Source organism: Heptranchias perlo, chromosome 2 (genome assembly GCF_035084215.1).
Source record: "Heptranchias perlo isolate sHepPer1 chromosome 2, sHepPer1.hap1, whole genome shotgun sequence".
NCBI lineage: Eukaryota > Metazoa > Chordata > Chondrichthyes > Hexanchiformes > Hexanchidae > Heptranchias > Heptranchias perlo.
In genome coordinates, this window is record NC_090326.1 from 3526214 (window position 1) to 3596457 (window position 70244).

A 70244-nucleotide genomic window follows, 5' to 3' on the forward strand; every position below is an offset into this window, starting at 1 on the left:
GTGTCTGATTGTGGGGGGAGGGGACAGTGTCTGATTTTTGGGGGAGGGGACTGTGTCTGATTTTTGGGGGAGGGGACTGTGTCTGATTTTTGGGGGAGGGGACTGTGTCTGATTTTTGGAGGAGGGGACTGTGTCTGATTTTTGGGGGAGGGGACTGTGTCTGATTTTTGGGGGAGGGGACTGTGTCTGATTTTTGGGGGAGGGGACTGTGTCTGATTTTTGGGGGAGGGGACTGTGTCTGATTTTTGGGGGAGGGGACTGTGTCTGATTTTTGGGGGAGGGGACTGTGTCTGATTTTTGGGGGAGGGGACTGTGTCTGATTTTTGGGGGAGGGGACTGTGTCTGATTTTTGGGGGAGGGGACTGTGTCTGATTTTTGGAGGAGGGGACTGTGTCTGATTTTTGGGGGAGGGGACTGTGTCTGATTTTTGGGGGAGGGGACTGTGTCTGATTTTGGGGGGAGGGGACTGTGTCAGATTTTTGGAGGAGGGGACTGTGTCTGATTTTTGGGGGAGGGGACTGTGTCAGATTGTGGGGGGAGGGGACTGTGTCTGATTTTTGGGGGGAGGGGACTGTGTCTGATTTTTGGGGGGAGGGGACTGTGTCTGATTTTTGGAGGAGGGGACTGTGTCTGATTTTTGGAGGAGGGGACTGTGTCTGATTTTTGGGGGGAGGGGACTGTGTCTGATTTTTGGAGGAGGGGACTGTGTCAGATTTTTGGAGGAGGGGACTGTGTCTGATTTTTGGGGGAGGGGACTGTGTCAGATTGTGGGGGGAGGGGACTGTGTCTGATTTTTGGGGGGAGGGGACTGTGTCTGATTTTTGGGGGGAGGGGACTGTGTCTGATTTTTGGAGGAGGGGACTGTGTCTGATTTTTGGAGGAGGGGACTGTGTCTGATTTTTGGAGGAGGGGACTGTGTCTGATTTTTGGAGGAGGGGACTGTGTCTGATTTTTGGAGGAGGGGACTGTGTCTGATTTTTGGGGGAGGGGACTGTGTCTGATTTTTGGTGGGAGGGGACTGTGTCTGATTTTTGGGGGAGGGGACTGTGTCTGATTTTTGGAGGAGGGGACTGTGTCTGATTTTTGGGGGAGGGGACTGTGTCAGATTTTTGGGGGAGGGGACTGTGTCTGATTTTTGGAGGAGGGGACTGTGTCTGATTGTGGGGGGAGGGGACTGTGTCAGATTTTTGGGGGAGGGGACTGTGTCTGATTTTTGGGGGAGGGGACTGTGTCTGATTTTTGGGGGAGGGGACTGTGTCTGATTTTTGGAGGAGGGGACTGTGTCTGATTTTTGGAGGAGGGGACTGTGTCAGATTTTTGGGGGAGGGGACTGTGTCTGATTTTTGGGGGAGGGGACTGTGTCTGATTTTTGGAGGAGGGGACTGTGTCTGATTTTTGGGGGAGGGGACTGTGTCTGATTTTGGGGGGAGGGGACTGTGTCTGATTTTTGGAGGAGGGGACTGTGTCTGATTTTTGGGGGAGGGGACTGTGTCTGATTTTGGGGGGAGGGGACTGTGTCAGATTTTTGGAGGAGGGGACTGTGTCTGATTTTTGGGGGAGGGGACTGTGTCAGATTGTGGGGGGAGGGGACTGTGTCTGATTTTTGGGGGGAGGGGACTGTGTCTGATTTTTGGGGGGAGGGGACTGTGTCTGATTTTTGGAGGAGGGGACTGTGTCTGATTTTTGGAGGAGGGGACTGTGTCTGATTTTTGGGGGGAGGGGACTGTGTCTGATTTTTGGAGGAGGGGACTGTGTCAGATTTTTGGAGGAGGGGACTGTGTCTGATTTTTGGGGGAGGGGACTGTGTCAGATTGTGGGGGGAGGGGACTGTGTCTGATTTTTGGGGGGAGGGGACTGTGTCTGATTTTTGGGGGGAGGGGACTGTGTCTGATTTTTGGAGGAGGGGACTGTGTCTGATTTTTGGAGGAGGGGACTGTGTCTGATTTTTGGAGGAGGGGACTGTGTCTGATTTTTGGAGGAGGGGACTGTGTCTGATTTTTGGAGGAGGGGACTGTGTCTGATTTTTGGGGGAGGGGACTGTGTCTGATTTTTGGTGGGAGGGGACTGTGTCTGATTTTTGGGGGAGGGGACTGTGTCTGATTTTTGGAGGAGGGGACTGTGTCTGATTTTTGGGGGAGGGGACTGTGTCAGATTTTTGGGGGAGGGGACTGTGTCTGATTTTTGGAGGAGGGGACTGTGTCTGATTGTGGGGGGAGGGGACTGTGTCAGATTTTTGGGGGAGGGGACTGTGTCTGATTGTGGGGGGAGGGGACTGTGTCAGATTTTTGGGGGAGGGGACTGTGTCTGATTTTTGGGGGAGGGGACTGTGTCTGATTTTTGGGGGAGGGGACTGTGTCTGATTTTTGGAGGAGGGGACTGTGTCTGATTTTTGGAGGAGGGGACTGTGTCAGATTTTTGGGGGAGGGGACTGTGTCTGATTTTTGGGGGAGGGGACTGTGTCTGATTTTTGGAGGAGGGGACTGTGTCTGATTTTTGGGGGAGGGGACTGTGTCTGATTTTGGGGGGAGGGGACTGTGTCTGATTTTTGGAGGAGGGGACTGTGTCTGATTTTTGGGGGAGGGGACTGTGTCTGATTTTTGGGGGAGGGGACTGTGTCTGATTTTTGGGGGAGGGGACTGTGTCTGATTTTTGGAGGAGGGGACTGTGTCTGATTTTTGGGGGAGGGGACTGTGTCTGATTGTGGGGGAGGGGACTGTGTCTGATTTTTGGGGGAGGGGACTGTGTCTGATTTTTGGGGGAGGGGACTGTGTCTGATTTTTGGGGGGAGGGGACTGTGTCTGATTTTTGGGGGAGGGGACTGTGTCTGATTTTTGGGGGAGGGGACTGTGTCTGATTTTTGGGGGAGGGGACTGTGTCTGATTTTTGGGGGAGGGGACTGTGTCTGATTTTTGGGGGAGGGGACTGTGTCTGATTTTTGGGAGAGGGGACTGTGTCTGATTTTGGGGGGAGGGGACTGTGTCTGATTTTTGGGGGAGGGGACTGTGTCTGATTTTTGGAGGAGGGGACTGTGTCTGATTTTTGGGGGAGGGGACTGTGTCTGATTTTTGGAGGAGGGGACTGTGTCTGATTTTGGGGGGAGGGGACTGTGTCTGATTTTTGGAGGAGGGGACTGTGTCTGATTTTTGGGGGAGGGGACTGTGTCTGATTTTTGGAGGAGGGGACTGTGTCTGATTTTTGGAGGAAGGGACTGTGTCTGATTGTGGGGGAGGGGACTGTGTCTGATTTTTGGAGGAGGGGACTGTGTCTGATTTTTGGGGGAGGGGACTGTGTCTGATTTTGGGGGGAGGGGACTGTGTCTGATTTTTGGAGGAGGGGACTGTGTCTGATTTTTGGGGGAGGGGACTGTGTCTGATTTTTGGGGGAGGGGACTGCGTCTGATTTTTGGGGGAGGGGACTGTGTCTGATTTTTGGAGGAAGGGACTGTGTCTGATTGTGGGGGGAGGGGACTGTGTCTGATTTTTGGGGGAGGGGACTGTGTCTGATTTTTGGGGGAGGGGACTGTGTCTGATTTTTGGAGGAGGGGACTGTGTCTGATTGTGGGGGGAGGGGACTGTGTCTGATTTTTGGGGGAGGGGACTGTGTCTGATTTTTGGGGGAGGGGACTGTGTCTGATTTTTGGAGGAGGGGACTGTGTCTGATTGTGGGGGGAGGGGACTGTGTCTGATTTTTGGGGGAGGGGACTGTGTCTGATTTTTGGGGGAGGGGACTGTGTCTGATTTTTGGGGGAGGGGACTGTGTCTGATTGTGGGGGGAGGGGACTGTGTCTGATTTTTGGGGGAGGGGACTGTGTCTGATTGTGGGGGGAGGGGACTGTGTCTGATTTTTGGGGGAGGGGACTGTGTCTGATTGTGGGGGGAGGGGACTGTGTCTGATTTTTGGGGGAGGGGACTGTGTCTGATTTTTGGGGGAGGGGACTGTGTCTGATTGTGGGGGGAGGGGACTGTGTCTGATTTTTGGGGGAGGGGACTGTGTCTGATTTTTGGGGGAGGGGACTGTGTCTGATTTTTGGGGGAGGGGACTGTGTCTGATTTTTGGGGGAGGGGACTGTGTCTGATTTTTGGAGGAGGGGACTGTGTCTGATTTTTGGGGGAGGGGACTGTGTCTGATTTTTGGGGGAGGGGACTGTGTCTGATTTTTGGGGGAGGGGACTGTGTCTGATTTTTGGGGGAGGGGACTGTGTCTGATTTTTGGGGGAGGGGACTGTGTCTGATTTTTGGGGGAGGGGACTGTGTCTGATTTTTGGGGGAGGGGACTGTGTCTGATTTTTGGGGGAGGGGACTGTGTCTGATTTTTGGGGGAGGGGACTGTGTCTGATTTTTGGAGGAGGGGACTGTGTCTGATTTTTGGGGGAGGGGACTGTGTCTGATTTTTGGGGGAGGGGACTGTGTCTGATTTTGGGGGGAGGGGACTGTGTCAGATTTTTGGAGGAGGGGACTGTGTCTGATTTTTGGAGGAGGGGACTGTGTCTGATTTTTGGAGGAGGGGACTGTGTCTGATTTTTGGGGGAGGGGACTGTGTCTGATTTTTGGAGGAGGGGACTGTGTCTGATTTTTGGGGGAGGGGACTGTGTCTGATTTTTGGGGGAGGGGACTGTGTCAGATTGTGGGGGGAGGGGACTGTGTCTGATTTTTGGGGGGAGGGGACTGTGTCTGATTTTTGGAGGAGGGGACTGTGTCTGATTTTTGGAGGAGGAGACTGTGTCAGATTTTTGGGGGGAGGGGACTGTGTCTGATTTTTGGAGGAGGGGACTGTGTCTGATTTTTGGAGGAGGAGACTGTGTCAGATTTTTGGGGGAGGGGACTGTGTCTGATTTTTGGAGGAGGGGACTGTGTCTGATTGTGGGGGGAGGGGACTGTGTCAGATTTTTGGGGGAGGGGACTGTGTCTGATTTTTGGGGGAGGGGACTGTGTCTGATTTTTGGGGGAGGGGACTGTGTCTGATTTTTGGAGGAGGGGACTGTGTCTGATTTTTGGAGGAGGGGACTGTGTCAGATTTTTGGGGGAGGGGACTGTGTCTGATTTTTGGGGGAGGGGACTGTGTCTGATTTTTGGAGGAGGGGACTGTGTCTGATTTTTGGGGGAGGGGACTGTGTCTGATTTTGGGGGGAGGGGACTGTGTCTGATTTTTGGAGGAGGGGACTGTGTCTGATTTTTGGGGGAGGGGACTGTGTCTGATTTTTGGGGGAGGGGACTGTGTCTGATTTTTGGGGGAGGGGACTGTGTCTGATTTTTGGGGGAGGGGACTGTGTCTGATTTTTGGAGGAGGGGACTGTGTCTGATTTTTGGGGGAGGGGACTGTGTCTGATTTTTGGGGGAGGGGACTGTGTCTGATTTTTGGGGGAGGGGACTATGTCTGATTTTTGGAGGAGGGGACTGTGTCTGATTTTTGGAGGAGGGGACTGTGTCTGATTTTGGGGGGAGGGGACTGTGTCAGATTTTTGGAGGAGGGGACTGTGTCTGATTTTTGGGGGAGGGGACTGTGTCTGATTGTGGGGGAGGGGACTGTGTCTGATTTTTGGGGGAGGGGACTGTGTCTGATTTTGGGGGGAGGGGACTGTGTCAGATTTTTGGAGGAGGGGACTGTGTCTGATTTTTGGAGGAGGGGACTGTGTCTGATTTTTGGGGGAGGGGACTGTGTCAGATTGTGGGGGGAGGGGACTGTGTCTGATTTTTGGGGGAGGGGACTGTGTCTGATTTTTGGGGGAGGGGACTGTGTCAGATTTTTGGAGGAGGGGACTGTGTCAGATTTTTGGGGGAGGGGACTGTGTCTGATTTTTGGGGGAGGGGATTGTGTCTGATTTTTGGGGGAGGGGACTGTGTCTGATTTTGGAGGAGGGGACTGTGTCTGATTTTTGGAGGAGGGGACTGTGTCTGATTTTTGGAGGAGGGGGCTGTGTCTGATTTTTGGGGGAGGGGACTGTGTCTGATTTTGGAGGAGGGGACTGTGTCTGATTTTTGGGGGAGGGGACTGTGTCTGATTTTGGGGGGAGGGGACTGTGTCAGATTTTTGGAGGAGGGGACTGTGTCTGATTTTTGGGAGAGGGGACTGTGTCAGATTTTTGGGGGAGGGGACTGTGTCTGATTTTTGGAGGAGGGGGCTGTGTCTGATTTTTGGGGGAGGGGACTGTGTCTGATTTTGGAGGAGGGGACTGTGTCTGATTTTTGGGGGAGGGGACTGTGTCTGATTTTGGGGGGAGGGGACTGTGTCAGATTTTTGGAGGAGGGGACTGTGTCTGATTTTTGGGGGGAGGGGACTGTGTCTGATTTTTGGAGGAGGGGACTGTGTCTGATTTTTGGAGGAGGGGACTGTGTCTGATTTTTGGGGGAGGGGACTGTGTCTGATTTTTGGGGGAGGGGACTGTGTCTGATTTTTGGAAGAGGGGACTGTGTCTGATTTTTGGAGGAGGGGACTGTGTCTGATTTTTGGAGGAGGGGACTGTGTCTGATTTTTGGGGGAGGGGACTGTGTCTGATTTTTGGAGGAGGGGACTGTGTCTGATTTTTGGGGGAGGGGACTGTGTCTGATTTTTGGGGGAGGGGACTGTGCCTGATTTTTGGGGGAGGGGACTGTGTCTGATTTTTGGGGGAGGGGACTGTGTCTGATTTTTGGGGGAGGGGACTGTGTCTGATTTTTGGGGGAGGGGACTGTGTCTGATTTTTGGAAGAGGGGACTGTGTCTGATTTTTGGGGGAGGGGACTGTGTCTGATTTTTGGGGGAGGGGACTGTGTCTGCTTTTTGGAAGAGGGGACTGTGTCTGATTTTTGGAGGAGGGGACTGTGTCTGATTTTTGGAGGAGGGGACTGTGTCTGATTTTTGGGGAAGGGGACTGTGTCTGATTTTTGGAGGAGGGGACTGTGTCTGATTTTTGGGGGAGGGGACTGTGTCTGATTTTTGGGGGAGGGGACTGTGTCTGATTTTTGGAGGAGGGGACTGTGTCTGATTTTTGGGGGAGGGGACTGTGTCTGATTTTTGGGGGAGGGGACTGTGTCTGATTTTTGGGGGAGGGGACTGTGTCTGATTTTTGGAGGAGGGGACTGTGTCTGATTTTTGGGGGAGGGGACTGTGTCTGATTTTTGGAGGAGGGGACTGTGTCTGATTTTTGGAGGAGGGGACTGTGTCTGATTTTGGGGGGAGGGGACTGTGTCAGATTTTTGGAGGAGGGGACTGTGTCTGATTTTTGGGGGAGGGGACTGTGTCTGATTGTGGGGGAGGGGACTGTGTCTGATTTTGGGGGGAGGGGACTGTGTCTGATTTTGGGGGGAGGGGACTGTGTCAGATTTTTGGAGGAGGGGACTGTGTCTGATTTTTGGAGGAGGGGACTGTGTCTGATTTTTGGGGGAGGGGACTGTGTCTGATTTTTGGGGGAGGGGACTGTGTCTGATTTTTGGAGGAGGGGACTGTGTCTGATTTTTGGGGGGAGGGGACTGTGTCTGATTTTTGGGGGAGGGGACTGTGTCTGATTTTTGGGGGAGGGGACTGTGTCAGTTTTTTGGAGGAGGGGACTGTGTCAGATTTATGGGGGAGGGGACTGTGTCTGATTTTTGGGGCAGGGGATTGTGTCTGATTTTTGGGGGAGGGGACTGTGTCTGATTTTGGAGGAGGGGACTGTGTCTGATTTTTGGAGGAGGGGACTGTGTCTGATTTTTGGAGGAGGGGGCTGTGTCTGATTTTTGGGGGAGGGGACTGTGTCTGATTTTGGAGGAGGGGACTGTGTCTGATTTTTGGGGGAGGGGACTGTGTCTGATTTTTGGGGGAGGGGACTGTGTCTGATTTTTGGAGGAGGGGACTGTGTCTGATTTTTGGGGGAGGGGACTGTGTCTGATTTTTGGGGGAGGAGACTGTGTCAGATTGTGGGGGGAGGGGACTGTGTCTGATTTTTGGGGGAGGGGACTGTGTCTGATTTTTGGAGGAGGGGACTGTGTCTGATTTTTGGGGGAGGGGACTGTGTCTGAGTTTTGGAGGAGGGGACTGTGTCTGATTTTTGGGGGAGGGGACTGTGTCTGATTTTTGGGGGAGGGGACTGTGTCTGATTTTTGGAGGAGGGGACTGTGTCAGATTTTTGGAGGAGGGGACTGTGTCTGATTTTGGGGGAGGGGACTGTGTCTGATTTTTGGGGGAGGGGACTGTGTCAGATTTTTGGAGGAGGGGACTGTGTCTGATTTTTGGGGGGAGGGGACTGTGTCTGATTTTTGGGGGGAGGGGACTGTGTCTGATTTTTGGAGGAGGGGACTGTGTCTGATTTTTGGGGGAGGGGACTGTGTCAGATTTTTGGAGGAGGGGACTGTGTCTGATTTTTGGGGGGAGGGGACTGTGTCTGATTTTTGGAGGAGGGGACTGTGTCTGATTTTTGGGGGAGGGGACTGTGTCTGATTTTTGGAGGAGGGGACTGTGTCAGATTTTTGGGGGAGGGGACTGTGTCAGATTTTTGGGGGAGGGGACTGTGTCTGATTTTTGGGGGGAGGAGACTGTGTCAGATTTTTGGGGGAGGGGACTGTGTCTGATTTTTGGGGGAGGGGACTGTGTCTGATTTTTGGGGGAGGGGACTGTGTCTGATTTTTGGGGGAGGGGACTGTGTCTGATTTTTGGGGGAGGGGACTGTGTCTGATTTTTGGGGGAGGGGACTGTGTCTGATTTTTGGGGGAGGGGACTGTGTCCGATTTTTGGAGGAGGGGACTGTGTCTGATTTTTGGGGGAGGGGACTGTGTCTGATTTTTGGGGGAGGGGACTGTGTCTGATTTTTGGGGGAGGGGACTGTGTCTGATTTTTGGAGGAGGGGACTGTGTCTGATTTTTGGGGGAGGGGACTGTGTCTGATTTTTGGGGGAGGGGACTGTGTCTGATTTTTGGAGGAGGGGACTGTGTCAGATTGTGGGGGAGGGGACTGTGTCTGATTTTTGGGGGAGGGGACTGTGTCTGATTTTTGGGGGAGGGGACTGTGTCTGATTTTTGGGGGAGGGGACTGTGTCTGATTTTTGGAGGAGGGGACTGTGTCTGATTTTTGGGGGAGGGGACTGTGTCTGATTTTTGGGGGAGGGGACTGTGTCTGATTTTGGGGGGAGGGGACTGTGTCAGATTTTTGGAGGAGGGGACTGTGTCTGATTTTTGGGGGAGGGGACTGTGTCAGATTGTGGGGGGAGGGGACTGTGTCTGATTTTTGGGGGGAGGGGACTGTGTCTGATTTTTGGAGGAGGGGACTGTGTCTGATTTTTGGAGGAGGAGACTGTGTCAGATTTTTGGGGGGAGGGGACTGTGTCTGATTTTTGGAGGAGGGGACTGTGTCTGATTTTTGGAGGAGGAGACTGTGTCAGATTTTTGGGGGAGGGGACTGTGTCTGATTTTTGGAGGAGGGGACTGTGTCTGATTTTTGGAGGAGGGGACTGTGTCTGATTGTGGGGGGAGGGGACTGTGTCAGATTTTTGGGGGAGGGGACTGTGTCTGATTTTTGGGGGAGGGGACTGTGTCTGATTTTTGGGGGAGGGGACTGTGTCTGATTTTTGGAGGAGGGGACTGTGTCTGATTTTTGGAGGAGGGGACTGTGTCAGATTTTTGGGGGAGGGGACTGTGTCTGATTGTGGGGGGAGGGGACTGTGTCAGATTTTTGGGGGAGGGGACTGTGTCTGATTGTGGGGGGAGGGGACTGTGTCAGATTTTTGGGGGAGGGGACTGTGTCTGATTTTTGGGGGAGGGGACTGTGTCTGATTTTTGGGGGAGGGGACTGTGTCTGATTTTTGGAGGAGGGGACTGTGTCTGATTTTTGGAGGAGGGGACTGTGTCAGATTTTTGGGGGAGGGGACTGTGTCTGATTTTTGGGGGAGGGGACTGTGTCTGATTTTTGGAGGAGGGGACTGTGTCTGATTTTTGGGGGAGGGGACTGTGTCTGATTTTGGGGGGAGGGGACTGTGTCTGATTTTTGGAGGAGGGGACTGTGTCTGATTTTTGGGGGAGGGGACTGTGTCTGATTTTTGGGGGAGGGGACTGTGTCTGATTTTTGGGGGAGGGGACTGTGTCTGATTTTTGGGGGAGGGGACTGTGTCTGATTTTTGGAGGAGGGGACTGTGTCTGATTTTTGGGGGAGGGGACTGTGTCTGATTTTTGGGGGAGGGGACTGTGTCTGATTTTTGGGGGAGGGGACTATGTCTGATTTTTGGAGGAGGGGACTGTGTCTGATTTTTGGAGGAGGGGACTGTGTCTGATTTTGGGGGGAGGGGACTGTGTCAGATTTTTGGAGGAGGGGACTGTGTCTGATTTTTGGGGGAGGGGACTGTGTCTGATTGTGGGGGAGGGGACTGTGTCTGATTTTTGGGGGAGGGGACTGTGTCTGATTTTGGGGGGAGGGGACTGTGTCAGATTTTTGGAGGAGGGGACTGTGTCTGATTTTTGGAGGAGGGGACTGTGTCTGATTTTTGGGGGAGGGGACTGTGTCAGATTGTGGGGGGAGGGGACTGTGTCTGATTTTTGGGGGAGGGGACTGTGTCTGATTTTTGGGGGAGGGGACTGTGTCAGATTTTTGGAGGAGGGGACTGTGTCAGATTTTTGGGGGAGGGGACTGTGTCTGATTTTTGGGGGAGGGGATTGTGTCTGATTTTTGGGGGAGGGGACTGTGTCTGATTTTGGAGGAGGGGACTGTGTCTGATTTTTGGAGGAGGGGACTGTGTCTGATTTTTGGAGGAGGGGGCTGTGTCTGATTTTTGGGGGAGGGGACTGTGTCTGATTTTGGAGGAGGGGACTGTGTCTGATTTTTGGGGGAGGGGACTGTGTCTGATTTTGGGGGGAGGGGACTGTGTCAGATTTTTGGAGGAGGGGACTGTGTCTGATTTTTGGGAGAGGGGACTGTGTCAGATTTTTGGGGGAGGGGACTGTGTCTGATTTTTGGAGGAGGGGGCTGTGTCTGATTTTTGGGGGAGGGGACTGTGTCTGATTTTGGAGGAGGGGACTGTGTCTGATTTTTGGGGGAGGGGACTGTGTCTGATTTTGGGGGGAGGGGACTGTGTCAGATTTTTGGAGGAGGGGACTGTGTCTGATTTTTGGGGGGAGGGGACTGTGTCTGATTTTTGGAGGAGGGGACTGTGTCTGATTTTTGGAGGAGGGGACTGTGTCTGATTTTTGGGGGAGGGGACTGTGTCTGATTTTTGGGGGAGGGGACTGTGTCTGATTTTTGGAAGAGGGGACTGTGTCTGATTTTTGGAGGAGGGGACTGTGTCTGATTTTTGGAGGAGGGGACTGTGTCTGATTTTTGGGGGAGGGGACTGTGTCTGATTTTTGGAGGAGGGGACTGTGTCTGATTTTTGGGGGAGGGGACTGTGTCTGATTTTTGGGGGAGGGGACTGTGCCTGATTTTTGGGGGAGGGGACTGTGTCTGATTTTTGGGGGAGGGGACTGTGTCTGATTTTTGGGGGAGGGGACTGTGTCTGATTTTTGGGGGAGGGGACTGTGTCTGATTTTTGGGGGAGGGGACTGTGTCTGATTTTTGGGGGAGGGGACTGTGTCTGATTTTTGGAGGAGGGGACTGTGTCTGATTTTTGGGGGGAGGGGACTGTGTCTGATTTTTGGGGGAGGGGACTGTGCCTGATTTTTGGGGGAGGGGACTGTGTCTGATTTTTGGGGGAGGGGACTGTGTCTGATTTTTGGAGGAGGGGACTGTGTCTGATTTTTGGGGGAGGGGACTGTGTCTGATTTTTGGGGGAGGGGACTGTGTCTGATTTTTGGGGGAGGGGACTGTGTCTGCTTTTTGGAAGAGGGGACTGTGTCTGATTTTTGGAGGAGGGGACTGTGTCTGATTTTTGGAGGAGGGGACTGTGTCTGATTTTTGGGGAAGGGGACTGTGTCTGATTTTTGGAGGAGGGGACTGTGTCTGATTTTTGGGGGAGGGGACTGTGTCTGATTTTTGGGGGAGGGGACTGTGTCTGATTTTTGGAGGAGGGGACTGTGTCTGATTTTTGGGGGAGGGGACTGTGTCTGATTTTTGGGGGAGGGGACTGTGTCTGATTTTTGGGGGAGGGGACTGTGTCTGATTTTTGGAGGAGGGGACTGTGTCTGATTTTTGGGGGAGGGGACTGTGTCTGATTTTTGGAGGAGGGGACTGTGTCTGATTTTTGGAGGAGGGGACTGTGTCTGATTTTGGGGGGAGGGGACTGTGTCAGATTTTTGGAGGAGGGGACTGTGTCTGATTTTTGGGGGAGGGGACTGTGTCTGATTGTGGGGGAGGGGACTGTGTCTGATTTTGGGGGGAGGGGACTGTGTCTGATTTTGGGGGGAGGGGACTGTGTCAGATTTTTGGAGGAGGGGACTGTGTCTGATTTTTGGAGGAGGGGACTGTGTCTGATTTTTGGGGGAGGGGACTGTGTCTGATTTTTGGGGGAGGGGACTGTGTCTGATTTTTGGAGGAGGGGACTGTGTCTGATTTTTGGGGGGAGGGGACTGTGTCTGATTTTTGGGGGAGGGGACTGTGTCTGATTTTTGGGGGAGGGGACTGTGTCAGTTTTTTGGAGGAGGGGACTGTGTCAGATTTATGGGGGAGGGGACTGTGTCTGATTTTTGGGGCAGGGGATTGTGTCTGATTTTTGGGGGAGGGGACTGTGTCTGATTTTGGAGGAGGGGACTGTGTCTGATTTTTGGAGGAGGGGACTGTGTCTGATTTTTGGAGGAGGGGGCTGTGTCTGATTTTTGGGGGAGGGGACTGTGTCTGATTTTGGAGGAGGGGACTGTGTCTGATTTTTGGGGGAGGGGACTGTGTCTGATTTTTGGGGGAGGGGACTGTGTCTGATTTTTGGAGGAGGGGACTGTGTCTGATTTTTGGGGGAGGGGACTGTGTCTGATTTTTGGGGGAGGAGACTGTGTCAGATTGTGGGGGGAGGGGACTGTGTCTGATTTTTGGGGGAGGGGACTGTGTCTGATTTTTGGAGGAGGGGACTGTGTCTGATTTTTGGGGGAGGGGACTGTGTCTGAGTTTTGGAGGAGGGGACTGTGTCTGATTTTTGGGGGAGGGGACTGTGTCTGATTTTTGGGGGAGGGGACTGTGTCTGATTTTTGGAGGAGGGGACTGTGTCAGATTTTTGGAGGAGGGGACTGTGTCTGATTTTGGGGGAGGGGACTGTGTCTGATTTTTGGGGGAGGGGACTGTGTCAGATTTTTGGAGGAGGGGACTGTGTCTGATTTTTGGGGGGAGGGGACTGTGTCTGATTTTTGGGGGGAGGAGACTGTGTCAGATTTTTGGGGGAGGGGACTGTGTCTGATTTTTGGGGGGAGGAGACTGTGTCAGATTTTTGGGGGAGGGGACTGTGTCTGATTTTTGGGGGAGGGCACTGTGTCTGATTTTTGGGGGAGGGGACTGTGTCTGATTTTTGGGGGAGGGGACTGTGTCTGATTTTTGGGGGAGGGGACTGTGTCTGATTTTTGGGGGAGGGGACTGTGTCCGATTTTTGGAGGAGGGGACTGTGTCTGATTTTTGGGGGAGGGGACTGTGTCTGATTTTTGGGGGAGGGGACTGTGTCTGATTTTTGGGGGAGGGGACTGTGTCTGATTTTTGGAGGAGGGGACTGTGTCTGATTTTTGGGGGAGGGGACTGTGTCTGATTTTTGGGGGAGGGGACTGTGTCTGATTTTTGGAGGAGGGGACTGTGTCAGATTGTGGGGGAGGGGACTGTGTCTGATTTTTGGAGGAGGGGACTGTGTCTGATTTTTGGGGGAGGGGACTGTGTCTGATTTTTGGAGGAGGGGACTGTGTCTGATTTTTGGAGGAGGGGACTGTGTCTGATTTTTGGAGGAGGGGACTGTGTCTGATTTTTGGGGGAGGAGACTGTGTCAGATTTTTGGGGGAGGGGACTGTGTCTGATTTTTGAGGGAGGGGACTGTGTCTGATTTTTGGGGGAGGGGACTGTGTCTGATTTTTGGAGGAGGGGACTGTGTCTGATTTTTGGGGGAGGGGACTGTGTCTGATTTTTGGGGGAGGGGACTGTGTCTGATTTTTGGGGGAGGAGACTGTGTCTGATTTTTGGGGGAGGGGACTGTGTCAGATTTTTGGGGGAGGGGACTGTGTCTGATTTTTGGGGGAGGGGACTGTGTCTGATTTTTGGGGGAGGGGACTGTGTCTGATTTTTGGGGGGAGGGGACTGTGCCTGATTTTTGGGGGGAGGGGACTGTGTCTGATTTTTGGAGGAGGGGACTGTGTCTGATTTTTGGGGGGAGGGGACTGTGTCAGATTTTTGGGGGAGGGGACTGTGTCAGATTTTTGGAGGAGGGGACTGTGTCTGATTTTTGGGGGAGGGGACTGTGTCTGATTTTTGGAGGAGGGGACTGTGTCTGATTTTTGGGGGAGGGGACTGTGTCTGATTTTTGGGGGAGGGGACTGTGTCTGATTTTTGGAGGAGGGGACTGTGTCTCATTTTTGGGGGAGGGGACTGTGTCTGATTTTTGGGGGAGGGGACTGTGTCTGATTTTTGTGGGAGGGGACTGTGTCTGATTTTTGGGGGAGGGGACTGTGTCTGATTTTTGGGGGAGGGGACTGTGTCCGATTTTTGGAGGAGGGGACTGTGTCCGATTTTTGGAGGAGGGGACTGTGTCCGATTTTTGGGGGAGGGGACTGTGTCAGATTTTTGGGGGAGGGGACTGTGTCTGATTTTTGTGGGAGGGGACTGTGTCTGATTTTTGGGGGAGGGGACTGTGTCTGATTTTTGGGGGAGGGGACTGTGTCCGATTTTTGGGGGAGGGGACTGTGTCTGATTTTTGGGGGAGGGGACTGTGTCTGATTTTTGTGGGAGGGGACTGTGTCTGATTTTTGGGGGAGGGGACTGTGTCTGATTTTTGGGGGGAGGGGACTGTGTCTGATTTTTGGGGGAGGGGACTGTGTCTGATTTTTGGGGGAGGGGACTGTGTCTGATTTTTGGGGGAGGGGACTGTGTCTGATTTTTGGAGGAGGGGACTGTGTCTGATTTTTGGAGGAGGGGACTGTGTCAGATTGTGGGGGGAGGGGACTGTGTCTGATTTTTGGGGGAGGAGACTGTGTCTGATTTTTGGGGGAGGGGACTGTGTCAGATTTTTGGGGGAGGGGACTGTGTCTGATTTTTGGGGGAGGGGACTGTGTCTGATTTTTGGGGGAGGGGACTGTGTCTGATTTTTGGGGGGAGGGGACTGTGTCTGATTTTTGGGGGGAGGGGACTGTGTCTGATTTTTGGAGGAGGGGACTGTGTCTGATTTTTGGGGGGAGGGGACTGTGTCTGATTTTTGGAGGAGGGGACTGTGTCTGATTTTTGGGGGAGGGGACTGTGTCTGATTTTTGGGGGAGGGGACTGTGTCTGATTTTTGGGGGAGGGGACTGTGTCTGATTTTTGGGGGAGGGGACTGTGTCTGATTTTTGGAGGAGGGGACTGTGTCAGATTTTTGGGGGAGGGGACTGTGTCTGATTTTTGGAGGAGGGGACTGTGTCTGATTTTTGGAGGAGGGGACTGTGTCTGATTTTTGGGGGGAGGGGACTGTGTCTGATTTTTGGGGGAGGGGACTGTGTCTGATTTTTGGAGGAGGGGACTGTGTCTGATTTTTGGGGGGAGGGGACTGTGTCTGATTTTTGGGGGAGGGGACTGTGTCTGATTTTTGGAGGAGGGGACTGTGTCTGATTTTTGGGGGAGGGGACTGTGTCTGATTTTTGGGGGAGGGGACTGTGTCTGATTTTTGGGGGAGGGGACTGTGTCTGATTTTTGGGGGAGGGGACTGTGTCTGATTGTGGGGGGAGGGGACTGTGTCTGATTTTTGGGGGAGGGGACTGTGTCAGATTGTGGGGGGAGGGGACTGTGTCTGATTTTTGGAGGAGGGGACTGTGTCTGATTTTTGGGGGAGGGGACTGTGTCTGATTTTTGGGGGAGGGGACTGTGTCAGATTTTTGGAGGAGGGGACTGTGTCTGATTTTTGGGGGAGGGGACTGTGTCTGATTTTTGGAGGAGGGGACTGTGTCTGATTTTTGGGGGAGGGGACTGTGTCTGATTTTTGGAGGAGGGGACTGTGTCTGATTTTTGGGGGAGGGGACTGTGTCTGATTTTTGGGGGAGGGGACTGTGTCAGATTGTGGGGGGAGGGGACTGTGTCTGATTTTTGGGGGAGGGGACTGTGTCTGATTTTTGGGGGAGGGGACTGTGTCAGATTGTGGGGGGAGGGGACTGTGTCTGATTTTTGGGGGAGGGGACTGTGTCAGATTTTTGGAGGAGGGGACTGTGTCTGATTTTTGGGGGAGGGGACTGTGTCTGATTTTTGGAGGAGGGGACTGTGTCTGATTTTTGGGGGAGGGGACTGTGTCTGATTTTTGGAGGAGGGGACTGTGTCTGATTTTTGGGGGGAGGGGACTGTGTCAGATTGTGGGGGGAGGGGACTGTGTCTGATCCTATTCATTCAATTCGGTGGGATCTGATAATATGCGTTTCATTCGCTGGGATCTGATCCCATGCCTTTAATTCGATGTGATTTGATCCCATTCAATTAATTCTCTGGGATATGATCCCATGCCTTTAATTAACTGGAATCTGATCCCATTCATTTAATTTGCTGAGATCTGATTCCAACCATCTAATTGGCTGCGATCTCATCCCATGCTTTTAATTCGCTGGGATCTGATCCCATGTTTTTAACTCACTGGGTTTTGATCCCATTCCATAATTTTCTGCGATCTGATCACATTCCTTTAATTCTCTGGAATCTGATCACATTCCTTTAATTCACTGGGATCTGATCCCATTCCATAATTCTCTGCGATCTGATCACATTGCTTTAATTCTCAGCGATCTGATCACATTCCTTTAATTCATTGGGATCTAATCACATTTCTTTAATTCCATGGGATCCGATCCCATGCCTTTAATCCACTGGATCTGATCCCATTCCTTTAATTCACTGGGATCTGATCCTATGCATTTAATCCATTGGATCTGATCCCATTCCTTTAATTCACTGGGATCTGATCCCATGCATTTAATCCATTGGATCTGATCCCATTCCTTTAATTCACTGGGAGCTGATCCCATTCCTTTAATTCACTGGGATCTGATCCCATTCCTTTCGGCCGTACTGTGCTCAGTGGATTGGAATACAGTTACTGAGCCAGCAGTAACTGGATGAAACACCAGTTCCAAAACATTGACGGGACGAATGGGCTAGAATGTAAATCTAATTATCACGATGTAAGGGAAAATCACTGATAACGTGACCTCCTCTTCAAGACATTTTATAAGCATCCTGACTTTGCAGGGCACGACACAGGTTTTCCCCTCCCTCACCGGCTCCCGAGCAACGTTAACTTTTAGCACACCACAAAACTCAGTTTGTTGATATAAGAACATAAGAACATCAGAAATAGGAGCAGGAGTAGGCCATATGGCCCCTCGAACCTGCTTCACCATTCAATCAGATCATGGCTCAGCTTCGACCTCAACTCCACTTTCCCGCCCGATTCTCATATCGCTTGATTCCACTAGAGTCCAAAATCTATTCATCTCAGCCGTGAAAATATTCAATAATCTGCACCTAAAGGCAAATCAGGACAAGGAAAAGAAACGGACCAAACACTTCCCACAAGGCCCAAGAGACAAGCTGGCGGGTGGAAAGTGACGAGTTATTTGAAGAATGAAGAGGCGCTTAAAAGAGATCAACTTACAAGGTGGTAGTTTACAAGGGGGCAGTTTACACGAGAGCAGGTTACAAGGGATCAGTTTACAAGGGGGCAGTTTACACGAGAGCAGGTTACAAGGGATCAGTTTACAAGGGGGCAGTTTACACGAGAGCAGGTTACAAGGGATCAGTTTACAAGGGGGCAGTTTACACGAGAGCAGGTTACAAGGGATCAGTTTACAAGGGGGCAGTTTACACGAGAGCAGGTTACAAGGGATCAGTTTACAAGGGGGCAGTTTACACGAGAGCAGCTTGCAAGGGATCAGTTTACAAGGGGCTGTTTAAAAGAGAGCAGTTTAAAAGGGATCAGTTTACAGGGATCAGTTTACAATGGATCAGTTTACAAAGGGTCAGTTTACAATGGGGCAGTTTACGAGTGATCAGTTTACAAGGGGGCAATTTACAAGGAGGCAGTTTACAACGGGGCAGTTTAAAAGGGGACAGTTTACAAGGGAACAGTTTACAAGACGCAGTTTACAAGGGATCTGTTTACAAGAGATCAGCTTACAAGGCATCATTTTACAAGGAGGCAGTTTTTAAGGCACCAGTTTATAAGGGAATAGTTTACAAGGGAACAGTTTACAAGGGAACAGTTTATAAGGGATCAGTTTACAAGGGATCAGTTTACAAGGGAACAATTTATAAGGGGAAAGTTTACAAGGGATCAGTTTACAAGGGAACAGTTTATAAGGGGACAGTTTACAAGGGATCAGTTTACAAGGGGGTAATTTACAAGGGAGCAGTTTACAAGGGAGCATTATACAAGGGATCAAGTTACAAGTGGGCAGTTTACAAGGGACCAATTTACAAGGGATCAGTTTACAAGGGACCAGTTTATAAGGGAGCAGTTTACAACGGATCCATTTACAAAGGGGCGGTTTGCAAGGGATCATTTTACAAGGGGACAGTTTACAAGGGAGCAGCTGCCAAGAGGGCAGTTTAAAAGGGAGCAGTTTACAAGGGTTGAGTTTAAAAGGGACGTTATCATAAGTGACCAGGACACTTATGATAAAGTGAGCATTACCCATGAATGCCAACCTGAGCAGTGATACCTGGTAAAGATAGGAGGGTGGCTCCATGTTAGAGGTGTGTTTGGGAAACAAGTACTGTGTCCACCACGGTCAGTACCATACTGCTAATCTACCCTAATCTGATAGACATTCCATCTCAAAAGCCAGGCCATCAATCAAAAGCTAGCAGGATCCTGATCCTGAAGGTTCACCTTACTGTTTGGATCTAGCAGCCGTGAATAACAATCAATTAGATCTGTTTGTGCTGGAAGCCAGAGTGTGTTCCCTTGCAGTGCCCACCCTTCTCGCCCTGAGTACCACTCGGACTGTGTCCAGCAGTGTGTGGAGTACGTCCGAATGAAGAATGAAGATTCCATAAGAAAGGTAGAGTCATAGAACCACAGAAAGTTACGGCATAGAAGGACGTCATTCGGCCCATTGCGTCCGTGCCGGCAGAAAAAGAGCTCTCCAGCTTAATCCCACTTTCCAGCACATGGTCCGTAGCCCTGTAGGTTACGGCATTTCAAGTGTGCATCCAATTACTTTGCCAATGATTTGAGGGTTTCTGCCTCCACCACTCTTTCAGGCAGTGAGTTCCAGACCTCCACCACCCTCTGGGTAAAAAAAAAATTCTCCTCAGCTGCCGACTAATCCGCAGACCAATTACTTTAAAGATATGCCCCCTGATCACTGACCCCTCTACTAAGGGAAAAAGGTCCTCCCTATCCACTCTATCTAGTCCCATCATAATTTTACATACCTAAATTAAATCTCCCAAATAGCCTCCTTTGTTCCAAAGAAAACAGCCCCAGCCTATCCAATCTTTTCTCATAGCTAAAATTCTCAAGCCCTGGCAACATCCTCGTAAATCTTCTCTGTAGCCTCTCTAGTGCAATCACATATTTCCTGTAATGTAGTGACGAGAACTGTACGCAGTACTCAAGCTGTGGACTAACCAATGTTTTATACATTTCCAGCATAACCTCCCTGCTCTAATATTCTATGCCACGGCTAATAAAGGGAAGTATTCCGTATGCCTTTTTAACCAGCTTATCGACTTGTCCTGCTACTTTCAGGATCTGTGGACATGCACTCCAAGGTCCCTTTTGTTTCTCAATATCCTACCATTTATTGTGTACTCCCTTACCTTGTTTGACCTCCCCAAATGCATTACCTCACACTTCCCTGGATTGAATTCTATTTGCCACTTTTCTGCCCACCTGACCAGTCCATCGATATCGTCTTGCAGACTATAGCTTTCCTCCTCACTACCAAACTCACAGCCAATTTTTATATCGTCTGCAAACTTCTTGATCAAGCCCCCCACATTCAAGTCCAAATCATTAATATATACCACAAAAAGCAAGGGACCTAGTACTGAGCCTTGTGGTAACCCACTGGAAACAGCCTTCCAATCACGAAAAAAACCATCAACCATTACCCTTTGTTCTTACCACTGAGCCAATTCTGGAGCAACTAGCCCCTTTCCCTTGGATTCCATGGGCTTTTACTTTGTTAACCAGTCTGCCATGTGGGACCTTGTCAAAAGCCTTGCAAAAATCCATGTACACTACATCGTATATGTTACCCTGATCAACCCTCCTTGTTAAGTGCACAAAAAATTGAATCAAATTATTTAGACACAAACTTCCCTTAACAAATCCATGCTGAATGTCCTTGATTAACCTGTGCCTTTCTAAATGACGATTATGCTGTCCCTCAGAATCGATTCCAATTATTTGCCCACCATCGAGGTTACACTCACTGGTTTTTAATTACTCGGTCTTTCTGTTTCTCGCTTTTTAAACAACCGTACAACATTAGCATTCCTGCAATCCTCTGGCCGAGCCAGTGAGGATTGGAAAGTGATAGTCAAAGCCTCCGTTATTTCCTCCCTTGCTTCTCTTAACAGCCTGAAATGCATTCCATCCGGGCCTGGCGGTTTATCTACTTTCATAAATGCTAAACCCCTTAATACTTCCTCTCTCACTATGTTAATCCCATCCATTATTTCACACTCATTCTTAATTTCAATCTCTGCATCATTCCCTGTTTTTGTGAAGAAACATGCAAAGTATTAATTGAGAACCATACCCATATCTTCCATCTCCACACATATGTTAACTTTTCGATCTCTAATAGACCTTATAGGGTCTTCAAAAGACTTGGTGTTCTCCCGTGGACTCCTCAAGTCAGACTGGCAGCATTCAAAACCGGAGTGCCTGAGAAGCACGGTTTGTGAGGCCAGGAAAGGTTTAACGAGAATCACGTTCTGCTGTAATTTTCTACAGCATTCTGGAGATCAGGCAATCCTGAACAACATAATCTAGAAACAAAAGAATGAGAGACTATCCCAGTCTCCACCCTGACTGCCTGAGGTCCTTTAGCAGATTGGTGATTGTCCAGTAATGTGAGCAAGTTGATTGATTTGTTAACTCCCCAACTCCTGATGATATTCTGGACTACCTACGTGTGGATCATCCACTCGTCAGGGTGGATTACAAGTTAGCTGAGTGTGCCGACTGTTTTATTGTCCATCCCGACCAAAATTGGCACCAAGAATATCAACCCATGCTTCAAGCACCAATGGGAAGTAACGTGTCATGTTGACAGAGGTACCGGGTCTGGGCCCCTCCCTGTTTGTAGGCGCTCCGGACTACTGTCAAATTGTGTGTCTGGAGGCGCAGTGACTTACGCCGCATCAAGTCTGAAGGTATATAATGTCTTATTGTAGCATTCAAACCTTGAGCCTGTTGAAATGCCAAGTGAACTCATCCATATCGATTGGCCTAGAAGTCCATTGATCCTGAATGTAGCCTCCCACCCATATCGAAGCTGAACAGCCTGATGGCTGCAGCACCAATACCTGGAGAACACTGTGATCTCAGGACCAGCAGCTCTAGTTCAGATGCTGTGACAAAGGAGGCCTGTGGAAACTTAATTGATGGAGCAAGGCTTAACTGGTGAAATATCCCCAACAGTTCGTCCTTCTGGAGGAAGAAGATGACTATGACTATCACTCACTCGCTCTCAGTGTGGATGGTCGAAGATACTGATCTCAACTGCCAGTTTGCCCATTAGTAGCTGGTTGCTTTGATGGTCAAACCAAACTACATTATGAAAACATGAAGGCTCAAGGAGCTAATGCATTGGATGCTCACTAATTCTGGTCTCCGAGGCCCAAGTGTCCCGAGTGATCCATTTCCACATGGAAGTAGTAGAAATGGCTCATCCATCCACATCTGTGGTGGGCTATCAAAGGCAGGAATCACTGCTTGGAGAGGTAGAGCTGGAGAGGGCCTTGAAGGTTACTTGTTGCGTGCTCCCTGCTTTCCAGGTCCTAATCTGGAAAGACGGGCTAACATGACACAAAGACATTGCAGTTCGGCGAAAGCTTTGAAAAGACTGCTGTCCCTGAAAGGGCCTGTAGATGGGGTGGGCTCAGCTGCAAAGTGAGACAGTGTCTCCTTGCATGCCAATCCGGGAATGCCTGAAAGTTCTGCTGGAGATGCTTGTACCCTGAAGCAGCTCCTCCACTCGCTCGCCACAGAAGCCCTCAGCATCTAAGGGCATCTGCAGTGGTTGTTGCTGCAGTTACTGAAGGAACTCCAAGATGCGCAGCCAAGCTAAGTGGTGATACAAGATCCACTGGACGATAGACCCTGCTCCTTTATTAATGGCAGCCACACAACCTGCTGCTGCAGTGATGCTCTCTGAAAGTGGTCCTCACTCTGTGGCAGGGATTGCTCCCTCAATTCACCTGTGAGGCATTATCCTGCAATAAGTAAAGCTGGCCACTATGGATTTGGTGGTGGAGAACACGAATATGCGTCAAACACTGAAGGAAGCTCCGCCAAACCCACATGTCCCACTATTTGGATTGTGGTGGGTGGAACAGGACTAGTTTCCTGAGCGATGACTTTCCCTCTGATGCTTTCACGACTGAAGTTCAGCAGTTGGATCAGTGAACTGAAAAGTGTGAAGCAGGTTGGCGGAGGCACTATAGACGCTGTCTACATTGGCCACAACCGGAGGGTGCTGATCAAGACCGACCAAACGGCCCTGGAGTTTGGTAGATCGCATCCAGCAAAGGTCGATGGCTGAGACCTTTGCAAGACCCCAATAAAGACTCAATTCTCCAGGTGCAGGGACTTCCAGAACCTCCAGTTTCAGACTCTGCGTCACACATGTGTTGAATACATGAATAAGCCTCAGTGACTGGTGGTTGTGGTCGGACTCAGGCTCCCAACTGGACTTCCGAAGGTGGGAAGCCGCCAAGCAGCTTCTGTGGGCTGAACCGACAGAGAAGGTTCATAACGGGATGCAACCAACAGAGTACCCTTTGTCGTCCAGTACTTCCCCGGAGCGGAGAAACTACGCCATGTTCTCCGCAGCCTTCAACATGTCATCAATGACGACGAACACCTCGCTATGGCCATCCCCACACCTCCACTACTCGCCTTTAAACAGCCACCCAACCTCAAACAGACCATCGTTCGCAGCAAATTACCTAGCTTTCAAGAGAACAGCGTCCACGACACCACACAACCCTGCCACGGTAACCTCTGCAAGACATGCCAGATCATCGACACAGATACCACCATCACACGAGAGGACACCACCCACCAGGTGCATGGTTCATACTCCTGTGACTCGGCCAACGTTGTCTACCTCATACGTTTCAGGAAAGGATGACCCAGAGCATGGTACATTGGCGAGACCATGCAGACGCTGCGACAACGGATGAACGGACACCGCGCAACAATCGCCAAACAGGAGGGTTCCCTCCCAGTCGGGGAACACTTCAGCAGTCATGAACATTCATCCACCGACCTTCGGGCAAGCGTACTCCAAGGCGGCCTTCGAGACACACGACAACGCAAAATCGTCGAGCAGAAATTGATAGCCAAGTTCCGCACCCATGAGGACGGCCTCAACCGGGATCTTGGGTTCATGTCACGCGACACGTTACCCCACCAGCGAACAAATGTTATCTGTTTTTAATATAACGGGTCAGTTGCTGTCTTTTCTATGTTTCTACCTCTCTATCTCTGTTCATTTTTGTTTGTTTTTTTTTGGTGATTTGTATATTCTGAGACCTTGCAGGTAACAACTGTCTGTCTGCACACTGATTGCCTTGGCAACGGGCAGTTGAAAAAACTGTCTGTAATCATCAAGCAATGTTCTGTGAATTATAAATGCGATTTCATTTCGAGGATTTCATTTCGTTCACCTGAGGAAGGAGGAAGCCTCCGAAAGCTTGCGAATTTAAAATAAAATTGTTGGACTATAACATGGTGTTGTAAAATTGTTTACATTTCTTTAAAATGTGTTGACACTGATCAAAGTTTGTGGGAAGATTTTTTTTGCCATTTCTCCCAAGATTCAGAAAAGACCTGTTGCTTGTCACTTTAATTGTCGCCAACCTTTAACTGTAGCTCACAGTGTCAGAACATTAACTGTTCTCATTAGCCATTTATGTCTCTCCTGGCACGACATCTCCTTAACAACACCAACTAATCACAGCACCTCTTTCTTCAAATTGAATTCCAGTGTAAAAAATGAGCGTTTTCAAAGCTAAGGAAGATGTGCAAGATTGGAAGGAGTGTGCGACTGGAGATAATGGGCCTGAGGCAGTGAGAACATCTCTTGAACATTATCAGTACCTGAAAGGAGGGAGATGAGATCTTTGAGTTTATTTCTCCTGGCATCAGCAAAACCCATCATCCCTCAATGCCCAACATCTTTCATCCATTTCGAGTGCATGCCGACCCGAACTTGGTGCTGTCATTGTCTGAACAAGTGTTTCATGTTCTTCGATGACCGTCGCAGACACGATGGGCCGAATGGCCTCCTTCTGTGCCCTGAATGTTCTGTGTTTCCATGTACGAAAAGAAAATGCCATTTTGGCCGAGCAGCTTGTTTGGGGAGAAAGGGACGTGAATTGCAGAGACAAATAGGAAAAAGAGGCTTGGACTGATGGCCTGCAATATCATGCCATGTGCTTCCCTGGTGGTCTAGTGGTTAGGATTCGGCGCTTTCACCGCCGCGGCCCGGGTTCGTATTCCCGGTCAGGGAACGTTATTTGCAAAGTGCTGTTTGTTCTGATGCCAGTGATTGCTCCTGATCGCTATCAGCTTTACACTGCTGTGGTTGCAACAAGGGGCTGCCCATCATTCCTTTATCTCACAACCCATTAGAGTGACACACAATGTACTTTCTTGCCTTCTGTAAAATGCCAGTATTTATTTTGAAAGAGTCGTGACGCTGATCAAAGTTTGTGGGAAGGTTTTTGTTGCCATTTCTAACAGATTTGGAAAAGATCTGCTGCCTGACACTCTAATTGTCGCCAACCTTTAACTATAGCTCACAGTGTCAAAACAGTCACTGTTTTTTAGACTTTTATGTCTCTTCTGCCACTACATCTCCTTAACAACACCAGCTGATCACAGCACCGCTTTCTTCAAAATGAGGCCCAGTGTAAAAAAAAATGCACGGTTTCAAAGCGAAGGGAGGTGTGCAAAATTGGAAGGAGTGTGCGACTGGATATAATGGGCCTGAGGCAGTGAGAACATCTCTTGAGCATAAAGACATTCAGTATCTGAAAGAAGCAGGCTGATGAGCTCTTTCAGTTTATTTATCCTGGCATCTGCAAAACCCATCGTCTCTCAAAGTCCATCATCTTTCATCCATTTTGTGTGCATGCCTACCCGAACTTGGTGCTGTCATTGTCTGAACCAGTGTTTTATGTTGTTCGATGACCGTCACAAACACGATGGGCCGAATGGCCTCCCACTGTGCCGTGAATGTTCTATGTTCCAATGTGCTAAAAGAAAATGCCATTTTGGGCGAGCAGCTTTTTTTTGGATCGAAAGAGACCTGAATTTCAAAGGGACAATTAGGAAAGAAAAGGTTGGACTCCTCTCTCGCATGCATCAGCCGTAGCTTCCCTGGTGGTCTAGTGGTTAGGATTCGGCGCTTTCACCGCCGCGGCCCGGGTTCGATTCCCGGTCAGGGAAGATTGCTTTCTTGGTGCTCGTCGTTCTGGTGCCAACGGATGTCCCATCACTGAGCCCAATGCTTGCTCCTGATCAACATTAGCTTTTTCGCCAACATAAATGCTAATCGAGCAGCGGGCAGCCGATCATTCTTTAATCTAACAAGCCATTAGAGCGACATACAATGCACTTTCATGCCTTCTGTAAAATGCTTACATTTCTTTAAAATGTGTTGACGCTGATCAAAGTTTGTGGGAAGATTTTTGTTGCCATTTCTCCCAAGATTCGGAAAAGACCTGTTGCTTGTCACTTTAATTGTCGCCAACCTTTAACTGTAGCTCACAGTGTCAGAACAGTAACTGTTCTCATTAGCCATTTATGTCTCTCCTGGCACGACATCTCCTTAACAACACCAACTAATCACAGCACCTCTTTCTTCAAATTGAATTCCAGTGTAAAAAATGAGCGTTTTCAAAGCTAAGGAAGATGTGCAAGATTGGAAGGAGTGTGCGACTGGAGATAATGGGCCTGAGGCAGTGAGAACATCTCTTGAACATTATCAGTACCTGAAAGGAGGGAGATGAGATCTTTGAGTTTATTTCTCCTGGCATCAGCAAAACCCACCGTCCCTCAATGCCCAACATCTTAAATCCATTTCGAGTGCATGCCGACCCGAACTTGGTGCTGTCATTGTCTGAACAAGTGTTTCATGTTCTTCGATGACCGTCGCAGACACGATGGGCCGAATGGCCTCCTTCTGTGCCCTGAATGTTCTGTGTTTCTATGTACAAAAAGAAAATGCCATTTTGGCCGAGCAGCTTGTTTGGGGAGAAAGGGATGTGAAATGCAGAGACAAATAGGAAAAAGAGGCTTGGACTGATGCCCTGCAAGATCGTGCCATGTGCTTCCCTGGTGGTCTAGTGGTTAGGATTCGGCGCTTTCACCGCCGCGGCCTGGGTTCGATTCCCGGTCAGGGAACGTTATTTGCAAAGTGCTGTTCGTTCTGATGCAAGTGATTGCTCCTGATCGCTATCAGTTTTACACTGCTGTGGTTGCAACAAGGGGCTGCCCATCATTCCTTTATCTCACAACCCATTAGAGTGACACACAATGTACTTTCTTGCCTTCTGTAAAATGCCAGTATTTATTTTTAAAGAGTCGTTACGCTGATCAAAGTTTGTGGGAAGGTTTTTGTTGCCATTTCCAGCAGATTTGGAAAAGATCTGCTGCCTGACACTCTAATTGTCGCCAACCTTTAACTATAGCTCACAGTGTCAGAACAGTCACTGTTTTTTAGACTTTTATGTCTCTTCTGCCACTACATCTCCTTAACAACACCAGCTGATCACAGCACCGCTTTCTTCAAAATGAGGCCCAGTGTAAAAAAAAATGCACGGTTTCAAAGCGAAGGGAGGTGTGCAAGATTGGAAGGAGTGTGCGACTGGATATAATGGGCCTGAGGCAGTGAGAACATCTCTTGAGCATAAAGACATTCAGTATCTGAAAGAAGCAGGCTGATGAGCTCTTTCAGTTTATTTATCCTGGCATCTGCAAAACCCATCGTCTCTCAAAGTCCATCATCTTTCATCCATTTTGTGTGCATGCCTACCCGAACTTGGTGCTGTCATTGTCTGAACCAGTGTTTTATGTTGTTCGATGACCGTCAAAACACGATGGGCCGAATGGCCTCCCACTGTGCCGTGAATGTTCTATGTTCCAATGTGCTAAAAGAAAATGCCATTTTGGGCGAGCAGCTTTTTTTTGGATCGAAAGAGACCTGAATTTCAAAGGGACAATTAGGAAAGAAAAGGTTGGACTCCTCTCTCGCATGCATCAGCCGTAGCTTCCCTGGTGGTCTAGTGGTTAGGATTCGGCGTTCTCACCGCCGCGGCCCGGGTTCGATTCCCCGTCAGGGAAGATTGCTTTCTTGGTGCTCGTCGTTCTGGTGCCAACGAATGTCCCATCACTGAGCCCAATGCTTGCTCCTGATCAACATTAGCTTTTTCGCCAACATAAATGCTAATCGAGCAGCGGGCAGCCGATCATTCTTTAATCTAACAAGCCATTAGAGCGACATACAATGCACTTTCATGCCTTCTGTAAAATGCCTACATTTCTTTAAAATGTGTTGACGCTGATCAAAGTTTGTGGGAAGATTTTTGTTGCCATTTCTCCCAAGATTCGGAAAAGACCTGTTGCTTGTCACTTTAATTGTCGCCAACCTTTAACTGTAGCTCACAGTGTCAGAACAGTAACTGTTCTCATTAGCCATTTATGTCTCTCCTGGCACGACATCTCCTTAACAACACCAACTAATCACAGCACCTCTTTCTTCAAATTGAATTCCAGTGTAAAAAATGAGCGTTTTCAAAGCTAAGGAAGATGTGCAAGATTGGAAGGAGTGTGCGACTGGAGATAATGGGCCTGAGGCAGTGAGAACATCTCTTAAACATTATCAGTACCTGAAAGGAGGGAGATGAGATCTTTGAGTTTATTTCTCCTGGCATCAGCAAAACCCATCGTCCCTCAATGCCCAACATCTTTCATCCATTTCGAGTGCATGCCGACCCGAACTTGGTGCTGTCATTGTCTGAACAAGTGTTTCATGTTCTTCGATGACCGTCGCAGACACGATGGGCCGAATGGCCTCCTTCTGTGCCCTGAATGTTCTGTGTTTCTATGTACAAAAAGAAAATGCCATTTTGGCCGAGCAGCTTGTTTGGGGAGAAAGGGACGTGAAATGCAGAGACAAATAGGAAAAAGAGGCTTGGACTGATGGCCTGCAAGATCGTGCCATGTGCTTCCCTGGTGGTCTAGTGGTTAGGATTCGGCGCTTTCACCGCCGTGGCCCGGGTTCGATTCCCGGTCAGGGAAGATTGCTTTCTTGGTGCTCGTCGTTCTGGTGCCAACGAATGTCCCATCACTGAGCCCAATGCTTGCTCCTGATCAACATTAGCTTTTTCGCCAACATAAATGCTAATCGAGCAGCGGGCAGCCGATCATTCTTTAATCTGACAAGCCATTAGAGCGACATACAATGCACTTTCATGCCTTCTGTAAAATGCCTACATTTCTTTAAAATGTGTTGACGCTGATCAAAGTTTGTGGGAAGATTTTTGTTGCCATTTCTCCCAAGATTCGGAAAAGACCTGTTGCTTGTCACTTTAATTGTCGCCAACCTTTAACTGTAGCTCACAGTGTCAGAACAGTAACTGTTCTCATTAGCCATTTATGTCTCTCCTGGCACGACATCTCCTTAACAACACCAACTAATCACAGCACCTCTTTCTTCAAATTGAATTCCAGTGTAAAAAATGAGCGTTTTCAAAGCTAAGGAAGATGTGCAAGATTGGAAGGAGTGTGCGACTGGAGATAATGGGCCTGAGGCAGTGAGAACATCTCTTGAACATTATCAGTACCTGAAAGGAGGGAGATGAGATCTTTGAGTTTATTTCTCCTGGCATCAGCAAAACCCATCGTCCCTCAATGCCCAACATCTTTCATCCATTTCGAGTGCATGCCGACCCGAACTTGGTGCTGTCATTGTCTGAACAAGTGTTTCATGTTCTTCGATGACCGTCGCAGACACGATGAGCCGAATGGCCTCCTTCTGTGCCCTGAATGTTCTGTGTTTCTATGTACGAAAAGAAAATGCCATTTTGGCCGAGCAGCTTGTTTGGGGAGAAAGGGACGTGAAATGCAGAGACAAATAGGAAAAAGAGGCTTGGACTGATGGCCTGCAAGATCGTGCCATGTGCTTCCCTGGTGGTCGAGTGGTTAGGATTCGGCGCTTTCACCGCTGCGGCCCGGGTTCGATTCCCGGTCAGGGAACGTTATTTGCAAAGTGCTGTTCGTTCTGATGCCAGTGATTGCTCCTGATCGCTATCAGTTTTACACTGCTGTGGTTGCAACAAGGGGCTGCCCATCATTCCTTCATCTCACAACCCATTAGAGTGACACACAATGTACTTTCTTGCCTTCTGTAAAATGCCAGTATTTATTTTTAAAGAGTCGTGACGCTGATCAAAGTTTGTGGGAAGGTTTTTGTTGCCATTTCCAGCAGATTTGGAAAAGATCTGCTGCCTGACACTCTAATTGTCGCCAACCTTTAACTATAGCTCACAGTGTCAGAACAGTCACTGTTTTTTAGACTTTTATGTCTCTTCTGCCACTACATCTCCTTAACAACACCAGCTGATCACAGCACCGCTTTCTTCAAAATGAGGCCCAGTGCAAAAAAAAATGCACGGTTTCAAAGCGAAGGGAGGTGTGCAAAATTGGAAGGAGTGTGCGACTGGATATAATGGGCCTGAGGCAGTGAGAACATCTCTTGAGCATAAAGACATTCAGTATCTGAAAGAAGCAGGCTGATGAGCTCTTTCAGTTTATTTATCCTGGCATCTGCAAAACCCATCGTCTCTCAAAGTCCATCATCTTTCATCCATTTTGTGTGCATGCCTACCCGAACTTGGTGCTGTCATTGTCTGAACCAGTGTTTTATGTTGTTCGATGACCGTCACAAACACGATGGGCCGAATGGCCTCCCACTGTGCCGTGAATGTTCTATGTTCCAATGTGCTAAAAGAAAATGCCATTTTGGGCGAGCAGCTTTTTTTTGGATCGAAAGAGACCTGAATTTCAAAGGGACAATTAGGAAAGAAAAGGTTGGACTCCTCTCTCGCATGCATCAGCCGTAGCTTCCCTGGTGGTCTAGTGGTTAGGATTCGGCGCTCTCACCGCCGCGGCCTGGGTTCGATTCCCGGTCAGGGAAGATTGCTTTCTTGGTGCTCGTCGTTCTGGTGCCAACAGATGTCCCATCACTGAGCCCAATGCTTGCTCCTGATCAACATGAGCTTTTTCGCCAACATAAATGCTAATCGAGCAGCGGGCAGCCGATCATTCTTTAATCTAACAAGCCATTAGAGCGACATACAATGCACTTTCATGCCTTCTGTAAAATGCCTACATTTCTTTAAAATGTGTTGACGCTGATCAAAGTTTGTGGGAAGATTTTTGTTGCCATTTCTCCCAAGATTCGGAAAAGACCTGTTGCTTGTCACTTGAATTGTCGCCAACCTTTAACTGTAGCTCACAGTGTCAGAACAGTAACTGTTCTCATTAGCCATTTATGTCTCTCCTGGCACGACATCTCCTTAACAACACCAACTAATCACAGCACCTCTTTCTTCAAATTGAATTCCAGTGTAAAAAATGAGCCTTTTCAAAGCTAAGGAAGATGTGCAAGATTGGAAGGAGTGTGCGACTGGAGATAATGGGCCTGAGGCAGTGAGAACATCTCTTGAACATTATCAGTACCTGAAAGGAGGGAGATGAGATCTTTGAGTTTATTTCTCCTGGCATCAGCAAAACCCATCGTCCCTCAATGCCCAACATCTTTCATCCATTTCGAGTGCATGCCGACCCGAACTTGGTGCTGTCATTGTCTGAACAAGTGTTTCATGTTCTTCGATGACCGTCGCAGACACGATGGGCCGAATGGCCTCCTTCTGTGCCCTGAATGTTCTGTGTTTCTATGTACGAAAAGAAAATGCCATTTTGGCCGAGCAGCTTGTTTGGGGAGAAAGGGACGTGAAATGCAGAGACAAATAGGAAAAAGAGGCTTGGACTGATGGCCTGCAAGATCATGCCATGTGCTTCCCTAGCGGTCTAGTGGTTAGGATTCGGCGCTTTCACCGCCGCGGCCCGGGTTCGATTCCCGGTCAGGGAACGTTATTTGCAAAGTGCTGTTCGTTCTGATGCCAGTGATTGCTCCTGATCGCTATCAGTTTTACACTGCTGTGGTTGCAACAAGGGGCTGCCCATCATTCCTTTATCTCACAACCCATTAGAGTGACACACAATGTACTTTCTTGCCTTCTGTAAAATGCCAGTATTTATTTTTAAAGAGTCGTGATGCTGATCAAAGTTTGTGGGAAGGTTTTTGTTGCCATTTCCAGCAGATTTGGAAAAGATCTGCTGCCTGACACTCTAATTGTCGCCAACCTTTAACTATAGCTCACAGTGTCAGAACAGTCACTGTTTTTTAGACTTTTATGTCTCTTCTGCCACTACATCTCCTTAACAACACCAGCTGATCACAGCACCGCTTTCTTCAAAATGAGGCCCAGTGTAAAAAAAAATGCACGGTTTCAAAGCGAAGGGAGGTGTGCAAGATTGGAAGGAGTGTGCGACTGGATATAATGGGCCTGAGGCAGTGAGAACATCTCTTGAGCATAAAGACATTCAGTATCTGAAAGAAGCAGGCTGATGAGCTCTTTCAGTTTATTTATCCTGGCATCTGCAAAACCCATCGTCTCTCAAAGTCCATCATCTTTCATCCATTTTGTGTGCATGCCTACCCGAACTTGGTGCTGTCATTGTCTGAACCAGTGTTTTATGTTGTTCGATGACCGTCACAAACACGATGGGCCGAATGGCCTCCCACTGTGCCGTGAATGTTCTATGTTCCAATGTGCTAAAAGAAAATGCCATTTTGGGCGAGCAGCTTTTTTTTGGATCGAAAGAGACCTGAATTTCAAAGGGACAATTAGGAAAGAAAAGGTTGGACTCCTCTCTCGCATGCATCAGCCGTAGCTTCCCTGGTGGTCTAGTGGTTAGGATTCGGCGCTCTCACCGCCGCGGCCCGGGTTCGATTCCCGGTCAGGGAAGATTGCTTTCTTGGTGCTCGTCGTTCTGGTGCCAACGAATGTCCCATCACTGAGCCCAATGCTTGCTCCTGATCAACATTAGCTTTTTCGCCAACATAAATGCTAATCGAGCAGCGGGCAGCCGATCATTCTTTAATCTAACAAGCCATTAGAGCGACATACAATGCACTTTCATGCCTTCTGTAAAATGCCTACATTTCTTTAAAATGTGTTGACGCTGATCAAAGTTTGTGGGCAGATTTTTGTTGCCATTTCTCCCAAGATTCGGAAAAGACCTGTTGCTTGTCACTTTAATTGTCGCCAACCTTTAACTGTAGCTCACAGTGTCAGAACAGTAACTGTTCTCATTAGCCATTTATGTCTCTCCTGGCACGACATCTCCTTAACAACACCAACTAATCACAGCACCTCTTTCTTCAAATTGAATTCCAGTGTAAAAAATGAGCGTTTTCAAAGCTAAGGAAGATGTGCAAGATTGGAAGGAGTGTGCGACTGGAGATAATGGGCCTGAGGCAGTGAGAACATCTCTTGAACATTATCAGTACCTGAAAGGAGGGAGATGAGATCTTTGAGTTTATTTCTCCTGGCATCAGCAAAACCCATCGTCCCTCAATGCCCAACATCTTTCATCCATTTCGAGTGCATGCCGACCCGAACTTGGTGCTGTCATTGTCTGAACAAGTGTTTCATGTTCTTCGATGACCGTCGCAGACACGATGGGCCGAATGGCCTCCTTCTGTGCCCTGAATGCTCTGTGTTTCCATGTACGAAAAGAAAATGCCATTTTGGCCGAGCAGCTTGTTTGGGGAGAAAGGGACGTGAAATGCAGAGACAAATAGGAAAAAGAGGCTTGGACTGATGGCCTGCAAGATCGTGCCATGTGCTTCCCTGGTGGTCGAGTGGTTAGGATTCGGCACTTTCACCGCCGTGGCCCGGGTTCGATTCCCGGTCAGGAAATGTTATTTGCAAAGTGCTGTTTGTTCTGATGCCAGTGATTGCTCCTGATCGCTATCAGTTTTACACTGCTGTGGTTGCAACAAGGGGCTGCCCATCATTCCTTTATCTCACAACCCATTAGAGTGACACACAATGTACTTTCTTGCCTTCTGTAAAATGCCAGTATTTATTTTTAAAGAGTCGTGACGCTGATCAAAGTTTGTGGGAAGGTTTTTGTTGCCATTTCCAGCAGATTTGGAAAAGATCTGCTGCCTGACACTCTAATTGTCGCCAACCTTTAACTATAGCTCACAGTGTCAGCACAGTCACTGTTTTTTTAGACTTTTATGTCTCTTCTGCCACTACATCTCCTTAACAACACCAGCTGATCACAGCACCGCTTTCTTCAAAATGAGGCCCAGTGTAAAAAAAAATGCACGGTTTCAAAGCGAAGGGAGGTGTGCAAGATTGGAAGGAGTGTGCGACTGGATATAATGGGCCTGAGGCAGTGAGAACATCTCTTGAGCATAAAGACATTCAGTATCTGAAAGAAGCAGGCTGATGAGCTCTTTCAGTTTATTTATCCTGGCATCTGCAAAACCCATCGTCTCTCAAAGTCCATCATCTTTCATCCATTTTGTGTGCATGCCTACCCGAACTTGGTGCTGTCATTGTCTGAACCAGTGTTTTATGTTGTTCGATGACCGTCACAAACATGATGGGCCGAATGGCCTCCCACTGTGCCGTGAATGTTCTATGTTCCAATGTGCTAAAAGAAAATGCCATTTTGGGCGAGCAGCTTTTTTTTGGATCGAAAGAGACCTGAATTTCAAAGGGACAATTAGGAAAGAAAAGGTTGGACTCCTCTCTCGCATGCATCAGCCGTAGCTTCCCTGGTAGTCTAGTGGTTAGGATTCGGCGCTCTCACCGCTGCGGCCCGGGTTCGATTCCCGGTCAGGGAAGATTGCTTTCTTGGTGCTCGTCGTTCTGGTGCCAACGAATGTCCCATCACTGAGCCCAATGCTTGCTCCTGATCAACATTAGCTTTTTCGCCAACATAAATGCTAATCGAGCAGCGGGCAGCCGATCATTCTTTAATCTAACAAGCCATTAGAGCGACATACAATGCACTTTCATGCCTTCTGTAAAATGCCTACATTTCTTTAAAATGTGTTGACGCTGATCAAAGTTTGTGGGCAGATTTTTGTTGCCATTTCTCCCAAGATTCGGAAAAGACCTGTTGCTTGTCACTTTAATTGTCGCCAACCTTTAACTGTAGCTCACAGTGTCAGAACAGTAACTGTTCTCATTAGCCATTTATGTCTCTCCTGGCACGACATCTCCTTAACAACACCAACTAATCACAGCACCTCTTTCTTCAAATTGAATTCCAGTGTAAAAAATGAGCGTTTTCAAAGCTAAGGAAGATGTGCAAGATTGGAAGGAGTGTGCGACTGGAGATAATGGGCCTGAGGCAGTGAGAACATCTCTTGAACATTATCAGTACCTGAAAGGAGGGAGATGAGATCTTTGAGTTTACTTCTCCTGGCATCAGCAAAACCCATCGTCCCTCAATGCCCAACATCTTTCATCCATTTCGAGTGCATGCCGACCCGAACTTGGTGCTGTCATTGTCTGAACAAGTGTTTCATGTTCTTCGATGACCGTCGCAGACACGATGGGCCGAATGGCCTCCTTCTGTGCCCTGAATGTTCTGTGTTTCTCTGTACGAAAAGAAAATGCCATTTTGGCCGAGCAGCTTGTTTGGGGAGAAAGGAACGTGAAATGCAGAGACAAATAGGAAAAAGAGGCTTGGACTGATGGCCTGCAAGATCGTGCCATGTGCTTCCCTGGTAGTCTAGTGGTTAGGATTCGGTGCTTTCACCGCCGCGGCCCGGGTTCGATTCCCGGTCAGGGAACGTTATTTGCAAAGTGCTGTTCGTTCTGATGCCAGTGATTGCTCCTGATCGCTATCAGTTTTACACTGCTGTGGTTGCAACAAGGGGCTGCCCATCATTCCTTTATCTCACAACCCATTAGAGTGACACACAATGTACTTTCTTGCCTTCTGTAAAATGCCAGTATTTATTTTTAAAGAGTCGTGACGCTGATCAAAGTTTGTGGGAAGGTTTTTGTTGCCATTTCCAGCAGATTTGGAAAAGATCTGCTGCCTGACACTCTAATTGTCGCCAACCTTTAACTATAGCTCACAGTGTCAGCACAGTCACTGTTTTTTTAGACTTTTATGTCTCTTCTGCCACTACATCTCCTTAACAACACCAGCTGATCACAGCACCGCTTTCTTCAAAATGAGGCCCAGTGTAAAAAAAAATGCACGGTTTCAAAGCGAAGGGAGGTGTGCAAGATTGGAAGGAGTGTGCGACTGGATATAATGGGCCTGAGGCAGTGAGAACATCTCTTGAGCATAAAGACATTCAGTATCTGAAAGAAGCAGGCTGATGAGCTCTTTCAGTTTATTTATCCTGGCATCTGCAAAACCCATCGTCTCTCAAAGTCCATCATCTTTCATCCATTTTGTGTGCATGCCTATCCGAACTTGGTGCTGTCATTGTCTGAACCAGTGTTTTATGTTGTTCGATGACCGTCACAAACACGATGGGCCGTGAATGTTTTATGTTCCAATGTGCTAAAAGAAAAATGCCATTTTGGGCGAGCAGCTTTTTTTTGGATCGAAAGAGACCTGAATTTCAAAGGGACAATTAGGAAAGAAAAGGTTGGACTCCTCTCTCGCATGCATCAACCGTAGCTTCCCTGGTGGTCTAGTGGTTAGGATTCGGCGCTCTCACCGCCGCGGCCCGGGTTCGATTCCCGGTCAGGGAAGATTGCTTTCTTGGTGCTCGTCGTTCTGGTGCCAACGAATGTCCCATCACTGAGCCCAATGCTTGCTCCTGATCAACATTAGCTTTTTCGCCAACATAAATGCTAATCGAGCAGCGGGCAGCCGATCATTCTTTAATCTAACAAGCCATTAGAGCGACATACAATGCACTTTCATGCCTTCTGTAAAATGCCTACATTTCTTTAAAATGTGTTGACGCTGATCAAAGTTTGTGGGAAGATTTTTGTTGCCATTTCTCCCAAGATTCGGAAAAGACCTGTTGCTTGTCACTTTAATTGTCGCCAACCTTTAACTGTAGCTCACAGTGTCAGAACAGTAACTGTTCTCATTAGCCATTTATGTCTCTCCTGGCACGACATCTCCTTAACAACACCAACTAATCACAGCACCTCTTTCTTCAAATTGAATTCCAGTGTAAAAAATGAGCGTTTTCAAAGCTAAGGAAGATGTGCAAGATTGGAAGGAGTGTGCGACTGGAGATAATGGGCCTGAGGCAGTGAGAACATCTCTTGAACATTATCAGTACCTGAAAGGAGGGAGATGAGATCTTTGAGTTTATTTCTCCTGGCATCAGCAAAACCCAACGTCCCTCAATGCCCAACATCTTTCATCCATTTCGAGTGCATGCCGACCCGAACTTGGTGCTGTCATTGTCTGAACAAGTGTTTCATGTTCTTCGATGACCGTCGCAGACACGATGGGCCGAATGGCCTCCTTCTGTGCCCTGAATGTTCTGTGTTTCTATGTACAAAAAGAAAATGCCATTTTGGCCGAGCAGCTTGTTTGGGGAGAAAGGGACGTGAAATGCAGAGACAAATAGGAAAAAGAGGCTTGGACTGATGGCCTGCAAGATTGTGCCATGTGCTTCCCTGGTGGTCTAGTGGTTAGGATTCGGCGCTTTCACCGCCGCGGCCCGGGTTCGATTCCCGGTCAGGGAACGTTATTTGCAAAGTGCTGTTCGTTCTGATGCCAGTGATTGCTCCTGATCGCTATCAGTTTTACACTGCTGTGGTTGCAACAAGGGGCTGCCCATCATTCCTTTATCTCACAACCCATTAGAGTGACACACAATGTACTTTCTTGCCTTCTGTAAAATGCCAGTATTTATTTTTAAAGAGTCGTGACGCTGATCAAAGTTTGTGGGAAGGTTTTTGTTGCCATTTCCAGCAGATTTGGAAAAGATCTGCTGCCTGACACTCTAATTGTCGCCAACCTTTAACTATAGCTCACAGTGTCAGCACAGTCACTGTTTTTTTAGACTTTTATGTCTCTTCTGCCACTACATCTCCTTAACAACACCAGCTGATCACAGCACCGCTTTCTTCAAAATGAGGCCCAGTGTAAAAAAAAATGCACGGTTTCAAAGCGAAGGGAGGTGTGCAAGATTGGAAGGAGTGTGCGACTGGATATAATGGGCCTGAGGCAGTGAGAACATCTCTTGAGCATAAAGACATTCAGTATCTGAAAGAAGCAGGCTGATGAGCTCTTTCAGTTTATTTATCCTGGCATCTGCAAAACCCATCGTCTCTCAAAGTCCATCATCTTTCATCCATTTTGTGTGCATGCCTACCCGAACTTGGTGCTGTCATTGTCTGAACCAGTGTTTTATGTTGTTCGATGACCGTCACAAACACGATGGGCCGAATGGCCTCCCACTGTGCCGTGAATGTTCTATGTTCCAATGTGCTAAAAGAAAATGCCATTTTGGGCGAGCAGCTTTTTTTTGGATCGAAAGAGACCTGAATTTCAAAGGGACAATTAGGAAAGAAAAGGTTGGACTCCTCTCTCGCATGCATCAGCCGTAGCTTCCCTGGTGGTCTAGTGGTTAGGATTCGGCGCTCTCACCGCCGCGGCACGGGTTCGATTCCCGGTCAGGGAAGATTGCTTTCTTGGTGCTCGTCGTTCTGGTGCCAACGAATGTCCCATCACTGAGCCCAATGCTTGCTCCTGATCAACATTAGCTTTTTCGCCAACATAAATGCTAATCGAGCAGCGGGCAGCCGATCATTCTTTCATCTAACAAGCCATTAGAGCGACATACAATGCACTTTCATGCCTTCTGTAAAATGCCTACATTTCTTTAAAATGTGTTGACGCTGATCAAAGTTTGTGGGAAGATTTTTTTTGCCATTTCTCCCAAGATTCGGAAAAGACCTGTTGCTTGTCACTTTAATTGTCGCCAATCTTTAACTGTAGCTCACAGTGTCAGAACAGTAACTGTTCTCATTAGCCATTTATGTCTCTCCTGGCACGACATCTCCTTAACAACACCAACTAATCACAGCACCTCTTTCTTCAAATTGAATTCCAGTGTAAAAAATGAGCGTTTTCAAAGCTAAGGAAGATGTGCAAGATTGGAAGGAGTGTGCGACTGGAGATAATGGGCCTGAGGCAGTGAGAACATCTCTTGAACATTATCAGTACCTGAAAGGAGGGAGATGAGATCTTTGAGTTTATTTCTCCTGGCATCAGCAAAACCCAACGTCCCTCAATGCCCAACATCTTTCATCCATTTCGAGTGCATGCCGACCAGAACTTGGTGCTGTCATTGTCTGAACAAGTGTTTCATGTTCTTCGATGACCATCGCAGACACGATGGGCCGAATGGCCTCCTTCTGTGCCCTGAATGTTCTGTGTTTCTATGTACGAAAAGAAAATGCCATTTTGGCCGAGCAGCTTGTTTGGGGAGAAAGGGACGTGAAATGCAGAGACAAATAGGAAAAAGAGGCTTGGACTGATGGCCTGCAAGATAGTGCCATGTGCTTCCCTGGTGGTCTAGTGGTTAGGATTCGGCGCTTTCACCGCCGCGGCCCGGGTTCGATTCCCAGTCAGGGAACGTTATTTGCAAAGTGCTGTTCGTTCTGATGCCAGTGATTGCTCCTGATCGCTATCAGTTTTACACTGCTGTGGTTGCAACAAGGGGCTGCCCATCATTCCTTTATCTCACAACCCATTAGAGTGACACACAATGTACTTTCTTGCCTTCTGTAAAATGCCAGTATTTATTTTTAAAGAGTCGTGACGCTGATCAAAGTTTGTGGGAAGGTTTTTGTTGCCATTTCTAACAGATTTGGAAAAGATCTGCTACCTGACACTCTAATTGTCGCCAACCTTTAACTATAGCTCACAGTGTCAGCACAGTCACTGTTTTTTTAGACTTTTATGTCTCTTCTGCCACTACATCTCCTTAACAACACCAGCTGATCACAGCACCGCTTTCTTCAAAATGAGGCCCAGTGTAAAAAAAAATGCACGGTTTCAAAGCGAAGGGAGGTGTGCAAAATTGGAAGGAGTGTGCGACTGGATATAATGGGCCTGAGGCAGTGAGAACATCTCTTGAGCATAAAGACATTCAGTATCTGAAAGAAGCAGGCTGATGAGCTCTTTCAGTTTATTTATCCTGGCATCTGCAAAACCCATCGTCTCTCAAAGTCCATCATCTTTCATCCATTTTGTGTGCATGCCTACCCGAACTTGGTGCTGTCATTGTCTGAACCAGTGTTTTATGTTGTTCGATGACCGTCACAAACACGATGGGCCGAATGGCCTCCCACTGTGCCGTGAATGTTCTATGTTCCAATGTGCTAAAAGAAAATGCCATTTTGGGCGAGCAGCTTTTTTTTGGATCGAAAGAGACCTGAATTTCAAAGGGACAATTAGGAAAGAAAAGGTTGGACTCCTCTCTCGCATGCATTGGCCGTAGCTTCCCTGGTGGTCTAGTGGTTAGGATTCGGCGCTCTCACCGCCGCGGCCCAGGTTCGATTCCCGGTCAGGGAACATTGCTTTCTTGGTGCTCGTCGTTCTGGTCCCAACGAATGTCCCACCACTGAGCCCAATGCTTGTTCCTGATCAACATTTGCTTTTTCGCCACCATAAATGCTAATCGAGCAGCGGGCAGCCGATCATTCTTTAATCTAACAAGCCATTCGAGCGACACACAATGCACTTTGATGCCTTCTGTAAAATGCCTATTTTTCTTTAAAAAGTGTTGACGCTGATCAAAGTTTGTGGGAAGATTTTCTGTCTGAAGATGCTGTCAACATTGGGTCATTGGGAGTCTCATGGTCGCGTGTAACGCAAATTAAACCACTTGGAACACAAAAGGGGGAAATGAGAAAAAATCAGGAGTGAGACACATTATTCCATCGTACAAATTATTTTGTTTTCACTGCCTCTGTAAAAAGACTGTCTGAATGGTATTGTCTCTTTAAAAGCCTTTGTCAATATTTCGATGCTGTTGGCTGTCGCTCCGTTTCCTTCCCTCAAGTTTAAAGGATCTACTGCTGTCTCTGTGATAACAATCTGATGAAATCTAGTGAAATGGACTATAGCATTGTTGCACAGTGTTAAAGTCAGAGTAGACGACTTCGAAAAAAAAATCTGGGTTTAGTTGTATTCGGAACTTTGAGCATGTTTAGCAGACACGAAATCTTTATAAGAGAAGAATGGAATGTTGCTCTTCTTCATTCGGCAAAGTTTTTTTTTAAAGTTAACTTGAAAGCTGTGAACGGCTGTGTGGCACAGGTTGGTGATGCCTGTGTCCGTCTTCTTCCTGCTAAGAAGTTGACGGCTTCCACAAAAAATTGTGTATCTTTTGTTTTTGGTTTCTAGTATGTGCTTGACTCTGCTTGAACCTTGTCAACAATCAGAAGAAGGAGAAAATGTTGAAGTGAACGATGAAAACGTTGTTACTCTTACAGATGAGCGCTAATAAAGAATCCCTGGTCGTGAATCGAGCCACGATCCAATGCGATTCAGAGAAATGGCATCGTGGTTATACTCTCTTGTCTGTGGTATGTTTTTGCTCATGGTTGGTTTACAATGGTACTGAATAAAACTCTCACCTATGAAACGTTTGCCTTTGTCCAACCGAGCCTTGTTATCCATCGGGCTGAATGGGTGGAAGAAGTAAATGATCACTGTCGTATCTCTGGGACTGCTTTTACCGATGTGACCCGAGATGAGTCTTTGTGTTGGTATAATTGCTCGGTGAAATGCTTTGAGAATCAATGAATCAGTTTTGGACGGCAGAGTTAAGGTCCTTACAACAATGGAATGCGGGGACAATATTATATTTCTGTTATGTTTGCGCCAGGGTGCTTACGGTGTAAATTAAATAACAACTTTGTACGTGTATTAAGAAAGAGGATTGCGCGTCGCAGCTGCAGCCTTTTATGTGATGCAGTGACGAATGTATGGGACACTATGATTGTTTACAATAAAAAGTCCGTTATCAGATTGTTCACAAAAGGGGCTCGGCCTCCGTGTGGAGTGATATCAATGGTCTGGGGTAATGATGGAACCATCCTCAGTCACTTTCTCACTGCGTGGTGGCATGGTAATGAAACCTCTTACACGTAAAACTTTTCAACCAACAATGGAATATTGCCATGAACATCTGTGTAAATACTTCACATACGTACACAGGCAATATTGGGAGGTTGCACGTAACACTTCCACTCTCCTGACATTTTTGTGTGGGAGAGCAGGCAATATGATATCGTTTCCTATAAGGGTGAAACATTTATCCTATCCTAATGTGATTTGTCGCAGAAGTATAATAAATGTTCACGGTCCTTGTCCAGTGTCCAAATTAGAGTAAAACATGACCGTCTAGATACCCAAGCGGCCTGAGTAACACTGGGAGCGGCGTCCCTTAATGCTGAGTAATGAGGTCCTCGTGAACAAATTACAAAGCGTTGTAAGATGTACAAGCAGTGGTCCACCCCATGAAAGGTGAGCTCGGGGCTGAATCAGCCATGGCTCAGGAGCTTGTAAATATGGTAATTACTGAATCATAAGATTTATGGGATAAAATTAAGAGCAATTACTTCGGATCCTTTAAAGATATCTTGGGCTGTGGTCTGTCTCGATATTCAAGCTGTCATGGATGGCTAGAAAATGTCACTACAACAGACCATAGGCACTTAATTACCCTACTGGGCTGGAGTCAACTTTCTAGTCATCTTAGCAAGTTTGCTAATGGTAACCTGCGCTCCTGGGCCCTACTGTCCGGACTGTGTACTGAAATGGTTTGCCAATAGTTCTGGTGAATCCCACAGGATGTTAATGCTATACTCTTATGTTGACGTGAGACTAATTATAGGGGGGCTCCGATACGTTTGTAAAGACCGAGAAGACTGGGGATCCACCTTTGATACCGCAACAGGCAGCTATCTGCACTATCATGTAACCAGTTGCCTGGATAATAAGTTTGGATGGATAAGCTTTCCACCCACTCAGCCGATTAGAGAGAACGTAACTCGGGTGATTGTAACCCATGTGTGGAAACTTGTGAGCCTATGTTATATAGTGCTAGACGTGGACTGTTATGTTTTAGAACTAAATGTAATATTGTGACTATTGATATGATCGATTGTCAGACTATATATATGTATTGTATTGTGTACACGGTACTCGATCGATATCAATGTGTGACGGTTCCTTGTTGAATGCTCCACAATGGTATATTGTAAGACTGTGGGACAGTTTAACTATTCGATTAGTAATATGGAGGTGGGACTAAATATCAAGAAAAGTAGACAATTAATAGGTAATGAGCATGTGAAGATGGAACTGAACAAGTTGAAATATAGTGATTGGAGGTTAGATTTGGGAACTGAAGACGATATGGATCAGATAAAGGTGATCCAAACGAGAACAGAGCGTGAGTTTAAGCACTCATGGTGGGAGTCGTTACTAGGGTGGGAGCCGTTAAGAGGGTGGGAGCCTTTACTGGGTCGCATTGTTACTAGGCTGGGAGTCTTTGCTAGGGTGGGAGCTGTTACTAGGGTGGGAGATATTACAAGGGTGGGAGTCGTTTCTAAGTGGGAGCAGTAACTAGCGTGGTCACCATCAGCCACTGGAAATTTCGAATATTGCATTGCACCCCATAGTTTGCATTGTGACCTCTCAGATTCTGTTACTGATCATCATGTTAACACTTTGCAGTTGGGCGAAGAAGATAATGTCATTGACCCAACTGTCAGAAGAGCAACTGAAGCCTGTAATGTACACACAGTCCACCTCACCATACACAGTCCATCTCATCATACACAGTCCACCTCACTATAGGAGAAACTACGCCATGTTCTCCGCAGCCTTCAACATGTCATCAATGAGGACAAACACCTCGCTGTGGCCATCCCCACACCTCCACTACTCGCCTTTAAACAGCCACCCAACCTCAAACAGACCATCGTTCGCAGCAAATTACCTAGCTTTCAAGAGAACAGCGTCCACGACACCACACAACCCTGCCACGGTAACCTCTGCAAGACATGCCAGATCATCGACACAGATACCACCATCACACGAGAGGACACCACCCACCAGGTGCATGGTTCATACTCCTGTGACTCGGCCAACGTTGTCTACCTCATACGTTGCAGGAAAGGATGCCCCAGAGCATGGTACATTGGCGAGACCATGCAGACGCTGCGACAACGGATGAACGGACACCGCGCAACAATCGCCAAACAGGAGGGTTCCCTCCCAGTCGGGGAACACTTCAGCAGTCATGGACATTCATCCACCGACCTTCGGGTAAGCGTACTCCAAGGCGGTCTTCGAGACACACGACAACGCAAAATCGTCGAGCAGAAATTGATAGCCAAGTTCCGCACCCATGAGGACGGCCTCAACCGGGATCTTGGGTTCATGTCACGCTACACGTTACCCCACCAGCGAACAAATGTTATCTGTTTTTAATATAATGGGTCATTTGCTGGCTCTCTCTGCCTTCCGGATGTTTCTGCCTCTCTCTGTTTTTTTTCCCTGTTTGTTTTTTTGTTGAATGTGTATTCGGGGGTTCTGCAGGTGACACCTCTCTGTCTGAACACGGTGATTGCCTTGGCAACGGGCAGTTGCAGGGGCAGTCTGTAAACACCATGTATTGTTCTATATGTATAAATGCGTAGGCTTCAAGGAGATCCTGAAACATTTACCTGAGGAAGGAGGAAGTCTCCGAAAGCTTGTGAATTTAAAATAAAATTGCTGGACTATAACTTGGTGTTGTAAAATTGTTTACAATTGTCAACCCCAGTCCATCACCGGCATCTCCACATCATCACTATATGATGCATAAGAAGAAATAAAAAGTGGTGAATATGTTGGAAATGTTGGAGAGTTAATGGTTAATAATCGAAATAACCTGTATAACTACAAATGGTTATGAAAGCAACAGGCTTTATAAGATAAACAGGAAACTAGAAGGGAATTGGGAGAAGAGGCGATGGACTTCTTCAAGTGTCTGATAACAATCTACAAAGGGGTGTTGCAAAGAGATAGTGTTTGGGATTGCATCGACCATGAGTGATTATTGTACAACTTAGTGATTAGTGTAATAAACATAGGTAGAGGGATCAATTAACCATGGTATAGAGTGGTGGTTTAGGTAAATAAGCTGTCAATAAACTGTTCTTGAAAGGTTCCGAGGACAGTTTGTCAGGAAGTCTTGTTTATGGAATGTACTCAACTAAGACTGTTTATTTAATAAGTTGTTCTTGAAAGAATCCAAGAACAGATCAGTCATGAAGTCTTATCTGTGAGGTATACCTTTGAAGTCAGAAAACTGAAGTGTATAAGAAGGGTGGATAGTTCCAGAGTTAGTTGGGAGAGCTCGAAAGAGAGAGGGATCCGGAGCTATTCCTGTATACGGTATAAATTGACCACCTGCACTGTAAAGGATTACAGTCTGTTCTGTATATTCCACCATCAAGTGTCTTGTACTTACTCGAAGCATGTGGTGGTGAAACTTAGGAGGAAGAAGGTCAACAGCCCGCAAGGATCTATCCTTGACACCCTCCGATTTCTCCGCTACATGCAGCATCAGATACACACATGTACTCTAACCATACCCAGCTCTACCTCACCTACCTACCTCTCTCGATCCTTCCACTGCCTTCGATTTGTCACGCTGCTTGTCCGAAATTCAGTAATGAATTTTCCTCCAATTAAATATTGGGAAGACCGAAACCATTGTCTTTGGCCCCACCACAAACTCCATTCCATAGCCACCGACTCGATCCACCTGCTGAGCCACTGTCTCAAGCTGAACCAAACTTTTCACAACGTCGGAGTCCTATTTGACTCTGTGCTGAGCTTTTGACCATATAGTCTCTCCTCACCAAGTCGGTCTATTTCCACCTCTGTAACATCGCCCGTCTACACCCTGCCCATCTCCCGTTGAAACCCTCATCGATGCTTTTGTTACCTCTAGACTTGACTATTCCAATGCTCTCCTGGCCGACCTCCGGTATCCCACCCTCCATAAACTTGAGCTCATCCAAAACCCTGCTGTCCATATCCAAACTCACACCAAGGCCCGTTCACCCTTCACCCCTATGCTTGTTGACATACATTAGCTCCCGTTCCGACAACGGCTCGATTTAAAATTAACATTCTTTTGTTCAAATCCCCCTCTATCTCTGTAACCTCCTCCAGCCCGATAACCCTCTCTGCATACCTTCAATTACTGCCTTTTGCGCATCCCCGATTTTAATCGCTCCACCAATCGCGGCAGTTCCTTCAAATACCTAGGCCCGAAGCTCTGGAATTCACTCTCTAAATCTCTCAGCCTCTCGACCTCTCACTCATCCGTTAAGACGCCCCTTAAAACGTAACTTTTTTTGACCAAGTTTTAGGTCACCTGCCCTAATATCTCATTTTGTGGATCGGTACCAAATTTTATCTGATAACGCTCCTGTGAAGCACCTTGGGGTGTTTTCTTTAGTTAAAGGCGCTATGTATGCAAGTTGTTGTTAATTGTAAGGTCTCCCACCATTTAAAGAAGTAAGGATATGGTAGTGAGCTTGATAACTGCAAAGCATCTATTGCTGCACCGTGTCCATCACCAACCCAGATGAACCCTTTCGAGAGGATGTATAAAGTGCGGCTAAGGATATATCACGGGGTGAAGCACCAAGCACCAGCGAGCAGGAGGAGCTGGAAATAGTTCTATATTTCTCCCCTGGGGAGGCCGAGAAACAACTGTCCTTGGCTGAGGGTCCCAGTCTTCAAGAGAATTAAGACTTGGTCGCACAGACCTAATGTGCAGGCCGTGGAGACATTCATCTCCCACATTCTGGAGATGGCCGATTAGTTGGAGAAGTTCAAGAGCCGCATTTGTAAGACAACGCATGAGGTATGTGAGGCCAGGCAGATCACTCTGGACAATGTGACAGTCCAGGTGATTCCAGCAGCAGCAAGGAATCTGGTGGAGATTCTAAGGGAGTTCGTTACTTCTGAATGGCAGCTATTACGGCTTCCATAGATTAATTGTGTGATGCCTTTAACAACATCATATCTCAGGGCTTTCACAACTTCATTGTAACAATTTGGTCTGTCTCACGCTGACCTTCAGCGCAACCGAGCCCATTCCCAGTACCAATGACATGCAAGAAATGGTTGCTGATTTCAGTGTTTCTGATGACGTGGTTAATGAGGCTGTTTCATTCCAGTTTGTGGTTATGGACTGAACCCAGTAGGCATGGCAAGTACAAGTGAGATGAGAGCAGAAGCAGGCCCTGCGAGCACATCAACATTCTATCTCGTAGAAGCTGCGGCACAGAAGCAGGCCATTCGGCCCAACAGGTCCAGCCAGTTTTTACGCTCCTCCCTCCCTACTTCACCTCACCGTATCAGAATATCCTCCTATTCCTTTCTCCCTCGTGTGCTTATCTAACTTCCTCTTGAATGCATCTATGCTAGTCGCCTCAACTACTCCTTGTGGGAGCACATTGCACATTCTAACCACTCTCTCGATAAAGAAGTTTCTCCTGAATTCCTTAGAAAACATAAACATAGAAAACATAGAAAATAGGAGCAGGAGTAGGACATTCGTCCCTTCGAGCCTGCTCCGCCATTCAATAATGGGTGTATAATGGGCGGCCCATCCATTACCGTCTGTGTTGTGCCCTGGTCGAAGTTGAATTTTACCCTCGTTGGCTGATTCTTTATCTCATGTCCAAGTCTCATTGCTGTTACGGTATTGAACCTGACACAGAATGGCTGACGGGAAGATAGTTTGCGTTAGATTGATAACAGTCATAAATTAAAATGTTATATTCCTTATACTCAAGTTGACCAGGCTTAAACAATGTTTTGGTGCAGGAATTAAGTGTTCGACTATCCGAGATGTGGAAAGATATGGGCTGCTTGACAGGTGTTCAATGATTTCAGTCTGGAGTCAATCGGCTGAGTGCCCCGGATCAGGTCGGAGGCTGGTGGCTGCACCCTGTGGATTATCAGGGATGAAATGTAACTTCGGCGGGGCGGAATTATAGGCCGCAGTGCATCGGCCGCTCGTTTTGCACCCCATGACTTCAATGGAAAGGAGAATTGAGTGGGATGTATAATGGGCGGCCCATCCATTACCGTCTGTGTTGTGCCCTGGTCGAAGTTGAATTTTACCCTCGTTGTTTCTGAGTTGCTTTCACCAGGGTTTTCTGTCTTTGCACGTTTAGAATCTGCTTCTTTAGAAACTAAAGGTCTGACACAACTGGTGGAGTGGCGGGATGGGGAAATCTCGGGCCCACAGACGGGTTGCGTCTGACTCCAGTCGGTTTAAATTCGTGGGTAGAAAATAAAGCGCTGCGGCCTTGTGTTTGAGAGCTCGGCTCTCCCCGAGAGTGGCGCTCATCGCTGGGAGCGCCCATTCGTGGAATCAGCCCTGACATCAACAGCACTTGCAGAATGAAATCTTTCCATCACAAACTGTTCTCTGGCAGACTGTACACACAATCGCAGAGTATCCCATCGCACACTACTTCCCCAGATGACTTACACAATTCAATGCTCTCTGAAAAAAAACTGGGGTTGAAATTGGTCTCCGGCAGTAGTGCAAAATGAGCGAAAGCGCAAAATGAGCGACAGTGTAAAATGAGCGATAGAGCACCAGCAGCCCGTTTTATTGTTGGTCCGATTTTCCAAACAATTGATTTCAATGTTAAAGGAAATCGGGCGGATTGTAGAAGGGGCTGCTGATTCGTTACCGAACGTTTTACACTACGGCCGGAAATCAATTTATGCCCTATGGTTCACAAAGCTTTCCATAGCTCATATCTGGGTCTGTTGTCGACTCATTGGGGTAGATTGGGACTTTGTGCGGTCGTGTAAAACGGGTGACAGGGAATCCGCAGCAGGTTTTACATCTCAATGAAATAAAAATTGGAGAGATGTAAAAGGGACTGTCAATTCATTCTCACCCCTTTTACACGATCACAATGTGTCACAATCTAGCCCATTGATGGTAATCGAGTGCTATGATTAATCACCAACTTCATTATCATTGTATCGGACTAGCTGGACCTTGCTCATCTTTTGTCCAGCGATTATTATGTGTTTAATTCCCCCCTTCCGGGGTGATATTTACGGTTAATTCTCTATTTTTCGCAAGTCCCCTTCACATTTTTATTCCACATCTGCTCCCTGAGGTGATTTTTATATTTAGGTCCTTGTTTCTTCCCAATATTTGCCCCTATCTTCATGTTTTCCCTCTCTCCCTGCTATCGTGATTTTGCTGCTAAATCTGTATTCCTACTTCCGGATCCTATCTCTGTGTTTTTCCTTGTGTCTCTGCCAGAAGTCATTTTTAGATTGAAATCTTTGCTGATTCTTGGCATCAGATCCTTCCACTAATTTATTCGCTCTCTTCTTCCTGAGGTGATTTCCATGTTTAATCTCTGTTCATTCCTAATTTCATTCCCTCTCTGCAGGTTATTCCCAGTCTCTCTCCTGACGTGCCTGTGATCAGTTTAAGGCCCTCTTCGCAGCTTATTCCCAGTCTCACTGCTGAAGTGTTCGTGAACAGTTACAGGCCATTCTCTGTTTGTAATTTCATTTTTTCCCTTCCTTTGGTGATTTATGTCTTTAATTTTATGTCGTTCCCAAATTTCAGACCGTTTCTCCATGTTTACACTCTCTCCTTCCGGAGCAGATTTAGTTTATATTTAAATCTCTATATCCATGTGTATAATATAGTAAAAAAAGAATATGAATACAAAAGTCAGTATTAATGTATTATGAGAATGTATTATTTTAATAGAGGCTACACTTGTTTTAGATTAGGTCGTTAGGATTCTGCCGGGGTAGGCAAAGTAAGGATGAAGGTGTCAGTTTAATGAAATTTAATGAAGAATCAAAGGCTTTGTGTAAAAATCATAGCTGGTTTGGAGACAACATATCTTATGTTTCAACCGTTACTATTCTATTAAAGTGTGGTGATTATAACCGTGCAAAATTGTTTCATCTTCGTCATGAACAAAACACACATTCCAGTCAAAACTTGTTATGGTGAGAGCCACGGAGAGGGGTCATTTGCTGTTCCTGTTAAATCACTGTTGCACTATAATTAAAGATACAAACTGAGTGAGAATGGCACTATCTGGTGTTTAAGACAAAGACAGTGGTGCAGTGAGTGAATTAAACACTAAAACGTGAACTTCTGCAAATAAAATCGATTAACATTTGGTTATTTCGACATCATGCTTACAGAGATGGAGAGACCAGACATTCGGAGGGAAGGTCAAATTAGCCATTTTGTGTAGAGAATGCAATTCCAGCTTCTAGTAAATAAATCAAAGTAAAATTGAACTCAACGTTAAAGTAGTTCGGATCTAGGTTTGCGTTCTCCATTATTGATATTTCAATTTAATCTGATGCAATAACAGTATTTGTAACAGTAGCATTGCAGAAGAGAGCTGCGGGACCCTGTCCAGTTTAGTAACACTGCAGAAGGGGTAAGAGTACATTGTGATTTATTATAGAATCCAACAGGTCTCTGGGAAAGTTACACATGGTACAGATGTTGGAGCAAAAAAGTGCAAAGTGATTTTACATTTTAATTTGGGGCAATGTCTTTTTATCTCCACAAGATTTAATTTTATGGAGTCTTTTTTCTAAAGAAACTTCAGGCACAAACCAGGGTTTTATAAAAAAAAAACAATCATTTATTATTAATACACTAGAAAATTGACATTAGATTTTAAACAAAATATTGGGTTGGTGCCCGATTTAGAATTGCTTTAACAACAGCAAAACAACACATTCTGAATTCTCAAAATGCATAACAGTTTGGAAATCAAATGTTTATCTTAGACTAACCCCATAAGGAAAGTCATATCCTTATAGTTGGCTCAAGATTGCCGGAAAGATTCCAGGTATTTTGATGGATACCGTTGTAGGGTCGCATGGCTTTCTCTTGCAACCAGTTCATCTGATTCACAGGCAGTCTCTAAACCTGCATGGAGGCATCAAACTGGGAGGCAGGGAGCAGCCTTGAAGATTGAAGTGTGGTGGCGCTGCCAGGAAGCGAAGGGCGAGATTGGAGCAGTCCTGGTGGAACTGTGTCTCTTCCCACTCAACTTCTGCCAGCTTTCAAAGACCTTTTTAACACAGAACCACACCTCTGGGGCGGTGGCTTTTCCACAACAGGTTGCTACAAATACAACCCACGATTGATTGACACTTCACTTGTTTTGTCTCAGCGGCCACAACGTAACCACATTAAGCAGGCAGGTGTTCAAACGACCTCTAGCCCTTCTGGAATCGTTCTTGATGCTCTGGCGATCCATCCTCTGTTGTGTGATCTTTTACAATGTGTCCTTAACACTCCTTTTAACAGTCCTTTCACTTTTTAAGAATCCTTTTTGTTCAGACATACTGGAGCCGATTTAATATCAGGCTTTCGTTTATCAGGTGAATTTTTACTACAAAAATGCTCTGGGGAAACTCCTGCAATAAGTAATGGTCAGGGTCAGTTGAACAAGACTGGGTGACTTTATTTTGCAGCCTCGAGGCATCACCTTTAGAACTCTCAACATTATATAAACAAGAGCATTACCCCGGAACAAACATGAACTGTCTGGCCTGCTTCATCTGCTGCTGTTCTGCTAGTCAGCACTCTCACACACTCCAGGCTGATTACACAGTTTGTTTGGTTATTGCATGCTTTCTGTGTTCTATTCTCATTCCTGTTTCTACCCTTCTGTCAATATATATGGTTGTCCATCTTTTATTGTGTTTGTTTTCTGTGTAATATCGTTGATCCTTTTTTTATTTTCTGTTTGTTTTTCTATCTTGTTATTTCTACTTCTATTTAATTTCCATCTCTCTGCCGCTGTTTATGTCTCAACCTTTTCTATCTGTTACTCTTGGCTTCTTTTCTACTCATCTCTCTCTCTCTGTTTCTATGTCGCTGCCTGTCTTCTCTCTCTGCCTTCTCTGCAGGCAGAGAGAACGGAGCACGGGATCAGAGATAAAAGGAGGAGCGAGAGAGGAGAGAGAAAGCGGAAGGCGGGATCAGCGATAAGAGGAGCGAGAGAGGAGAGGGAGATGAGCGCGTGTTCAGCGATAAAAGGAGGAGCGAGAGAGGAGAGAGAGAGCGGAAGGCGGGATCAGCGATAAAAGGAGGAGCGAGAGAGCGGAGCGCCGGATCATGGATAATACAAGAGAAGGGACGGAGAGCGGAGCACCGGCGGGAAGAGAGGTAAAAAAAAAACACCTGAAGTGAATTCAGCACAAGGGAAGGAGCTGATTGGTGAGTAGCTGGTGAGTATTTTTTCTGGTGAGTTTTTTAAAAAGTTTTTTCGGTTTTTTAAGTTTAGTTAATAATATAATAAATCGAGTCATACAGGGCACCTCAGACCAGTTGAATGCACGGCCTGTGCCATGTGGGAACTCCAGGAAACTTTCCCTCTCCTGGAGTGCAGGAAGTGTCATCAACTGCAGGAGCTTGAGCTCCGGTTTTCGGAGCTTGAGCAGCGGCTGGTGTCACTGCAGTGCAGCCGTGAGGCTGAAAGTTTCATGGATAGCACGTTTCAGAAGGTGGTTACCCCACAGTTTAAGAGAGTGCAGGAAGAGAGGGACTAGGTGACCGCCTGACAGAGAAGGAGGACGAGGCAGGTAGAGCAGGTCTCCACTGAGGGCATCTCACTCTCTAGCCAGTATTCAAATATAAATACTGGTGGGGGAGAGGGTTCCTCTGGGGAGTGCAGCCAGATCCAAGTCCACAGCACCATGGGTGGCTCAGCTGTAAGGGGAGGAAGAGCATGGTCAGGAGAGCGATAGTGATAGGGGATTCTATAGTTAGGGGGACAGATAGGCGTTTCTGCGGCTGCAGACATGATTCCGGGATGGTATATTGCCTCCCTTGTGCCAGGGTCAAAGATGTTATCGAGCAGATGCAGTACATTCTGAAGGGGGAGGGTGAACAGCCAGAGGTCATGGCCCATATTGGTACCAATGACATAGATAGAAAGGGGGATGAGGTCCTGTAGACAGATTTTAAGGAGTTAGGAAAGAGATTAATAAGCAGGACCTCAAAGGAAGTAATCTCTTGATTACTCCCAGTGCCATGCGCTATCGGTTGTAGAAATAGGAGGATAAAGCAGATGAACGCGTGGCTGGAGAGATGGGGAAGGAGGGGGGGCTTTAGATTCCTGGGGCATTGGGTTCACTTCAGGGGGAGGTGAGACCTGTACAAGTCGGACAGGTTGCACCTCAACAGGGCCGGGACCAATATCCTTGTGGTGTGGTTTGCTCGTGATGTTGGGGAGGGTTCAAATGAGCTTGGCAGGGGGATGGGAACCTGAGCATAGATTCAGAAGGGCGAGAAGCAGAACTGGAAATGGAAGGCAGAAAATTAGTTTTAAAGGCAGAGGAAACAAAGGTTAGATACTAGACAACAAAAGTATTTGGCCATGCTTAATGGTATATACCTCAATGCAAGGATTATAGTGAATATAAGGCAGATGAGCTAAAGGCACAGATAGATACATGGAAGTACGATATCTTAGCTAGTACAGAAGCATGGCTTAAACAGGGGCAGGAATAGCAGCTCAACCTTCCTGGTTACAGAGTTTTCAGACGAGATGGAGAGGGAGATAAAGAAATAGGGGGAGTTGCAATATTGGTTACAAAAAAACAATTATGGCTGTGAGGAGGAATTATATGTTAAAAGGATCATCAAATTAGGCCACATGGGTTGAGCTGGAGAACAAAAAAGGGGCAGCCACACTGCTGGAAGTGTACTATAGACCACCAAACATTCAGAGGGAGATAGCAGAGCAAATATGTAAGCAAATTTCTGAGAAGTGCTAAAACAATAGAGCAATAATAGTAGGGGATGTCAACTACCCTAATATTAACTGGGATCGAATCGGTGCTAAAGGTATAGAGAGCACAGAATTCTTAAAGTGCATTCAGGAAAACTTTTTTAGCCAGTACGAAGCAAGCCCAACAAGTAGGGGCAGTTCTGGACTTAGTTTTGGGGAATGAAGCTGGGCACGTGGAAGGAGTATCAGTGGGAGAGCATTTTGCTGGTAGTGATCATAATTCAGTTAGATTTAGTATAGTTATGGAAAAGGACAGAAATAGAACAGGATTACTGTTCTAAATTGGGGAAAGGCCAATTTTACTAAGCTGAAAAGTGATTTAGCAAAAGTGGACAGAAACAGCTACTTGAAGGTAAATCAGTGTCAGAGCAGTGGGAGGCATTCAAGAGGGAGATTCAAGGGGTTCAGAGGAAACATGTTCCCACAAAGAAAAAGGGCGGGACTGCCAAATCTAAAGCCCCGTGAATGACAAGAAGCATACAGGATGATAAGTCAAAAAGTGAATCTTATGTCAGACAGCGAGATCTCAATACTGCAGAAAGCCAAGACAAGTATAGAACGTGCAGGGGTGATATTAAAAAGGAAATTAGGAAAGCAAAGTTGGGGGGGGGGCATTAAGAAATACTGGCAACTAAAATTAAGGAATACCCAAAAATGTTTGAAAATACATAAAGAGTAAAAAGATAACTAAAGAAAGTACAGTTAACCTATGTGTGGAGTCTGAAGATGTGTGTATGTTATTTAATGAATACATTGCGTCTGTCTTCAGAAAAGAGAGGGACGATGCAGAGAATGTAGTTAAGGAGGAGGATTATGAAATATTGAATGAGGTAAAGATGTTTAGCATCTATGAAAGTCGATAAATCGCCAGACACAGAGGAAATATATCCCCAGCTGCTAAGAGAAGCAAGGGAGAAAATAACAGAGGCTCTAAAATCATATTCCAATCTCCCATGGACACAGGCATGGTGCCGGAGGATTGGAGGACTGCTAACATCGTACCATTGTTTAAAAAGGGAGAAAGTGATAGACCGAGTAATTATATTCCAGTCAGTCTAACCTCGATGGTGGGCAAATTATTGGAATCGATTCTGAAGGACAGCATAAATCGTCATTTAAAAAGGAACGAGTTAATCAAGGATAGTCAGCATGGATTTGTTAAGGGAAGGTCATGTCTGACTAACTTGATTGATTTGTTTGAGCAGGTAACAAGAAGGGGCCATGAGGGTAACGCATTTGAGGTAGTGTACATGGATTTACCAAGGCTTTTGACAAGGTCCCACATGGCAGACTGGTCAAAAAAGTAAAAGCCCGTGGGATGAAAGGGAAAGCGGCTAATTGGATCCAAAATTGTCGCAGTGGCAGGAAGCAAAGTGTAATGGTTGACATGTGTTTTTGTGACTGGAAGGCTGTTCCCTGTGATACAAGGTCCCTTGCTTTTTGTGGTATATTTTAATGATTTGGACTTGAATGTGGGGGGCTTGATCAAGAACTTTGCAGATGATACAAAAATTGGCTGTGTAGTTGATAGTGAAGAGTAAAGCTGTAGACTGCAGGAAGATATCAATGGACCGGACAGGTGGGCAGAGAAAATGGAATTCAATCCAAGGAAGTGTGAGTTAATGCATTTGGAGAGGGCAAATAAGACAAAGCAGTAGACAGTAAATGGGAGGATAATTCGAGGTGTAGAGGATCAAAAGCGACCTTGGAGTGCACGTCCACAGATCCATGAAGGTAGCAGGACTGGTAGATAAAGTGGTTAAAAAGGCATAAGGGATACCTTCCTTACTAGCCGAGGCATACAATATAAGAGCAGGGAGGTTATGACAGAACTGTATAAAATACTGGTTAGGCCACAGCTTGAGTACTGCGTACACTTCTGGTCACCACATTACAGGAAAAACGTGATTGCACTAGAGAGGGTACAGAGGAGATTTATGAGGATGCTGCCAGGGCTAGAGAATTTTAGTTATGAGAAAAAATTGGATAGGATGGGGTTGTTTTCTTTGGAACAAAGGAGGTTGAGGGGTGATGTTAAGGTATGTAAAATTATAACAGGACTAGATAAAGTGAAGAGAGATGACCTATTTCGCTTAGCAGAGGTGCCAGTGAACATGGGGCATAGATTTAAAGTGATTGTAAGGGGATTAGAGGGGAGCTGAGGAGAATTTTTTTCACCCAGAGGGTGGTGGGGGTCTGGAAATCACTGCCTGAAAGGGTGGCAGAGGCAGAAACCCTCAAGTCATTTAAAAAGTACTTGGATGTGCGCTCGAAGTTCTGTAGCCTACAGGGCTATGGACCAAGTGCTGGAAAGTGGGATTAAACTGGACAGCTGTTTTTCGGCCGGCACGGACACGACGGGCCGAATGGCCTCCTTCTCTGCGGTAACTTTCTATGATTCTGCCTTTTTTACATCTGTCTCCCTGTGCCCCTCTCTCTCTCTCTCTCCCTCCTGATTTAATCCGTCTTTTTGTCTTTCCACCTCTGTCTCCATATCCATCACTCTCTTTCTGTTTGCTTCTGTTTATCTCTGTCTTTGTTTCTCTGTGTGTGCCTTTTCATTTTCTCCATCTCTTTCGTCCTCCTCCCCTTTGTTTCATACTGTTTGTTTCTCAATCTCTCCAACTCTGCTTCTGTCCACTTCTTTCTCTCTGTTTCCAGTTGATTTCTCGAACTCTTCTTTGCATCTGTATCAGTATTTCATTCCATTTCTGTCAATCTCAGTTTTAATCATTATAATCCCCCTCTCCTGCTTCCTATTTTTCTCCTTGCTTTCTATTCCTCTTTCTCTCTTTCTCTTACTATTTATTTTACGCCGGACGCTATCCTGCCCTGCCTCCCTCTCAGTCTCTAATTATTTTGGTTTGATTTGTTGACTATTTAAGCCTCCGTTTCTAACACTTTGTAATTCTTTGTCAGTGTCTCGCTCTCGAAACATCGATGTCTGCTTCCTCGCTCTCTCTCTCTCTCTATATATATATATATATATGCATTTTGCATGTCTTTATTTTTCTCTCCTGTCTTATTAACTCTATTTATCTCCGTCTCTGAGCAACTCTGTCCCTTCCCCTCTTTGATTCTATCTCTGTCATACGCACACACTCCCACCCTTTTACGTGAATCGTTCTTAATTTTCTTTGCGTTCTTAATCGTTCCATTTCTTTTGTCCTTTTGTTCTCTCTCCGTGTCTATCTTTCTATTTTTATTTTTGTCTCTCTTCATATCACTTCTTTTCTCTGGCCCACTTTCTGTCTTCTCTATGTCTCTTCACTTCATTCTTTTCCCTTTCTTTCTTTTTTCTGACTATCTGTGTTTCTTTCTCCGTCTAGATCTTTGTCTGTCTTTATGTCTTTCTAGTGTTCTCGTGTTTTTTTCTTATCTTTACCTTTCTCCTCCTCAGTCACTGTCTACTATCTTGCATTTCCCTCCCTCCTCATTTCTATCTCTCTCTTTCCTGATCTCCCTCTCTAAATCTCTATATCTGTTTCTGACTTTAAATCTGCCATTCTCTCACTCTCCCTTTCTGTCTGCCTGCATTGGTATGTCGTCTACTTGTGTAACTATGTCTCTTACGTTACATGCCGCTCTCCCTATCACTCGCTCTCACTCACTCACTCACTCTCTCACTCTCTCTCACTCACTATCTCACGTCTCACTCTCTCACTCTCTGTCAACCTCTCTCACTCTAACTCTCTCTCTCTCTCACTCTCTCACTCACTTTCTCTCGCTCTCTCTGTCATACACTCCCTCACGCTCTCTCTAACACTTTCTCTCTCTCGCTCTAGCAGTCGCTCTCTCTCACTCACACACACTCAAGAACAGACGCACCCATTCAATCGCCAGAAGCAGTGATGAATATCCTGCAGCTGTTGTACTACACAATGCAGTTACAGGATAGTAGCAGACTTCAAGAGGACATAGACAGACTGGTGAATTGGACCGACAAGTGGCAGATGAAATTTAATGCAGAGAAGTGTGAAGTGATGCATTTTGGATGGAAGCATGAGGACAGGCAATATGAACTAAATGGTACAATTTTAAAGGGGATGCAGGGACTGATCGATCTAGGGATTTAGGTACACAAATCATTGAAGATGAAAGGACAGATTGATAATGCTCAAGGAAAACATACAGGATCCTTGACTTTATAAAGATTGGTCAGGGGAAATTTAGAGCGGGAATTATCGAAGGGGAGTTCAATATAGGGTGAATATAAAAGTGATTATAACTGTAAGGAATAGGCACCACCTGCAACACTCCATTTCTCTTTTGGTCTCCGTCTCCACTGCTCTGGACTTCTCTCTCCTTCTCTTTTGCATACTTTGTTTTTCTCTCTCGGTTTACCTCGTTCTTTCTCTCCCACCTCTCTCACTATCTCTCTGTTTATCGCTCGTTTTCTCTTTCTCTCATTCGGGCTCTCTTTTCCTCTATTTTTCTCTTTTTGTTTCACTGCCTCTTTCTCTGTGTCCATCCCTTTCTCTATGTGTGTGGCTGTTTCTCTCTTTCTCATTCTCTTTCTCTCCCCCATCTCTCTTTTTCTCTTTCTCTGTCTCTCTCTGTCTCTGTCTCTCACTCTGTTTCTCTCTCTGTCTGTCTCTCTGCGTCTCACTCTGTCTCTGTCTCTGTCTCACCCTGTCTCTCAGTCTCTCTCTGTCTATCTGTCTCTGCCTCCCTCTTTCTCTCGCTCTCTGTCTCTCTGTCTCTCTCCCTCTCTCCCTCCCTTTATGTGGAGTGCACCCATTCTGATCAGCCCCACATCAGCTACTTTCATTGGCAGGTTTGCCCATTTTGCAGGGCGGCCATTTAGATGAAGTCAGCTGAGCTCTTCGGTGCAGCCATTTTAAGCTACAATTCATGTGCTGCCTGCAGAGCAAATCCTGCCTCAATAGGTCAGATAATCAATAAAATATATCAGAACCAGATTTAAGGTCATTTCATGGCTCCGTGCTGCTAACATAAAATGAACTTTCAGTCTCCAGGGGATGGTGTATGAAATGGGATTTAATTCTATTGCTTGAAACCCTTTAACTTTCTCTATGATTTCACTAATTTAACAATTAGATTGAATGGGTATTTCACCGCGTTCTTCAGCTCCTCCCTGAATTTAGTCTGGGTCAGGACATAAATACACGTATTTGTGCAGGAACTGAGAAGCTGCAGCATAACTGATGCCTGTTCTGTGATATAACGAGGGTCTGAGTAGGAGTAATAATACTGAATGTCTGTAATTCGTGCATAAATATAAAATGCAACATGTGTCATCCATAACAGTATAAAACTGCCCGATATACTAAAGAGTAAAATGATGGATTTCTTTCGGTTTTCCATCTCTGGATCCTTGTGATTCTCTCCATTGCTGCGGCCCCGGAATCCCTTGCGAACTCGACTGGACACTAAAATACGTCTGACCGTCAGAATATTGAGCAGCAAAATCAGACAGAACGGGACACAAGGGGTTAAAATGAGGTGAAACATGTCAAATGCGGCCCACGTGGGGGAAGTAAAGAAGCTGGCTTTAGTCACACAACGCCAGGGAACATTATAACTTATATATCGAGGTTCATATGTAAAGTTCCAAGGGACGTTCTCTAAACAGCCCAGCACACTCACTGTTCCCAGAACCACAGCCGCCGTTCTCTCGATGCAATATTTAGTTTTCAGTTTCTCACAACAAATGGCCACAAATCGATCAAAGGTGAACGCGACTGTGAGCCAGACAGAAACCACCGTGGCTGCATAACCCAAGAACTTAATAAAACTACACACGGGCGTAATGTCCAGGAATGACAATGGGAGATAAATCACCTTAATCCGCACCAATATCACATCAGCGATAACGACCATGAGATCGGCCACTGCCATTCCCACCAGGTAGACACTGATACATTTGGAGAGACCGCACTTTCCTCGGGACAGGATCACAATCGCCAACAAGTTAACTGTAAGAGAGAGAAAAGGAAGCAGAGAAATTACTGATCAGACCCGGAGACAAAGCAGCAGTTTGAGACGATCTGGGGGAAAATTTCCAGTTTTGTTTCATCATCAAACGGTGGAAAGTGGTTCACTGATCTGGGCTGCGTTTTTGGGCAGAGAGATATTTTTAAACACAAAGATCAATAATGAATTGGGCGATCGATACAGAAAACGATTAATGTGAGCAGCGGATCCACTGGAAGGGCTGAGTGAGGGCGCAGTGCCGGTGGGGAAATGATATTGTCTTTTACACGCCGGGAATCCATCGGATTAAAGCCGGATTAGGGCTCCAGGTGGAAGGGAATGAGAGCGAAGTGTCGGGAATGTGAGTGGACAGGGGGAGGTGCAGTTGTTTTGTTGCACTGGGTCATGAGGGCCGAAAGGGGCTGACGCAAATCGGGAAAGGCAGCTGGGGACTCAGCCAGTGAGTGAGATTGGGCGTATGACAAGGAAAAGGACATGTCGGAGCTGGAGGGGAGTCAGGAGCAGATGGTTTGCGAAAGAGGATCAACTGAAACAAGGGATGAGGAGACAGAGGATTCATTGCATTGGGAGGAGAGGCTGGGATTCACAGGGAGAGACTGCAGCAGAGTGTTAGAGGAAATTTAATCTATAGGCCCCACTAACACAATTCAACTAATACACTCAACAGTTCACTTCTGTGGTTATTGGTGTCAGTGAGCCTGTGTTGGGTATAAAATGTGTTCAATAAATTTACTTTGTACATTCAATTAAAATTAAATTTAGAAGTATTAATTAAATCAAGCTCGTTGTTTATTGATATCAGCCAAGCTTTGAAAATACAATATCCTATTAATTCTTATGATCAAGAAATTATTGATTCCATTCTTGAAGTTAACTTCAATTACCTTTAGTGTTAAGTTGGAAAACAAGGAACGTTCATAGAAACAGACTGAGGACCTGACAGAGATATAAACATGAGGAGCGAGTCCCACAATAAAAACTCACCCAATCTGACCACATCATAATAACTCCTTCAAATCACCTCTTTTATGTTGAATTGTACTGGAAGATTCAGCAGTTCATTCTGATGAATTATTCACACCACAGCCTCTCGTTTTCCCTCTCAGTCACCCTCTTTATCTCTCACTCTACTCTCTTTCTCAAGTCCATTTTCTTATCTAATTAAATTCTATCATCCTGTGCCTGCATTCTGTTCACCAGTCCCATGTTCCACCGATCCTATTCTCACTGTCAGTTTGTTAAATAGTGAAGCCTCTGTGGAATAGTTTCATGTTTCTACAGATCATTCGGGTCTCCACCTGTTCACCCACACTGTTCACTTCATCTACAAATCATGGAATAAATAGCATCAAAAGCCTCTTTCAGATAGATCACAAAATAATTGAGATTCCTGTAATTATACAGTAAAGCGATAGATGGCGGGATTGTTCAATTAACAAAACGCCAACATCATACTTATAATCTACAAATAAAGAGAAGGGCTCCTGATTGCAACAGATACAGTGCAAACTGAGACAACATGACATCAAAACATTTCAGTTTTACAATGAATTCCAATGATTGTCAGTGAATTCACCCACAGTGAAGCAGAGCAGGAGATGTGCAAGAGTCAGCAGCAAACTCAGCTCAGTGGCCAGACATCTGAAGCGGCGTCAGATACAAACCTAATGGAATAATATTTCATAACTGTGATAACCAATAAATACATTGCAATCCCAGTTAAAGGGAAACATGTTATTTGGCGAGGGAGGATATTGTGCCTCCTCCTTGTAGCACTGAGACCGTGAGCTGTCTCATTATCAATCACTGAAAACACACTGATAAAAACATATTCCAGGATGAGTTAGTTCCACTATATGAAACTGTTAACAACTCCTGATGGTCTGATACCAGCTCTTAGCTCAAATGCTTGATTCCAATATATTCAGTACAGAGGATAATCCAGTAACAATGGATATGCAAAGGTCATTACAGATATAATGCAACTCCTACAATACCGGACGTCGAGAAGCCAAGGGAACACCATTATTCAACATTGCATTCACTACAGAGAATAATCTAGTAACAATGCCAGGTTTGGATATACAAAGGTCACTACAAATATGTTGCAGCTCCTACAAGACCGAACGTTTAGACGTTAAAGAGATACCATTATTCAACAATACATTCAGTACGGAGAATAATCCAGTAACAAAGCCAGGGTTGCATACAGAGAGTTCATTACGGATATAATGCAACTCCTACAAGACCGAAAGAGCAGAGAATTAACACATTACATCATTCAGCCAGTAGAATAGAACATGTTACTGTGTAAAACATGCAGGGAGAAAACTAATTTGCCAAGTACAGCAGCAGAGTTATCATCGATTTACACCATTAACAGATAAGATAACGGCTTACCTGGAACTCCAATGGCTGAAAGAACAGGATAATAAATTAATATTATCTGACCGATTACCGAAGAATGCATTTCTGTGAGAAGCAGTGACTTCTGTTCGCCTGGAAAGCACAGCTCCGGCAGGCACTCTGAGATGATCCATTCCAACAAGCCCTGATTTATACACAGGATAAGTTTCCACTGACATGGTTATACTTCTGATCACTGCTATTAGTTAAAGTTACTTGAACAAACACATTACATCACAGCTTTGACTCCGATGTAAATAATGTTATGAATATAACACATACATCTGAAAGTCCAGGACATTATCTTAATCAGAACTCTCCCAGGAATAAAGTTAAAATACGTGCTCGTATAGGACTGAACCAATAATAATGAGCGGATTCATTTATATTTTCCATATAATTTTATGGACCATGTTCACTTCTGGTGATTCACTTATAAATGTTACCGATTCTCCGTGGGCGTAGACTGAATCCAGGGACACAAGCAGACCCGTTTCACTCTGTTCCTGCTATTTCCCAGTTAAAATATGAATTGTGAGTCTCTGACACGAGAATAGTTAAAGGGCGGGATGGGGAATGCAGCCTGTAAATTCCTGTGGGGAATATTAGGGGACGGACACTGAACGTGCCACATTGTCATCCCTCTCTCCGCTATTTCACTGCAAATGTTTACCCGTTGTCCAACATTGGTTAACGGCTCCAGTAAAATTGGTCCCTTGTAACACCGAGCTGAGCTCATGGTCCAATTTATCTCCATCACAAAGGTCCCGTGATTCCCTCACCCGACTCCATTCCTTCCTCAGCCCATTGCCATTGAAACTCTCCTCAATGCATCTGTCCCCTCCAGACTCCACTCCTCCAATACACTCCTGATCGGCCACACAAACTCCACCTTCCATAAATGTGAGCTCGTCCAAAACTCTGGTGTCCGTGACCAACCAGCACCAGGTCCTGCTCCACCTCATTGACCCTCACTGGCTCCCAATTCAATATCCCTTAAATTTGGAATTCTCATCCTTGGTTTTAAAGCCCTCCATGGGCCACAATTTCCTACGGTTAACAATTGGGAAGTCATGAACTTGGGTCCCACAATCCTTGCCGCAGATTCCATCCCACCCCTGGCTCACCAATCACGCAAGCCCTTTCTGACCTGCATTGAATTCCAGTATCCTAAGCCTGTAGTTTATTTATATTCTTTCTTACACTTAAATCTATCAGGGCCTCATCCCTCCCTACCTCTCTGACGACCTGCAGCCCTGCAGCCCCTCCCAACACTGTGTTCCTCCACCTCTGGGAGCTTGTAAATCTGCAGTTCCTTTTGCCCTACATTTCACAGTCATGCCTTCAGCCATATCCACGCTCCAGGATGCCCACCACGAGCCCCTCCATTCCCCTCCCCCACATTCAGGTGTCAGCCGTGGCTCAGTGGTAGCAGTCTTGTCTCTGAGTTAGAAAGTTGTCAGTTCAAGTTCCACTCCACAGGCTTGAACACATAGTCCCGGCTGACATTGCAATGCAGTGCTGAGGGAGTGCTGCACCGTTGGAGCGTCAGGACTGAGGGAGACCTGCACCATCGGAGGGTCAGTACTGAGGGGGCACTGTACTGTAGAAGGGTCAGTACTGAGGGGGCACTGCACTGTCGGAGGGGTAGTACGAATGCAGTGATGCGCTGTAGGAGGTGCTGACTTTCGGATGACACATTAACTGAGGTCCCCTCTCAGGTATAAGTAAAAGATCCCATGGCACTATTCAAAAAAGTGCAGGGAGTTCTCCCCAGTGTCCTGGCCAATAATTTTCCCACAACCAAAATTATTAAAACCGATTTTCTGATCATTTATCTCATTGCAGTGTGTGAGAGCTCGCTGTTTGCAAAATGGCTGCCGCGTTTCCTACATTATCACGCTGACCACACTTCGCAATGTACTTCGTTGACTGTTTGGGACGTTCTGAGATCTTGAAAGGCTCTATATAAAGGCAAGTTCTTTCCTTCTTTCGGACCTCCTATGAAACCCATCTCTTGCTTCAAGCTTTTGTCATCCCTCCTAATATCTCCTTCTTTGGCCAGGCGTCCATTTTTGTCCATCAGACATCTGAATTCTCCTCTTGAATATCAATCCTATCCCCTCCGACTCCCCATTTATTTTTCCTCCTTTTAAATCCTCCTTCAACCCACTCTTTGACCAAGGTTTTCGCCAGTCCTCCTGATATCTTCTTATTCCTTTTGTGCCTGTTTTCCCTCACTCCTCCATGAATCGCCCGGGAATGTTGATTGCATGAAAGGCGATCTGTGCGTGCAAGTTGTTGTTAACTTTCATTGGAACGTGTTCATTAGTTGCCCATTTTATGAGCAAATGTAACATCTGGGATCATATTCTTGTACAAGAAAGAGATTTATGTCATAGACGGACTTGTTGAAATAAATTAACGTTGTCAACTATTCGTGGACACCGCTTTTTTAGAACCACATAACTCGGCTTATATACAGACATCGCACTAAAATAGGTTTGTACAACTCTGAGGCAGGCTTTAGGGAGTCCTCTATCTAATAGGAGGCCAGCAACACTGAGTAGGATGAAGCTTTATCAGTTATTTGTCTTTTTCCTCTTTGATTATAACCCATTTTACTGCTCCCTGGGACTGGTGACTAGGATTAACATTTATTACTTATACTCTTTTGTCAAAGCCCGTAGCTCCAGAATATAGTGTGCATTTTTGGGCCCCATTATGGTGTTGACCGGAGGTCACCGGTTACAGTTATTGGCTTAGTACAAAGAGGAGCAGAGTCAATTCTCTCTTAACTCTCAATTCGCTTTATTCACGTCGTTAGATCATATACATATAGCTTATACGTCTGGTTAAATATAGACATGCAGTTTGCACCAGATCATACAGTTTTATACCCAAAATAGGATCTAAACGCACACACTAGGTTTCTCTGACACTCCCTGAGTGGTCACAGAATATAAAAGATAATACCCGAAAAGGAGAGCTGACACTGGCCAGGCGTTCTGTTCTCTCTGTCTCTCTCTCGACGTCATCTCTACGTTCCTGTAGCAAGACCTAGTTACTCTAACACTCTAACCGTCTTGCAATAAAGGCTAACATACCATTTGCCTTCGTAATTGTTTGCTGTAACTGCATGTTAACTTTCTGTGTTACGTGTGCAAGGACGACCCAAATCCCTCTGACAACACTTAATAGTTTCTCATCATTTAAAAAATACTCCGTTTTTCTATTTTTCCTACCAAAGTGAATAACCTCACATTTCCCCACAGTATACTCCATCTGCCACCTTCTTGCCCGCTCACTTAAACTGTCGATATCCCTTTGCAAAGTCTTTGCGTCCTCCTCACAGCTTACCTTCCCACCTAGCTTTGTATCGTCAGCAAATTTGGATACATTACACTCGGTCCCCTCATCTAAGTCATTGATATAGATTGTAAACAGCTGAGGCCCAAACACTGAACCTTGCATCACCCCACTAGTTATAACCTGCCACCCAAAAATAACCCGTTTATTCCTTATCCCTCTTTTCAGCCCATTAACCAATCCTCAATCCATACAAATATATTACTTCCAATCTCTGAGCCCTAATTTTGCATAACAACCTCTTGTGTGACACCTTATCGAATGTCTTTTGAAAATCCAAATATACTAACTCCTCTGATTCCCCCTTATCTACCCTGCTAGTTCCACCCTCATAGAACTCTAATAGATTTGTCAAATACGATTTGCCTTTCATAAATCCGTGTTGACTCTGCCAAATCTTATTATGATTTTTAAGTGCCCTACTACTAAGTCCTTTAGAATAAATTCTACCATTTTCCCTACTACTGATGTTAGGTTAACTGTTTTCTCTCTCCCTCCTTTCTTGAATACTCTCCAATCTACGGGGAACGTTCTAGAATCTAGGGAATTCTAGAAGATCAACACCACTATCTCTGCAGCCACCTATTTTAAACTCCTAGGCTGTAGGCCATCAGGTCCGGGGGATTTGTTAGGTTTTAGTCCCATTAATTTCTCCAGTACTTTTTCTTTACTAATCTTAATTACTTTAAGTTCCTCACACGCATTAGCCCCTTGGTTCCTCACTATTTCCGGTATGTTTTGTGTCTTCTGCTGTGAAAACATATGCAAAATATTTGTGTAACGTCTCTGCCATTTCCTTACTCCGCATTATAATTTCTCCTATCTCTGGATCTAAGGGACGGACGTTTACTTTCGCTAATCACTTCCTTTTTACATACTTCTCAATATCGATTTCTTGGCCATTGCTGACTTGTAAAACCCTCCCAATCCTCACGCTTACTACTCTTTTTTGGCAACATTTTAAGCCTTTCTTTTAATGTATTCCATGAACTCGTCATCCAAACTATCATTGCCAATTTGGTTTGCACAGTATGTATGAAGATTAAAGTCCCCCATGATTATTGAATTAACCTTGTTATATACTCCTCTCATTTCCTGGTTCATACTCTGTCCAACACAATAACTACTGTGAGGGGGACACCTGTGTTTTCTGCACCTTTTTATTTCTTAGCTCCACCCATATTGAATTTCTGAGCTAAGATCCTTTCTCACTACTGTCCTTATTTCATCCTTTATTATCAAGTCTACCACTCCTCCTTTTCCATTTTGCCTATCTTTTCTAAACGTCAAGTAGCCTGCAATATTTAATTCCAAACCTTGGTCACCCTGCAACCACGTCTTAATAATGGCTACTAGATCAAACCCATTTATCTCTATTTGCCCCATTAATTATCTATCATGTTACGAATTCGTCGTGCGTTCAGATATAGAGCCTTTAATTCTAACTTTTTACAAATTTTCCGTGATGTGACCTTAGTCACAAATGCCCGAAAACCTTTGTTAAACACTCTGTCCCTTCTTGACACACTCTGCATGCTTTTACCCAAATCGCTACTCTACTCCACAGCCGTGACTGTTTTATTTAGACTTATAAACTTACCTTTACCTAACCCCCACCCACCCCACCCCACCCCCCTTACGTGTTTCAAGTCCTGTCTACCTACCTAGCAATTTGTTTCGCCAGGACACTGGTCCCAAGCCTGGTTTAAGTGGAACTTGTACCAATTCAACAGCTCCCTCTCTTCCCAGCACCAGTGCCAGTGTCCCATGAATTGAAAACCCTGCTTCCCACACCACTCTTTCAGCCACACATTTAACCATCTATTCTCTTTGTCCGGAAGCAATTTGTTCAGGTAGTATTCCAGAGATTATTACCTTTCAGGTTCTGCATTTTAATTCGGACCCTAGCTCCTCAAATGCCCTCAGCAGAACCTCATTCCTAGTTCGACCTATGTCATTGGTTCCTATATGGACCAGGACAACTGGATCCTCCCCATCCTGCTCACGTTCTTCTCCAGCCGCAAATAGATATCCTTAACCCTGGCACGAGGCAGGCAACACATCCTTAGGGACTCCCGATCGCAGCTGCAGAGAACAGTATCTATTTCCCTGACTATACTACCCCCTAATAGTACAACATTCCTTTTCGCTCCCCCCACTTGAATGGCCTCCTCTATCATGGTTCCATGGTCAATTTGTCCATCCTCCCTGCATATTTTCGTTCACATCCGTATCTTGCACCTGTTAGACAAGGGCAAAGGCTGAGGCGCCTCCAGCACTGCATCTGGGGTTCCCTTACCTCCATGACTCGCAGTCACATCCACCTGTCCCTGACCACTGACCAAATCTAAACTAGTACCTAACCAAAGGGGTGTGACTGCTTCCTGAATCAAAAGTGTCCACATAACTCTTCCCGCTCCCTGATGCATCACAATGACTGCAGCTCAGACTCCAGCTGGACAAGTCTGAGCCGAAGTTCTGCGAGTTGCAGACATTTACTGCAGATGGTATTGCCTGGGATCAAGTTGTTTTCCACAAACTCCCACATGTTACAGTTATAGCACACCACCTGCCTTGGCATCTCTATAGAACCTTGTTTTATTTATTTGCCTCATTAGAGTCTTTATATAATTAATTCACTCGGTTTATTTTTGTTTATTTTTAATTAATTTATTTATCTAATTTAAGTTATTAATTTAATACAATATTAGCAAGTTATAGATTTCTTCTTAACCCACTCCCCTAGCTTAGAGAGCAAAACAAATGTATTACTCACCAACCAGTCACCAACATGCTGTCCTCTGATTTTATCTGCTAACGCTCCTGTGAAGCGACTTGGGGGGGTTCATTACGTTAAAGGCGCGATATAAATGCAAGTTGTTGTTAATTGTAAGGTCTCACACCATTTAAAGAAGTAAAGATATGACAGTAAGCTTCGTAACTCCGAAGCATCTTTTGCGGCACCAGATTCACCGTTTCCATTACTAGCCCAGATGCCCCCTTCTCGAGAGGATGTCTATAGTGAGACTGAGGGTATATCACAGGGTGAAGCACCGAGCACCAATGAGCAGGAGGAGCTGGAAATAATTCTCTGTTCATCCCCTGGCGAGGCCGAGAAATAACTGCCTTTGGCTGAAGAGCCCAAAGCCCCAGATCCCAGGACCGCAGTCTTCAACAGAACTAAGGCTTGGCAGCACAGACCTAATGTGCAGGCCGTGGAGACAGTCACCTCCCACATTCTGGAGATGGCCGTTCATTTGGGGGAGTTCAAGATCCGCATTTGTAAGACAACACAGGAGATATGTAAGGCCATGCAGAGCAACCTGGACAATATGGCAGTCAAGGTGATTCATGCAGCCGCAAGGGATCTGATGGAGAATCGAAGGGCGTTCGTTACTTCGGGAGTGGCAGCCATGACCGCTTATTCCAGGGCTTTCACAGCTTCATTGTAACAATTTGATCTGTCTCACTCTGACCTTGAGCCCAACCGAGCCCAATCCCAGCACCAGTGACCTGCATGGAACCGTTGCAGATTTCACTGTTTCTGATGGCGTCGTTTCTAGTTTCGTTCCAGTGTGTGTTTCTGGACTAAACCCAGTAGGCATTGCATGGATAAGTGAGATGAGAGCAGAAACAGTTCCTGCAAGCGCATCAACATCCCATCAGCCCAAGTTCCATTGCTGTTGCTGTGTTGGACCTGACACGGAATGGCTCGAGTGAAGATAGTTTGCGTTACATTGATAATAGGGGTAAAAGTAATATGTTATATTCCGCAGACTCAATTTGAGGAACCCAGAAATAAACAGTGTATTGGTACAGGGATAAAGTGTCTGACTATTCGAAATGTGGAAAGTGACTTGAAACTTTGGGCTGCTTGACAGATGTTCAGTGATCCTGCTGAGTGCCCCGAATCAAATCGGAGGCTGGTGGCTGCACCCTATGGATTATCATGGATGAATATAACTTCGGCGGGGCGGAATTACAGGCGGTAGCTAATCGGCCGCCCGTTTTACACCCCGTGAATTCAGTGGAAAGGAGAATTGAGTTGGATGTATGATAGGCGGCCCATCCACTACCGCCTGTGCTGCGCCCTGATCGAAGTCGAGTAGCGGGGTAGATAAATCTCTGGCCCACAGACGGGTTTCTTCTGTGTCCAGCCGGTTTAAATTAGTGGGTAGAAAATAAATAGCTGCGGCCTTGCGGTTTATAGATCGGCTCTCCCCGAGAGTGGCGCTCATCGCTCGGAGCGCCCGTTCGTGGAATGAGCCCTGGCATCAACAGCACTTTCGGAATGAAATTATTCCATCACAAGCTTCCCTCTGGCGGACTGTAAACCCAATCGCAAGATATCCCATGGCACACTGTTTCTCCGGATGAATTACAGAATTCAATGCTATTTGAAAAAAACTGGGGATAAAATCGGTCTTCGGCAGTGATGCAGAATGAGCGATGGTGAAAAATGTGTGATGGCGTAAAATGAGTGAGAGTGCAAAATGAGTGATAGTGCAACATGAGCGATGGTGAAAAATGAGTGATATTGCAAAATGAGCGACAGTGCAAAATGAGCGATGGTGAAAAATGAGTGAGAGTGCAAAATGAGTGATAGTGCAACATGAGCGATGGTGAAAAATGAGTGATATTGCAAAATGAGCGATAGTGCAAAATGTGCGTTAGTGCAACAGCACCCCGTTTTGTTGTTCGTCTGATTTTCCCATCAATTGACTTCAATGGAAAAGGACATCGGGCTGATTGTAGAAGGGGCTGCTGATTGGTGCCGCCCGTTTTATACTACTGCCCAAGACCAATTTATACCTTAAGGTTCAAAAAGTTTTCCACAGTTCATGTCTGGGTCTGCTGGAGACCAATTTATGCCCTAAGGTTCACGAAGCTTTCCACAGCTCATATCTTTGTCTGCTGTAGACTCATTGGGGTAGATTGTGACCTTGTGCGATAGTGAAAAACGGTAATAGCGAATCCACAGCTGGTTTTACATCTCTCCCCATTTTATTTCCATTGACTTCAATGAAATAAAAATTGGAGAGTTGTAACAGGAACTATCGATTTACTCTCACCCGTTTTACACTATCGCAACATGTCACAATCTACACCTTTGATGGAGATCGATTGTTAAGATTAATCACCAACTCCGTTATCATTGTATCGAACAAGATGGACCGTACTCATTTTATGTCCAGCAATTCTTATGTTCGTATGTTCTCCCTTCCGAGGTGATATTTATATATAATTCTCTTCATATCTCCA

General features: G+C 46.4%; 17 non-coding genes across 17 annotated transcripts; all 17 read left to right on the forward strand.

The window, feature by feature from the left end:
• The first annotated feature begins 24679 nt into the window (after nt 1–24679).
• Nucleotides 24680–24752, forward strand: trnae-uuc (transfer RNA glutamic acid (anticodon UUC)). Its single transcript has one exon. It is a non-coding gene; the product is annotated as a tRNA-Glu (tRNA).
• An 868-nt stretch (nt 24753–25620) lies between these two features.
• trnae-uuc (transfer RNA glutamic acid (anticodon UUC)) lies at nt 25621–25692 on the forward strand. Its single transcript has one exon. It is a non-coding gene; the product is annotated as a tRNA-Glu (tRNA).
• An 885-nt stretch (nt 25693–26577) lies between these two features.
• Nucleotides 26578–26649, forward strand: trnae-uuc (transfer RNA glutamic acid (anticodon UUC)). Its single transcript has one exon. It is a non-coding gene; the product is annotated as a tRNA-Glu (tRNA).
• An 867-nt stretch (nt 26650–27516) lies between these two features.
• On the forward strand, nt 27517–27588 carry trnae-cuc (transfer RNA glutamic acid (anticodon CUC)). Its single transcript has one exon. It is a non-coding gene; the product is annotated as a tRNA-Glu (tRNA).
• An 885-nt stretch (nt 27589–28473) lies between these two features.
• Nucleotides 28474–28545, forward strand: trnae-uuc (transfer RNA glutamic acid (anticodon UUC)). The gene has a single exon. It is a non-coding gene; the product is annotated as a tRNA-Glu (tRNA).
• Nucleotides 28546–29430: 885 nt separating this feature from the next.
• trnae-uuc (transfer RNA glutamic acid (anticodon UUC)) lies at nt 29431–29502 on the forward strand. Its single transcript has one exon. It is a non-coding gene; the product is annotated as a tRNA-Glu (tRNA).
• Nucleotides 29503–30370: 868 nt separating this feature from the next.
• trnae-cuc (transfer RNA glutamic acid (anticodon CUC)) lies at nt 30371–30442 on the forward strand. Its single transcript has one exon. It is a non-coding gene; the product is annotated as a tRNA-Glu (tRNA).
• An 885-nt stretch (nt 30443–31327) lies between these two features.
• trnae-uuc (transfer RNA glutamic acid (anticodon UUC)) lies at nt 31328–31399 on the forward strand. Its single transcript has one exon. It is a non-coding gene; the product is annotated as a tRNA-Glu (tRNA).
• An 868-nt stretch (nt 31400–32267) lies between these two features.
• On the forward strand, nt 32268–32339 carry trnae-cuc (transfer RNA glutamic acid (anticodon CUC)). The gene has a single exon. It is a non-coding gene; the product is annotated as a tRNA-Glu (tRNA).
• An 885-nt stretch (nt 32340–33224) lies between these two features.
• Nucleotides 33225–33296, forward strand: trnae-uuc (transfer RNA glutamic acid (anticodon UUC)). Its single transcript has one exon. It is a non-coding gene; the product is annotated as a tRNA-Glu (tRNA).
• Nucleotides 33297–34165: 869 nt separating this feature from the next.
• trnae-cuc (transfer RNA glutamic acid (anticodon CUC)) lies at nt 34166–34237 on the forward strand. Its single transcript has one exon. It is a non-coding gene; the product is annotated as a tRNA-Glu (tRNA).
• An 885-nt stretch (nt 34238–35122) lies between these two features.
• Nucleotides 35123–35194, forward strand: trnae-uuc (transfer RNA glutamic acid (anticodon UUC)). Its single transcript has one exon. It is a non-coding gene; the product is annotated as a tRNA-Glu (tRNA).
• Nucleotides 35195–36044: 850 nt separating this feature from the next.
• Nucleotides 36045–36116, forward strand: trnae-cuc (transfer RNA glutamic acid (anticodon CUC)). The gene has a single exon. It is a non-coding gene; the product is annotated as a tRNA-Glu (tRNA).
• An 885-nt stretch (nt 36117–37001) lies between these two features.
• On the forward strand, nt 37002–37073 carry trnae-uuc (transfer RNA glutamic acid (anticodon UUC)). The gene has a single exon. It is a non-coding gene; the product is annotated as a tRNA-Glu (tRNA).
• An 869-nt stretch (nt 37074–37942) lies between these two features.
• Nucleotides 37943–38014, forward strand: trnae-cuc (transfer RNA glutamic acid (anticodon CUC)). The gene has a single exon. It is a non-coding gene; the product is annotated as a tRNA-Glu (tRNA).
• Nucleotides 38015–38899: 885 nt separating this feature from the next.
• trnae-uuc (transfer RNA glutamic acid (anticodon UUC)) lies at nt 38900–38971 on the forward strand. Its single transcript has one exon. It is a non-coding gene; the product is annotated as a tRNA-Glu (tRNA).
• An 869-nt stretch (nt 38972–39840) lies between these two features.
• Nucleotides 39841–39912, forward strand: trnae-cuc (transfer RNA glutamic acid (anticodon CUC)). Its single transcript has one exon. It is a non-coding gene; the product is annotated as a tRNA-Glu (tRNA).
• The last annotated feature ends 30332 nt before the right edge of the window (nt 39913–70244 follow it).